Raw genomic sequence first — 70860 nt, 5'->3', positions numbered from 1 at the left:
AAAACCGATCAAGGGTCATCACCCTCTTCTTTACCATCTTCTCTGCTTGGTCAGCCTTGGTGCCCAAGGGAATAATCTACTCAGCTGCTTCTGGCTTGGCTACTGGGGCGGGAGCCTTGGGCTCTCTAATTGGCACGTGTCTTTTGCGATTCGGGGATACAATTTCAGTGGAGGCATCCCTTATCGGCGCAAGATCATCCGCTGTAGTATACTGGGGACCAAGATCTCGAGCTTCACATGGTAGTATACACCGGGTTGACGCTGAGTATCAAATGGGACGCTCAGAGCTGCATGTCCTCGTGTACAAAAATTTCTGATCTAGGTAAAAAATTAAGATCTCGCACATGTACAACTCGAAGATTTGGTTGGAACCATTTTGATTCTGCGGCAAATCAACAAAAAAGACCGATTAATTCAATATGTAAACAATTTAGAGACACAAATTTAAAGAAAATGAGGGTTCTCGGAACCGACTAACATCGCGCGGCGAGAACGGGCAAGGGAGCTCGTCGACAAACCAATTGTTGCTCACCCGGACAAATTCCCTCGCCGAGTTCCTGTACGAATCAAGAAGGCAAGATATTAGCCGTACCCGTGTATCTCTAGTTTTTAGGTAATAATCGGACCTAATTTTTCCGCACAGACTAAACATAAAGTTAATGTTGTGGTGGTTTAATTGCAGACCGAATATGTGGTTTAACCTACTCATACAACTCACCACTTGGTAAAAATTTGGGGGGAGTTGGTAGGGACACAGACCGTAAAACCTAAGGGTACCTATAATAAGAGGGTCGATTGAGAACCTAACCCCACCCTTAAGAATAGCCATCAGAGGGAAAAAGACGGTATTTACACCGGTACACCTATGGAGGTTGATATAGCCCTCGTGACAGTAGGCGATATCGACTTCTCCAAGAACATTATAGGCTGCCTTAAAGCTAGCCAAGGACGCCTCTGAAGATAGGAGGTGAGAATAATCCATTCCTAAACTAAGATTGAAAGAAAACTGAAAGAAGAAGAAGAAATGAAAGGAGAGGCAAAGAGAACTTACTTTGGGGGTTTAGGAAGGAATGGTGTTCTGGGCTGAAAGATGAGCGCACGATGACAGTATGCTTGGCAGAGAGGTAGTTCAGAGAATGAAGAATGTAAAAAGTGAAATGGGAAAATAGGAAAGGCTATATATAGAGGTTAAGGCATTTAATAAGGCAGGAGGCGGGAAAAACCCCTCACAACCCTTTCTGGTAACCTCCCCACACGTGCGGGCGCAGTTCATGAACTGTCAGACGGTTCGCGAATCGATATGTTATAATTACTAACGTGACAGCCTGGCACGACGTTGCTTTTAAGAAAACTTTGATAATCACCCTGTCTGCGCAAAAAATGAGGCACGGGGTTCTCAGGAGAACATCATCGCCACTTAGATCGCCCTTGATTTGTTCTCGATAATTCACCCGTTAGACTTCTCGGATAACGCTTGGCTCTTAGAATCCTTGATTCATTGCCGAGAGCCGAGCACGAATCAAAGGGGGCTATTGTACGGGGCGTTATACCCCCTCAAGCCCATTGTTCATAAAACCCATCTTAATGATGCCACGTGTGTAAGACCTTGGACTTGATGGACCTTGGGTCTTAGGACATTGTGCACGATTGTGTGTACTGTTGGGCCTACAAACTCGGCCCAGACAAGCCTTAACGCCCAGCAAAAGCCCAAAAACCGAGATGAAGCCATTATGACATGAACGACAAAGGTAAGATCCTGTTTGATTGGGGAATGCAATTTCTCGGGAAGGTGAGTCCCATGATGCTCTGTATCGCCTAGGGAGTATCGCTGCCGGACAGATCTTCTAATGTGGGAACCAGTTCCAATGCCACTCTTACCATCTCTCACTCCCAACTGAACACCCACTTAAGGATAATAACATTGGACCTCCTTTCCCACTCACCACGAAAGTAATCATAACTCTTTCATTAATCTTGAGCTATAAATAAGAGATGGGAATGAGGGAAAGAGGTTGGCAATTTTAGAGAGAATATTGGGAAAAGAGAGTGGTCATTCTGAAAGAGGGAGGAAATAATTCTATGAGGCCTAGATAGGAGTGAAGAGAATAAGGGTACAAGGGTTGTCTAGCACGAAATCACCCATAGTAGGAAACTCAAAGCCCACAATATAAATAGATTGTGAACCCAAATAGAAGTTAAGCCCAATAACCACATTTTGGGGACGCACAAGTATAGTCTTCATCTTCTCGATATTTAGAGGTTTCTCATAGCATTGATTCTAACCTACTGCAATAAGATCATCTTTGTTTGAATCACGATCAATGACTCCGACGATCATATTATTGACGCCCATAGCTTGCAACTCCTTTGTCGCCTATAATAAAACAATAATTAGGCAGGGGCACATTTTTATTTAATGGTGAGATTTGAGAAGATAATAATGGTGGTGACGGGTGATTATGATTGAGTCTCTGCCAAGTAACATTTAAACAACAGGATATCATTATGCCACTAATTAAGCAATAAGATCATAGCTTATGCTTGACTTATTGATGAAATCCTTATTTTGTCATTGAGTTACCTCATACCAAAAAAATTAGAATTCAATAATTATATAGCCACAACAATTTTCACAAAATATTTTATAATTATTGAAATGGCAAATTGTTAATTGTGAATAATAAAGTGGTATTAATAATAAGTCCTAATAAGAACCAATAAAACCTTTCAACACAATTTTTTTTATTAAAAATTATTATGTTTATTGTATTACTCATTAGAAATATATTCACTCAACCAAGGGTAAATTTTATGGCAAGATAGGGATTTCATTATTATTTTCTATTTAATTATAAAACTCTGTTACTTTTGTAAAATTTTGTGGTCATTTTCATTTCTTATGCCTCACGGAGGATGGTGTAATTTAACCAAAAACTAGTTTCAACTTTCAACTATAATTAGATAGTTTTGCGAGATTAATAATGTAAATATATATTAATCCAGTTCCATTATTAATTAAATACATCAATTTAAAGAATGGGGGGAAACGATGGAGATGAGATTTTTTTTATTTTTTATTTTTTATTAAAAGGAAGGGTGGAAAACAAGTAAAACTTTTTACTACGTGACTTTCTTCTTATTCTTGTTTCTTAGATTTTACTAATTAAAAGTTTTGAAATTTTTGAATAATAAGTACAATATGTGCTCTAACTAATCCTCGATCACCAAAAGTTTTATTATTATTATTCAGGGGAATTAAGTTTTTTTTTTCTTGTTTTTGTTTTCCAAAGAGTAGGAAAGAATGAATCTAGATAGTGCACCAACCCCCAGAAGGAAGTCATTGGCCTGAATTAAGAAATGATTATGTTAGAATTAATGCCAAAACTTTACACTGAAAATTGAATATGTCAAACCAATTGGACAGTGGAACCGGATGTTTGCTAGAAAACAGTTTAGCTTACCCCGTAACTTGTCGATCCAATATTTCTTTTTGTTTTAAGTATATAATGACAAGTGGTAGTGAATTTTAATTTACATCGTTTATTTAATTAGTAAGTGATGTGACAATTTTTTATTAAAACAAAATAAAATTTCAATTAAAAATGTATAGGAAGTGAGCTAAACCTGTTAGAAAAAATAGGATAAAACACAGGAAATCCGGCTTTAGTTAAAAGAATCTCAAGAAAGTGCATCGTATAATTTTGTGAATTTGTAACGATGGATGAACCTTTTTCTTTATCTTTTTTTTGCCTGGGTAGGCATAAGTGCAAGCATGACAAGAAAAAAGAAAATGCTAAGAACATAAAAAGTTTCATAATTTTTGCCATAACTCGTCACGTGGCGAATTATGAATAATAAAAGTCAAATAGTAGGTTTATACATTCACTACTCACAACTCCTCACATGACAAGTTATAACAAAAATAGTGGGACTCTAAACTTCCCCACACATTAGTCCAAAAAAAATAATACCTTTTAAGGCTGTCTTAATGGGATTTCTCAGGGTTTTTTTTTTTTTTTTGGTAAAAAGTCTACTGGTCTATGTCTCTATATTCGTACCATGAAATAGAAGTACCGTTTCCTCTCATCACAATAGCTCCTTTACCAAAATAAGCATGTACCTAATAAAAAGGTAAAATTTTAAAAAGTTATACATAATTTTTTAAATTTGCAAACCAGAAGCACAAACTATGGCATATATCAAATTCTATGTATTCACGTCTTCATCACTAAGTACAAAAACTAACTAAGAAAGACATGTATATTGTTTAGTCCCTACGCCACTATTTAACACCTATCTAGTGCAATACCTTGCGTGGAAAGGCATATAAGCACTGAAGATGCCAACAAGTGTAATTGATGAAAGACAAAATTTTGGGCGAAAATGGGCAAATGCCCATTTCGCACAAAAAAAAATGGCAAATGTCTCATTTCCCAAACTAATTAAGAAAATGCTCATCTTTTGAAACTTGATTTTCTTAAAATCAAGTTAAAAAAAAAAAAAAAAAAATTCTGGAGTCCTATAGCGACGTTTTAAGGAGCCTATAATGATATTTTAAGGACCTATAGCGGCATTTTGTAACTCGACTTCATGAAGCTCGAGTTACAAAACACTGCTATAGGTCCTTAAAAACGTCACTATAGACTCCTTAAAACGTTGCTATAGGATTTAACTCGATTTTGAGAAAATCGAGTTTCAAAAGATGGGCATTTTCCTAATTAGTTTAGGAAAGATGGCAATATGCTGATTTTTTTTGGTGTAAATGCATTTTTAGTCCCTATATTTTGACATTTTTTTTCATTTTAGCCCCTACATTTTATTTTTACCACTTTTACTCCCTAAACCAATTAACGCATGTCATTTTAGTCCTTTCCGTCAGTCAACCAACGGAAATAGCTGAGGTGGCAACCGGAGGAATTAAAATATTACAAAAAAATGCCACATCAGCATTTAATTTTTTTTTTTAAATAATTTGTCAATTTTAACTAAATAAAAAAAGAAAAAACAAAATTAAAAGCAATAAAATCAAATCTCTATGAACACAACAACACAGACCTAGAAAATCAAACCCAAGAACATAAATCAAATGCCAAGGAAATTAAAACACAAACTCAAATTTCTATACAACAAAGAAAACAAACCAAACCCACTTTGAAACCTGGCCAGCACTTATCATTAACCCACCACAAAATTTCATACCCATAAACACCCAGCTCTTTGTGCCAAACTGAAAACCCAGTCGCCATCATCAAACCCTCTAAACCCACAGACACCATCTTTGATCCTCGAGAAATCTCTTGGTCCCATTTTTTTGCTCCGACACTTTCCCTTTTTTCTGCTCCACCACTTGGGATCCTCTCACCTACTTGAATCCGGCAAACTCAAGCCATTTTTTTAAGAGTAAATGGCCAAAATCATCCCAGATTACAAATCATACACAGATTCATATGCACACACTAACAAAATCACCATATTAGAGCTATTTTGAGACAAACCCTAAATAAAAAATACCCACAAATCTGCAAACGACCATATCCTAACCCCCTTTCAAACCCAAATCAAAAATCACCAAATCCTTATACCACATAAGAAAACCCAATCTGCAAATTGACCAAGACCCAAACCAACAAAGAACCAAACCAAAAGAGAAAAAAAAAAATTAGAACAGAGAAAGATGGAGATCGACAGCCACCAGTGGTGGCGTCATTGATGGTGGTGGCGGAGCTTATGGGTCTTTATCAAACGTTTCCTTGACGTTTGAAACACAAACCGAACACAAACAAAGACCCAAACCTAGAAATAGAGACCCAAACCCAGAAATAGAGATCCAAACCCAAAAACAAAGACACAAACACGTTTGGCACTAGATCAGAGCTGTTGGCATGGTTCGATAGCAGTGGTGGTGATGTGAAGCTCGAGAATCCCTAGCCAAATGTCTCCTTGGCACTGATTTGAGAAGAAAGTGGAAGATGGTAGACGAAAAAATGGGTTTTGGCCATGAAAGAGTCTTCAACTGCATTGGGTATGGGTGACAGAGAGGGAGCCGCCGTGCCATGGGTGTGGGGGAGAGAACCAGAGGTCTAAGAGATTGAGGGTTGGGTTTGGGTTTGTGTTTTAATTTCCTCGGCATTTGATTTGTGTTCTTGGTTTGATTTTCTGGGTTTGTGTTGTTGTGTTCACATAGATTTGATTTTATTGTTTTTAATTTTGTTTTTTTTTTATTTAGTTAAAATTGGCAAATTATTTTTAAAAAAATTAAATGCTGATGTGGCATTTTTTTATAATATTTTAATTCATCCGGCTGCCACCTCAGTTATTTCTGTCGGTTGACTGATGGAAAGGACTAAAATGATACGCATTAATTGGTTTAGGGACTAAAAGTAGTAAAAATAAAATGTAGGGGCTAAAATGAAAAAACGTTAAAATGACACCTTTTTTTTTTTTTTTGCGAAAAGGTCAAAAGCCCATTTTGGCCCAAAATTTTGAGGGCAAATAGGCATTGCAAAGACAAAGAAACCATATTCTGAGCCAATTTGGTACTCTAGCCCATATACAAACATGTGCAACCAATAAAGAAAGAACAGCATTAGCCCATATTGTTACTCGACAGTCTTAATGCAATTATTAAAGAATAAGAAGGATACCATACCACATGACCCTTGAAACTATTAAGCTATACTAACAAAACAAATGGAAAATGAAAAACAAAAAAAATAAAAAGGAGGCAAGAAATAGTATCAAGACTGCTTTTTTTTATTTTTTTATGAATAATTATAAAGACTACTTTTTCTCCTAGTGTTTGACTGTTTTAATTGATGCTACACTGGTAAAGTCGTAAAGACTAATTGCCCGCCCAGTTGCCCTTAGCCTCCTCTATAAATTGAATTCCCCCGAGTTCTTGATAATATGAATTCATATGATATAAATTTTTGTCTAGCTTCTTCTTGTTCATGGCACTCTGATCAAATCTCTGATCGAAGTTAGCAGAATTCGATCTATATTTTCGAAGTGAACAATTTTTAGACAAAGAAATTGTTTCTTGGAGTAACATTGCACGTTGTTCTTTGTCTAAAAATTGTTCACTTCGAAAATATAGATCGAATTCTGGAACCCCAATTGGCCTTCTAATCCCTCTTGAGTAATCCAAATTGGGATTAAACATTTTTCTTACCTCTTCTATCATGCCCTTTTCAAGCATTTGATCAACTCGCCTTGACACAAATGAGTGAAGCAAAGGCATTGACACATCCACCCATAGAAAGCAACATTCATACTTTGATCTAAATATAAAATCATCATCATCTATTAAGGCCTCAATGTAAGAATTGGAGCCTCCAACAATGATTGGAAGGCGGCCTTGTCCTACAATTGACTCAAATCATATGTGATGCCTTGTCACAAAACTCTGTTACCGTGAAATCAGCATTAGGATTTAGTATCCCTAGCAAATGGTGAGGCACGCCACGTTGCTCTTCTTCAGTGACTTTGTTGGTGACTATGTCAAGTCCCTTGTACACTTGCATTTTATCAGAGTTGATGATCTCGGCCGGAAACCGACTAGCAAGATCAATGGAGAGTCTTGACTTGCCAGTTCCTGTTGCTTCCATTACAATCACTACCTTTTCTTTGTGTCTTTGGGGATTGAAGAGATCCATTTTCAGCCCACTAGATGGAAAGTCACGTAGTAAAAAGTTTTACTTGTTTTTCACCCTTCCTTTTAATAAATAAAAAAAAAAAAAAATCTCATCTCTGTCGTTTCTCCCCATTCTTTAAATTGATGTATTTAATTAATAATGGAACTGGATTAATATATATTTACATTATTAATCTCGCAAAGCTATCTAATTATAGCTGAAAGTTGATACTAGTTTTTGGTTAAATTACACCATCCTCCGTGAGGCATAAGAAATGAAAATAACCACAAAATTTTACAAAAATAACAATCCCCTTTTGAGTTTTATAATTAAATAGCAAATAATAATGAAATCCCTATCTTGCCATAAAATTTACCCTTGGTTGAGTGGATATATTTCTAATGAGTAATACTATAAACATAATAATTTTTAATAAAAAAAATTGTGTTGAAAAGTTTTATTGATTCTTATTAGGACTTATTAGTAATACCACTTTATTATTCACAATTAACAATTTGCCATTTCAACAATCATAAAATATTTTGTGAAAATTGTTGTGGCTATATAATTATTGAATTCTAATTTTTTTGGTATGAGGTAACTCAATGACAAAATAAGGATTTCATCAATAAGTCAAACATAAGCTATGATCTTATTGCTTAATTAGTGGCATATTATTTAACCCTAAATAAAAAAAAATTAGATATTATTAAAGTAATTTGTCTAGGTAGATCCATGAATGAAACAGGATATCATTATTTCCTCTGTATAGAATATATGTAAATAAAGTTTACAGTATAAGTAAAAAAGTAATTAACTTAAACTATTATTTTCCATTCCCTTCTGGATCTATATTTCTTTGGCCATGCAAACTTCAATTAGAAAGAATGCAGTACTTATCAAATAAACCTACTCATTACAACTAGAAGCCCTAATGGTGTGGGGTTTGTATGGCAATAAAGTTTAGTTAGGCCTAGTTATAGTCTTATCTTTAATTCCATCTAGGATTTTGTAATTTCATATTGTGGACAACAGAAGCACTGATGCGGTTGGGAGGGTGCCGCACTAGAGTCCGACACGGGGTGCGGCCACCTACGCTGCTGCCTGCGCATTAGTGTCGCGTTTGATTTCTTTTTTCTTCGGATTCGGGCCGACTTGGCTCCAATTCGCGCTGATTCGGCCAGAATCAGGTCGCATTGGTCGTATCGGCCGAATTGGATCGTTTCAGCCGGCAGCTGAAACTGACTGAAGCGGCCGAAAAATGCTGAAATCGACCTTGAATCATGCCAAAACAGCCAAAATCGGCTTTGAATGAGGCCCAAACATCCTAAATCTGTCATTCCTCAATTTTATTTTGAATATTTGTTGTTTTTTTGTGTTTTCTTTTTTGTTTTGTGTTTCTTGCCTTCTTCTTTCTTTGTTTTGTGAACCAAGGCCATAGTAATGTGTTTTTTTTAAAGAATATTTTAATAGTAAAAATATATAGAAAATATAAATAAAAATATTTTTAATAATTTTTTAATTGCTGCACCACGCCGCACCGGCACCCTATTTTTCAAAGATTGCCGAATCCCGCACCCAAATCCTAAAACGCACCCGTGCTTCTTAGCAGTTATACTGTTGTTGTAATGGTTCAAATTCACAATCTACACACACCAAAACCCTAAGCACTAAGCTACAAACCTTGGCAGTAAGTCATGGTTAATTCTTGTATTGTGGCTAAGTACTTAAGTAGCCATAAATATTAGACCCCTTTTATTAAAACAAGAGACTATTTCTTATGATGAATCAAATATTAGTAGTTGATCAATCAATTGAATACTTGCATGAACAAAGAAAGCTTGAAGTGGCATTGGTGTTATACCTGTCTAGTTGCTCCAATAGGTGTCTGTGTTCTAACTTCTAAGACTTCAAACACGAGGTGCACCACCAAATCTTGGAACTGAGCAAATTAGACCAAGTGGTCTCAAGTTTGCCTCATAAACAAGAAACTACTGAAGCAAAAAATTAAACAAACCAGAGATTGGACGCCAGAGATTATCATTGTTTGGCAATAGATTTCTAGTAACGTTGTTTAAATTTTATGGAAATACGTGTAAGTAAAAGTGTGTAAAAATACGTGTTATAGTGTTTTTTTTTAATTTATAAATACGTGTTATAGTGTTTAAACAACTATTTTCATTGTTTAAACACCATTACCAAACGGGGCTAGAGAAGAGTTTGTGTTCTGATTATGATAACATTCTCTTTCTATTTATACAAGCATGTACTCTGTATGAAAGATATTATTAATGTACTCATAAGGTGAAAAATGAATTCACATATCCAATTATCCAAATGATTTCCACAATTATTAAGCAAAGTGTATGTAATAAGTGTCTAGTCTATAGCTCTAGAATTAGAAATGCTTTTTGTTTTTAACTTTCTTTCCTGCCGTCCTTTAAACACTAATGAAGTTTGTCATTTTTTCCCACTATTTCCTGTCCATTCTTTCTACCATTCTCTTCTTTTCATTTTCTGTAACTAAGACAAACACATCTATTAATATACATATGCTCACTATGATGATAGAGTTCACATATCCAAATGACTATTTATTCCAAATTGAATCATGTTAGCAATATTGAATGATTGTATTATATTTCACGTGAAAGAATATACATGGGTGCCTTTATATAGAGGCATATGAGTTCAGTACAAGTAAGAGTATAATACAAGAATGTGTATTATACAAGTAATCTAGTTGGGCCTAAAGTCCACAACACTATACACGTTAACAGCCCTCCTCAAACTCAAGATGGATGTGAGACCAACTTGAGGTTGTCAATCAAAGTACGAAAGCATCCCTTGGATGTGACTAGGTGAAGATATTTGCAAGTTGATCTTTAGAGAAAACTGAGATCAGCTTGAGAGCACCATGGACAAGATAATAACGAATAAAATGACAATCGATCTCGATATGTTTAGTCTGTTCATGGAAGACATCATTGTGAGCAATATGAATGCAATAAAGAGGAATTGCAGAGGATGTAGACACACCTAAGTTTTTGAGAAGCCATCGTAGCCAAATGAGCTCAGATGTGGTATCAGCAAGGGCACGATATTTTGCTTCAGTACTAGAGCGGGGCACATGAGTTTGTTTTTTGATTCACCAAGAAATCAGAGAAGAGCCAAGAAGAAAGCAATAGCCCGTGGTGGACCTGCAATCAGTGGGATCTCCTGCCCAATCAGCATCAGAAATTGTACGGAGAATAAGAGGAGACTGAGCAGAGTAGAAAAGACCATGGAGGAGAGTTTCCTTTACGTATCGAAGAATGCGCAGAATAACAGCATAGTGAGTCAATCGTGGAGTAGACAGATACTGGCTCACCTGGTGAATAACATAGGAAATGTCTAGACGAGTGACAGTGAGATAAACTAGGCTGCCAACCAAGTGTCTGTAATGAGAGGGATTAGACATTGGCTTCCCTCCTGAGGGAGTCAGATGCACATTAAGCTCAACTGGAGTGTCAATAGTCTTGCTATCAGTGAATCTAGCTCGAGACAAGAGTTCAGAGGCATACTTGGCTTGAGTAATGTAAAGTCCATCTGTAGAATGAGTGATTTCAAGACCCAAGAAGTAGTTGAGATGTCCAAGATATTTCATCTCAAACTACTGACTCAGAAAATTCTTGGGTTCTTGAATGCCACTGAGATCATCACCAGTTATGATCATATCATCCACATACAGGAGAAGTAAAATAGTGCCTTTATCAGTGTGACGAAGAAATAAGGTAGAATCATAATGATTGACCATGTAACCCAAGCGAGAGATGGTAGAGCTGAATTTGACAAACCAAGCACATGGAGCTTGTTTAAGGCCATAAAGTGCACGTCGAATGTGACAAACCTTGTTTGATTCAACAGAGAGACCTGGAGGAGGTTGCATATAAACTTCTTCACTTAAATCCCCATTAAGGAATGCATTTTTGACATCCATATGAAAAATGTCCCATTTACTAGCAGCAGCAACAGCTAAGAGGGCACGAACATATGAGATATGAGCAAGCAGAGCAAATGTATCTTCATAATCAATCCCAATACTCCTGTGTAAAACCCTTTACAACAAGACAAGTTTTGTAGCACTCAATGGACTCATCAGAGCGAGTCTTAATCATGTAGATCCACTTACAACTAACCACAGATTTCCTAGGGGAGAGTGTCACCAAATCCCAAGTATGAATTTTAGATAATGCATCAAGTTCCTCTTTTATTGCAATCTGCCATAGAGGGTCAATGGAAGCCTCACGATAGGTGTGAGACTCGTGCAGTATAGTAAGGGCAGTGTAATAATGATAGTCAAGTAAATGTGCAGGAATAGATCTTACCTAAGTTGAGTGACGAGGTGGAATGTCTTGTGTAAGATCTTCAAGCGGAGCAGGAGCAGGGGACCCAAGCTCAGGGTTGGGGTTGGGTAGCTCGTCTTCAACCTGTTGATCTTCGACCTGTTCATCAAAGGGTGAACTAGGAAAGAGATCAATGATATCTAGTGGTTGGATAGAGAAGTCTATAGGAGAATTAGGAGTAGCTGTAGGAGGATCAATAGTAGCTATAGAAGGAATATATGCCTCATCTGGAAAAAGATCTAAGACAGGGGAGGAAGATAGGGAAGCACGGAAGTGAAAGAGCTCAACAAAAAGGCGATGTTCCCAAAAGACAACATTGCGGGAGATACGAAGACGATGAGAAACAAGATCATAACATCGATACGCCTTTTGAGTTTCACCATAGCCAAGAAAACAACAAAGCTTTGACCGAGGCTTAAGTTTGTTATGCTCATGTGGCTGAAGAAGAATAAAACAGGCAAAACCGAAGGAGCGAAGGTGATGATAATCTGGAGATGACCCAAAAAGGCGCTCATATGGAGTTTGATTTTGGATGACAGGACTGGGAATGCGATTAATAGCATGAACAGCATGAAGTGCAGCTTCGCCCCAAAAAGGAGCAGGAACTTTGGCAGAGAGAAGGAGAGTACAAACAGTGTCAAGAATATGACGAAGTTTTCGTTCAGCTCTACCATTTTGCTGAGAGGTACATGGACAAGTTAGTTGATGAACAGTGCCATAGGAATGCAAAATAGCTTGGAAAGCATATTGAGTGTATTCAAGAGCATTATCAGATCGAAAAATTTTGATGCATTTGGAAAACTGGGTTTCAACCATTTTTGCAAAATCACAATATACTTGCAATAATTTATAATGATGTTTCATGTTAAAAATCTAACTATAGCGAGAGTAATCATCAACAAAGACAACAAAAGATCGAGATCCACTAATACTAGAGAAAGAGGAAGGCCCCCAAACATTAGAATGAATAGGGTTAAAGATATCAGTGGATATTGATTCACTATATTGAAAGGCAAAGTTGGTTGTTTTCCTAACTAACATGAAACACACAATCAAAATTTTCTATAGACACTGAACCTAACAAACCTCTAGAAGCCAATTGTTGTACTCGAGAGTAAGTTGCGTGACCAAGTCGAGTATGCCATAATGCAAGAGATAGAATAGAAGAAACTGCAGTTGCTGCAGCAACAAGTGGAAGACGGAGGTTGTCCACGGGAAACATACACCTAACTTTGGGACCAGTTTAAAGCTCCTGTCCCGTCCTCGGATCCTGCACAATACACCTAGAATTATCAAAGATAATGCGATAACCCAACTTAGCTAATTGTCCCACTAAAAATAAATTGTAAAAAAGGTCAGGAACATTAAAGACCCCGGGAACCGAGAGGTTGGAGGTCGAAACGGAACCTATATTATGACCAAAAATTGTGGAACCATTTGCTGTGCGAATATTAAGAGGGTGTGGTGCAGGTTTAAAAATAAGGACGAGTGAGGTGTCATGTGTTGCAACAAGCAAAATCTATAAGCCAAGAAGAAGGAGACATACCAAATAAAGCTGAGAGAGAAGAGGAATAAGATGCATTACCAACCATACGAATGATATTAGCGATGATGTTTTTAAGGTCATCTGTGGACATGGCAAAAGTGTGTCCTGAAAACTTAAACTGTGCAAAGATGGGAGCTATTCGTTGGACACTCTCAATGTTAGCAACGGCAGCAGCAAAAATTGAAACAGCTGATTTGTTGCGATGATAGCAAGTCTCAATATTGTGGTCAAAATGTTTGCAAAAATTGCAAAAAATTTTGCTAGATTGTCAGGACGATTATTGCAACAAGAAGAAGACATGTCCTTATTCTTCATTTAGAAGAAAAATATGCAAAAATGAAATCTACATGAAAAACTGGGGAAGGAGCACCTGGACTGCAAAAGTCAACGGTCAACCTGGTCAAAGTCAACTCTAGAAGTCAATGGTCAATGATGTCGGTCAACGCTGTTAGATAGGTGAAAGGATGCTGATGTCAGCTAGGGCTAACATGGCAAAGTTGCTAGCGCGTGGCGTGCGTGAGGCGCGTGATGCAGCGTAGACGGCACATGAGGCGCGTGAAATCGGTGCAGGGTATACTAGCGGCGCGTGGGAGCGTGTGAGCTATCTGATGAAGCTGATTCTTTTCCGAAGATGTAGATCAGAGAAAGACAATTCCGATGGTGGCGGCGGCAACAAGATTGGAGCAACCCTAGTGGCGCGTGAGGTGCGTGGATGATTTTGTCAAAACTTTGACCAGTGCGTGGAGCCTCAGATGATGGTTAGGTTTCCACCAAGTAGTAGATCGACGGAGGACAATCTCAGTGGTACCTGCAAAAACTCAATCGGGGCAAGGATCAAGGTGGCAATGATATGGCAGTGGTCTCGAGATTTTGAATGGCGGTGGCTGCAGGTCCGGAACCAGAGACAATGGCTGAGATGCATCAGAGGTTTAGCGGCGAATGGCTGTAGTAGCAGTCGTAATGACAGAAGCAATTGTGAGTCTGGAATAACACTAATGAGAGACAAAGCTGTGAAGAAAAAGTCAGAGTAATGGCTTTGATACCATGTTAGAAATACTGAATGATTGTATTTTATTTTACGTGAAAGAATATATATGAGTACCTTTATATAAGAGGCATATGAGTGCAGTACAAGCAAAAGTGTAGTACAGGTAAGAGTGTAGTACAAAAATGTGTACTGCACCCAAGGCCACAACACTATACACGTTAACAGATCAAATTTGGAAATGTGCAACTCAAATTTTCATTAAGAATCCAATTTAATTCTATCATCACAATTTTTGAAGTGGGGTTGCTAAAACTTGGGGTTTTATTAGTGCGGGTTTCCTAAATTGTTGCTTTTCTTTTTTGGTGTTCATTGTGTCCACACACTCACATATGCATGCACACAACACCATCCCTGCCTTTTAATGTGTTGAATGCCTGAATGACTATAGAAACTTGCTTTGTGTCTGTAATGCTCAAAATCTTGAAATATTATGTCTGTGAATGTGGTCGTGACAAACATGACAACCAAATCATTGGACGAAATTGATTTTTCTTGGCTACTCAAGTATTTTTTACTATTAGCATCAACTATGGCCATGTAATTGTCTTTCTTATGGCCTTGCCCTTTATAGATTCTTCAATTTGAAACACATCAATTTCATCCTATGGAATAGATTGACATGAGTTACTTATACAATGCTCAATATAAAGGACCTGTTTCTTATTGTGATTTTGAATCAATTTTGTTTGTTTGAGATAAACCATCAATATATCTAATGAAACTTTTTTTATTTATTAAAAATGCTAATGGGAAATTTTTTTTAAAATTCAAGTGAGATTTATTATTATTATTTTAATGGATACGTTAGTGTCTAAGATGCCAGTTGGGCATTGTGTGTGTCACATAAGTAATTTTCTTTAGTGAGATAATAGAAGTGACTAAATCAAAAAAGGATTTTCAAAATTTTGAGACTAAAATACAAGCTCAAAAAATGTGGGACCAGAGTGAAAAATGACCCAAAATGTAGATACAAAAAAGTATTTTTGCAAAAAAAAAAAAAAAAAAAGAAGTATTATCCAAATCAAGTTAATATTAAATGAACCAAACTTTTTTTTTTTTTTGAGAAACCAGTAGGTCAATTTTATTAAAGATAAATCAGACCGGAAAACATCTTCCAAATCCAGTGGTAATTCTTCTAACCACACATCTTTATCAACAGTTAAAACTGGAGTGGGCTAAACAATTACCCCTACTTACATGACAGAAAGTACAACGTTGCAAACAAGCACTGGCTTTTTTAATATCCTCTATTACATGGCTCCATTGAGTCCTGGGCAAATAGAAGAGCTCTCCGAGCTGCCAAGGCTTCGACCAATTCTACTGAGTTGGGAAGAGGAATATTCTGGCTTAGTGCAGCAATAATTATTCCTTCAGCATCCCTCACTACCACCCCCAGCCCCGCTCTCGCCATACTCTTAAAGATAGCACCATCAAAGTTTATCTTATAAACTCCAGCTTCAGGGGGCACCCACTTCTGCTGTGTACGCCGATTAAGAGGCTGAGATGGACAGCCTTGCACATCCTAATACTCCTGCAATAGTTCTCGAGCCTGCTGGACTGTCACTCTTACATCCCACACCTGTTGCTTCTCCCTTAATTTGTTTCTTCTACTCCAAATACTCCAAGCAACCATGGAAAACAGAGCTGCAGTAGATGAGCTCGAATCGGACAGCACAGCTAACACCAAGTCACCAAAATTCCTAAACACTTTTTATTGTGGGGGACTAAATTTGGGATCCGAAAGCCAAATGCATTTGATTGAATCACACAGCCAAAGGAAGTGTATGGTATCCTCGGGATGCTCATTGCATAAACTACAAACATTATCAGAGAGTGCAAGTCATGTAAACAAATTGCACTTGGTAGGTAACGACTCATTGGAGGCTCTCCACATAAAGTGCTTTACTTTGTTTGGAACCTTCAATTTCCAGATACTATTCCAAAAAGGCTTGCAACCCTCCATGTTGGACGAGCTGGGCTGGGAAGTTCTGTTCTCAGCAGATAACAACTGGTAGGCACTCTTGACAGAGCAATTCCCATCCATGGTTCGAGGCCAAATAAGCAAATCTTTCATCGGATAGAAGTTGACTGGTATGCTTAATATGCTCTCTGCCTCCCATGGTAAGAAATTCTGAATAATAAGCTCTTTGCTCCATATTTTTGTGTGGGGAATGAAAAAATCCTTTACTGTGGTCAATGATGAATCAAGTTGGGGTGACACAATCTAACCTCCTCCTGAAGAGTCCAACCAGCGGTGTTTCCAAATATTGATAGAAGTTCCATCTCCTATTCTCCATCGTGCCCCCTTTAAGATGACCTCCCTTGCTTGTAAGATACTCCTCCATGCAAAGGAACTTCGAGGATTGATAGTGGCATCCAGAATGCTACCCGATGGAAAATATTTCGGCTTAAACACTTTATACAGCAGTGTATCCTTCTCATGGTAGAGTCTCCACAGCTGTTTTTCAAGTAGTGCATCATTAAATTGTCTAAGGTCACGAAAGCCCATGCCTCCTAGAGACTTTGTGAGCATAAGGTATTCCACTTCACCCATTGCATTTTCCTTGATTCTCTTGGCTTCCCCACCAAAATTTGTGGATCATTGCCTCAATAACCTTGATCAAACCCAAAGGAAGCCGAAAAACACTCATCGAATAGGTAGGAATGGATTGTATCACCGCTTTTATCATGACTTCCTTCCCTGCTTGAGAAAGTAGTTTTTCTTTCCAGCCTTGCATTTTTGTCCAAATCCGCTCTTTAATTTGATTGAAGCAAGCTTTTCTCTGTCTACCCACAAAAGATGGCAAGCCCAAATATTTTTCATAATGCTTTATGGCCAGAACCCCTAGCAAGACCTTGATTTCTTGTTGGACCTCCTTCGATGTATTTCGGCTGAAGAATAGGGTGGTTGTCCTTGTTCACCAACTGTCCAGAAGTAGCCTCATACCATTCAAGTAGTTGTTGGATTTTCTGACATTCTGCTTTATTAGACCTACAAAACAAAAGGCAATCGTCTGCAAAAAAGAGGTGAGTAATCTTTGGTCCTCGGCGACATAGAGATAAACCCCTAATCTTCCCATTATCTACTGCTTTGTTGAGAAGAGCATTTAGTCCTTCTGCACAAAACAAGAAGAGAAAGGGGGTCACCTTGCCTCAAGCCTCTAGATGGTCTAATAAACTCTTTTGGTTCACCATTCACCAATATGGAGTAAGTCATTGTGGAAACACACTGCATGACCATAGCCACCCATGAATCCTGAAACCCCATTTGCAACGTGATTTTCTCTAAAAAACTCTACTCCACTTTGTCATAGGCCTTGCTCATATCAAGTTTCAACGCCATAAAACCCTCATTTTCGAAGCTTTGGGTTTTCATATAATGCAAGGACTTAAAAGCAATCAAAATATTATCCATGATAAGTCTATCAGCAGTGAAAGCACTCTGAGCTTCTAAAACTATAGAATTTAGAAAGGGTTTAAGATGGTTTGCAATAACTTTACTAATAATTTTGTAAATCACATTGCATAAACTGATAGGCCTGAACTTCGAAATAGTTTCAGGATTATACACTTTGGGAACTAAGGTAATAAAAGTGTGATTTATGGATTTAAGAAGAGTACCAGAATTTAGGCAAGATAAAACAACTTCTGACACTTTCGGGCCAATATTTTGCTAAAAAGATTGATAAAAAAGAGGAGGCATTCCATCTGGTCCAGGAGCTTTCAAAGGAGCCATTTACTTAATAGCTATATCAATTTCTTCCACAATGTATGGCTTCCCCAACTCGGCATTCATGTCTACTGTAACTACTTTTTTTACTCCTTCAAGTACTTGGTCAAGCTCATGGGGATTTGATTGGGTAAATAGTTTGGTGAAGAACTCCGCAAATATACCTGATACAACACCTTCATCACTCTGCCAAGCTCCTTTAGAATCTTTTATTCCCTTAATGAAATTCCCCCTCTTTCTCTGAGTGGCCACTCCATGAAAATATCTAGTGTTTTTATCTCCCTTTGCCACCCACTGTGTTCGTGCTCTCTGCCGCCACATTCTACTCTCTTTGTCCAGCAAAACATTAAGCTCTCTTCTAAGTTGGCTAACAACCTCATAATTCCCACCCTTGGCTGCTTCCTCTTCTGCTTTCCAAAGCAAATCCTTCTTTACGGCAATTTGTTTCTTTACACTACCGAAATGATCTTTGCTCCATGACTTAAGCATCTTCTTGCACTTCTTGAGTTTCTTAGAAACCTTAAACATTGGTGTACCTTCATGCTGAGACTACCAAGCTCTTAGGACCGTATCACTACAACCCCTATTTGCCAACCACATTTCTTCGAAACGAAAAGGCTGCCAAAACCACCGTTTTGACTCACTGTTAGGATCAAACACCACCTTAATAGGGCGATGGTCTGACGAAAAACAATGAAGATGACGAACCGTCGTAGCCGGGAATTTCGCTAACCAGTCATAGTTGGCCACCCCCTGTCCAACCTTTCCCATATCAACTGTCCATGTCTTCTGCAATGCCATGTAAATTTTGGTCCAGTGAAACCAAGATCAACAAAACCGCAAAAATCCAGTACGTCACGGAAAGCTTGCATCTGATTGTGTGGTCGAATTCTACCTCCTCTCTTCTCTTCAGGTTTTAGTATTTCGTTAAAATCACCCACGCAACACCACGACAAGTGCGGTTTAGATCGTAACATACGTAACATACTCCAAGCTTCCTCCTTGAAATTAGTATTTGGTTCTCCATAAAATCCGGTATAACTCCAAGGTTCCGATGACTCACCATTCACCACTGCGTCAATGTGATACTTTGAGAAGCTGTCAACCCACACCGAAACGTCCGGTTTCCACAAAAGAGCCAATCCGCCACCCCTACCCTGACTAGGAATAGTAAATAGGCCCGCGTATTTAATCTTGCACCGTATCTTTTCCAATTGTTTTCTCTCAGACCAGGTCTCTGACAAGAAAACAATGATGGGATCTTGTGCTCTAATAATATTTTCAAGCTCATCCGGTTCCCAAGCCCACGGCAGTTTCAAGTAAGGCAACTCATTGCTTTCGGTGGGGCTGCCCTGCAGCCTCCACCATTTGCTTTTGGGTTGTATCAGTAGAACAGAGCTTCTTCCCTGGGTTCTCTGCTTCGTATACATCCACTTCTTCACGTAAAACTCTTTTCCTTTGCATGGGCATGGTCTGGACTTCAACTTGGGGCCGGTCTTGCACTAACCTTTTCCAACCACGAGGTCTATAATCATGTTCTGATGGGCTACTCAATGAAAGCATTTCCTCATCCTTACTTAAGAAACAGCCCATATCTCCCAAAGTTTTAGGTGGATAATGGGCCTCGGTTTGGTCCAGATTAGAAATAAGCCCACTTAAATTGGAGCCCACCTTTGTCTTGTCAAATTTTGAAATGGCTGCATCAATCTCGCATAACGTATCCTGGGAATTCAATACTCTACTGGGATCACTCCCTCCATCAATGCTAGCTCCAATAATTTCGGTCCCCAACTTCACGCTAGTTTCCTTTCTTACGTTCCTCGCTGTCCCTATCACTCTGCCGGTGAACCCCGTCGCTTTCAGAGACCTTTCCGATCCCACTCCGACCTCCCAAAACTCCGTCATCCTCCTCTGCCACTGCTTTACCGCCACTCCTTACTTCTTCTTCACCCCCCCCACCCGAAATGCTGAGCACTTTCTGGTATTGTAAAGCGGAGCACAAAGCCACGCACCAAATTTTCTGTCAGACTCAGTCAGAGTGCCATTACTCCTTATCCAGAGCTCGCAATCTTTATCACTGTGAGATAATCTTCCACACCAATAACACATGATCGATAACCGTTCATATTTAATCCTTATCCATCCGATTTCACCATCCTTGTGATGAAATTTTCGTCCGCAGCATAGTGGCTTTGAAGTATCGACCCGTACTCTGATCCTCATGAAAGTACTGCCATCCTGTACACCCCAATCCCGGATACCTGGCTTAACTTCACCTCAGACCTTAATTACCAATCTCAGCCGCAGCTTCCAGAGTCATATCGCAAATGGGGATGTCATGGATTTGGATCCAAAAATCCGTTCTGTCAAACACTAGGTCTTTCACCGCTCCGTTCTTCTCCAACCTTTGAAGAGACATTAAATATTTATCGTAGCTCCACGGCTCACCCAGCAACACCCTATCCGCATCTGTGTTATCAGAAAACACAAAGAGTACATGATTTCCCATATCTTTTACTTCAAAACCCTTTTTTATGGACCACAGTTGTTTGAAGGTTCGAGCAACAGCCTTCATATTAAGAACCTATCGTGTAAAAAACTTGGCCGCAATGACCTTTCCCCTAAGCGTATCCATTGCCTGACCACTATACTCACTCCCCTCCTCTTCAGACAAAGAAAGCTTTTTCCACATCACTGAAAGATCTTCCATGTTGTTTGGATGTCTCTGGACAGAGCAAGCATAGCACCAAAACCGCTCCCCAACGACGACCTCTCCCTACGTTTGTAACAAAACAAGCGTGGAGAAACTATAACAGCCTATACCCGAGGGTTAGGCACTACCTTCTACTGAGTAGCTAGGGTTTGGGAGCCCTCGCCTTACCCCAGAGAAACTTTTAAACAATAAATGAACCAAACTAAGTTGAGCTAGTGTTTAGCAACTGGTTACACTTTAAGTTATGATAGATTGATTATTAGATTTAATTATAGAACAAGATTTATCTTGAGACTCTCATTAAACGAATAATCACATGACTAACTAACTAACTAACTAATTGTTAATAACGGCTAATTCCTATTTTAACTAACTGCGCTAAGAGGGATATGACTAACACGTGCTTTGATACATAAAATAAGTAAACGACATGTAGTTATACTTAAATAATACCAAAACGACTAGTAGTTTAGATAAGAAATATAAAACCAAGGTCTTTGTGCAGTTGTGCTCAACCTTATGATTGCATGCAGCTTTGTTAATGAAACTTCCTTGACATAATTCAACCTATATATCTCAGCAGATATAAAAATTGACTATAATCGTTTATGCAAACAAAGCTCTCTCTCAACCCACAATACCTTCAATTTCTCTCTCCTGATTTTCAATCACATTCCCCATATTTCCATTGTGAAAACATGTCCTCAAGTGAACCCCAAGACTCAGGTGGCTGGAGCTTCCTCCAAGCTCTAACCAACACTACCAGCAACAATTCCCAGGCTAACGATGACAATTCCTACACTACCAACGAGAGTTTTTTGAGGCTAAGTGAAAATAGTCTTCAAATGTGCACCGAAATCCTAGGAGATGAGACAGGGAGTATTGTCTTTGACAGCGAAGAGATTTATACTGAAAACAATTCTCCAAAGAGGCAGAAAGATCCATCCAAGAAGAATAATCAATGTAAGAGTTTCCCACCACCGTTGAGCTCAAGTGGTGTGCTGCGTATTAGGCCTCATAGAGAAAGTGGTCGCCTTATTCTTCAAGGGCCTGTCCATGATGATAATGATGAAGAAGAAGAAGAAACAGGCAGTGTTGACCACGAAAATGAAGAAATTCGTAGTGACAACAATTCTCCAAAGAAGCAGCAAGATTCATCATCATCAAAGAATAATGATGAAGAAGAATGTAGGAGTACTGTTTTCCCACCACCTTTGAGCTCAACTGGTGTGCTGCATACTAGGCCTCATTATGGAGAAGGTGGCGGCCCTATTCTTCAACCTGTTCCTGCCCATGATGAACAAGAAACTGAGGAAGAGCTTGATGAGCAAGTTCTTGAAAAACAAGAACAAGAACAAGAACAATTACAAGAAGATGAACAAAAGTGAGAGCGGGTTTGTGAGGGAGCAATGTATGTATTTAACTTATGAATTTAAGCTTAGCTTTTTCTGTATGTAGTCTAGTCTAGTCTAGTCTAGTTTTGGGGGTTCATGTGAGAAGAGTTTCTTAGCTTGTTATCTTTTTGTACTCTAACTGAGCTTGATGTTTTTTAAAAGCCAAAAAAAGAAGTTGCTTTAGATCTTCCAAACAGTGTTGTTTTACAATTTTTGAAACAACGGTATAAGCTAAAACGTTGTCGTTTCTTTCATTACTAAGTTTATAAGTAATGCACGTTACATGCAGATATTTCATTTAACAGCTGAGATACTCATAATAAAAGTCAGTACCAATTCAACACGGACTGTTTCAGTTAAGGAATAGATAGAAAGAAGTTAAATAACATGGTATCTTTTATAACTTACAAATATTAAGATGCATTTTCAATGAAAATGATTAGAAAGATTGAAAATAAAATTAAAAAACATACAAAAAAACCAAAAAACTAAGCAGCCCAAATTATAGTTTAAGAAAATGTTGAATTTTGAATATTGGGGTCTCATTATGCAGTTTTATAATCTTGGGTCTCGTTAAAAATATAAATGCTATGTGCTTTACGTAAAATAGACCCGATCCAGCCATTTGGGTCCTACCCATTTTGTTAGGTCCAAGCCCAACCGTGAGCCCAAACCCGAAACATTCTTAAACGTAATCAAATACTAAACTTATTGTTATCATAATATATATACACACCCACACTAAACTTATTCAGCCTTAGGCCCACTTAATCTTGGACCCAGCTCCCTTACAAAACTCATGCCTAGTCCAAGGTTGCAGCTAACCACTCAAGCCTGCTAAGCTAGCCCTTAGTCCTAGCCCAAAATTGAGCCCAACCCGGTCCAGGTCTCACACAAACTAAGCCACTTTCCTCGGGTCCAACCCGTGTGACTTAGCCCAGGTTTACTTAGCCCTTTAAACGCAAGCCAAATTTTGACACAAGCTCAATCCCGGATTATGCCTCCAGCCCAAACTAAAATGAAAACCATGCACGGCTAAATCAATATAATGGTAATTTTGAATGAATTATCAATATTATAATTACTGGGGGCAGAGAGGTTAGTTCTATTTTGCAACCCAAGCATAGCACAAATTTTTTTTTTGGGTGTGAATTAATTTTTTTTAATTCAATAAAGAGCAAGATTATGGTTTTTCTAAAAACTTTTGGAAGTTTTTTAAAAGTGATTGGGCCGGTAACATTAGCCTAGTTTTAATACAAAGAGAAGCACTTTGAAATCTTTTTTCAATAATCCATAAAAGAACCGCATTGTGGCACATATTGTCAAGAAAAAAGACAATGAAAACGGCATGTATTCAACGTTTTTTGTTTTTATAACTTGCCTCTGAAAATCCCACAAATTAAAACAAGGAAGTCAATTTTGTATTGGAAGTTGTTTTGATATATTTCTGTAACAGTTAATACCGGTGTACCGTTTCGGAGTTACCACTATATATATTTCTTTTCTTTTTTTCTATAGTATTTTAAATCCTATGTCTTCGAGTATATTAGGCTCAAATCATCATCAATTTTATCCTTCTATAATAGCCCAGTCCATTGCATATTTAAAGAAAAATTTCAGACAAAACATGGCAATTATATCCATAACAAGAAATAATAAAACATCTTGAACCTATTCATGCATCATCAACCAAAATTAATAGAGAAAAACAAAAGAAGAAAAGGGGAAAAAATGCAATACCTCTTGCATGAACGTGCTCTTCTTAGTGAAAGAATATTTTAGTATTCAAAGAAATTTATGCAGCTCTTTGAAGCCTAAAATACTTCGCTTTCAAAAAAAGAAATTCCTAAGGCAAGAGCCTCCTGAACGTCTTTAATGTAAGGGGGAATTGAAAAGAAGAGAAGAGCCAAAAAGAGGGGGTCAAAAGCGTGAACAAATGTCCTGGATTTTGAGAGGCATCCTCTATTTATAAAGGCTAGAATGCTTTGAAAAATTAGCTGAATGATCAGAATACAAACTGGGACGCGCCCTTATCTCTAAAAAATCGAGAAAGATGAGGTTTATCTCAATCTAGGAGCCCTCGGGCCAGGCACCAAATTTGTGCCAAATGGCCCTCTTGGGTGTTGGACCCGCGTTTGAGTTTTGGTTCACTTTGGACTTCTTTTTTTAGGTTTTTTGAGCCGAGACTTACACTTAGATGCATTTTTAATTCAAATTCTAAAAATTAAACCCATTTTCTGGATATTTAGATTTTTACAGTAATGATTATTTTTGTAGATAAATACTTCAAAAAGTCTTGATTATTCACAATTTTTTTGTTATCTGATTATCCTCTTTATTCCCATGCAAGCAAGTCTATTTTTTACACTAACTATCAATCATTCACAAAATTATTTAATTAATTTTAATTGTTTAGCCAATCAGAATTGATTTAAATTAATCATGTGTGGTTGGTTCCACTTAAACAAAATGCATGCAGACCGTGCAAACTTGATCATGCGATATTTTTCAATTTGACGGTCCGATTTGGAAATTGAGCATACCGTCGCGATTGTTAGAACCTCAAGATCATTTTTATGATATGCAATAAATGAATTAACGTATGTAATGCAATCATGAATTTTGGGTATATGAATGGTCACTCTAGCCATCTTCCTTGATTAAAGTATGGGTACAAAATCGAGTGTCTACAGTACCATCTAGACCAGGCAATCATGCAAAAAATCTTGAGGTCCATGGATGTCCCTTTAGCAAGAACTTCCAAAGTTATGTTAGAAAAATTAGACCAATTTTCCAAGCTATCCACTAGGCAATCCATCCAGCGGCTCCATACTTTTCTGGCTAAGTCACAACTAACCAAGGAATGTGAAATAGTCTCAAGCTCTCTTCCACAGCACGATCATACTTCATCTACTGTAATTCCTTTTTTTTTTGTAAGTTTATCAATGTTAGCAAGCCATTCATACATGCTTTCCAAGTAAATATTTTAGTCTTTGCTGGGATGTTTAAATGCCACATCCTTTTCCAAAGTGGGGTTCTATAGTCTCTTGTAGAGCATTCCCCTTCTTCCTCTTTTTCTATTAATTTAGTGGCAATATAATGTGCACTCTTCATAGTAAACACCCATCTGTTATTACTAGCCTAAATAATTTTATCATCTGGGAGATTATAGCTTAGAGGGATATTGAGAATTATATTTGCTTCAAAGGGAAGAAATAACAATCTGACAATGTCGATATTCCATCTTCTAGATTCTTTATCAATGAAGGCTGATATCATTGGGAAATTGTCAAAGAGCCTGGGAGGAGAAATTACCTTGTATGTCGTGGGGGTATGCAGCCATTTGTCCTCCCAAATATGGATTAAATTTTCATTCCCCACTTTCCATCACGTTCCTCTTCTAATCGCCTAGAATCTGTTCATGATGCTCCTCCATGCATACAAGGGGCTGGAGCCGAGTTTAGCTTTGAAAACATCCACATGTAGATAGCATCTGGCTACTAGAGAGTTGGGATTCATTAAAAGTCTCCACCCTTGCTTGGTTAACATAGCGAGATTAAAAGTTTGGAGGTTTCAAAAGCCCATGCCACCTCTTAGTTTTGACTTACACATTTTCTTCCAACTCACCCACGTAAGTTTTGACTCCTGATTGCTCTGTCCCCACCAAAATTTTCTCAACATCCCTTCCATCTCCTCACATAGGCTTTTTAGGAGCTAGAAGTAGCTCATAGTATAGGTGGGGATTGCTTGGGCTACTGTTTTTATGAGAATTTTCCTGCCACCCATTGATAACATCTATTCCTTCCACCTCGACAATTTTTTCCCCACTCTCTCCTTAATCTTAACAAAGACTTCTAGTTTTTACTAGCCAATAATGGAAGGGAGGCCGAGATATTTGCTGTGCTGAGTGTCTTGCGTAAGCCCAAGTATGTTTAACACTTCATTCTTCTTTTTCTTTGGATGTATTATTACAGAAGAAACCAATGATTTGTCAAAATTTATTTTCTGGCCTGATGTAGCTTCATAAAGTTGGAGAATTTCGATTAGCTTTTGACATTGCTGGCTATTTGCATTGCAGAACAAGAGGCTGTCATTTGCAAAGAAAATGTGGGTGACAATTGGACAACCTTTATAGATAGTTATGCCACTCAAAGACTGATTCCTAGTAGCTTCATTAATAAGGGAAGAGAATTTATCTGCACACAACAAAAAGAGATGGGGGACAGGGGGCCAACTTGATGAAGGCCCCTAGTAGGGATTATATTGCCATTAGCAACACCATTTATTATAATAGAATATGACACTGTGGTAATGCAATGCATGACAAGACTAATCCACTTTTCATGGAAACTCTTCCTCTCCATAACTTGTTCAATAAAGCCCCCATTCAACTCTATCGTATGCTTTGCTCATATCTAATTTAACAGCCATGTATCTATCTTTGCCATCTCTCTTATGGTCAAGGTAGTGCATGAGCTCAAAGGAAACGTGAACACTGTCAGTAATAAGCCTTTCAGAGAGGAATGTGCTCCAATTTTCATAAATAATGTGAGGCAAGATCATTTTGAGGCGATTAGCCAACACTTTTGATATGAGCTTATGAACTCCTTGATTAAGTTCTAGTTCATATTTTCAGTGACTTTAGTGGAGATTGAGATGGTAACCTTAGAGATGTTGCTCAGGTTAGATGTGGCGTAAAGCTTTTCAAAATAGGAAATAGTAACTTTTGCAATGGCTCTAAAGGACTAGCACCAATTTCCATCCTCATCCCTGATTCTAGAGATGGTGTTTTTCTTTTTCCTTTCCGATGCCTTGGAATGGAAGTACTTTGTGTTACAATCTCCCAAACTCAACCACTGAACTCTGGATCATTGGTACCACATGATTTCCTCACTATCCAAGAGGTCATTGATCTCCTTTCTTATCTTGTTAATTTCACCACCCAAGCTTCCATCATGGCCTCTAAGAACCAACTCATTGAGAGTCTTTCTTTTGTTGTGAATTTGTTTTAAGGACTTGTTTGGTTGTGGTGAAAATAAAGAGGATGGAAAATAGGGAGAGGAAAATAGGGTGGAAAAATGTTGTTTTCTATTGTTTGGTTGAGGAAGGAAAACAGGAGAGACGGAAAATAGGGGAGAAAGTTTTCCCTCCTGGGCTAACTTTTTTTATCCTCTCAAATTGGGAGGAAAATGAGAAGAGAAAAGTGATGAGAAATCCATTTTACACAAATACCCTCTCACCTATCCCTCACATATTATGTAATAAGCGTATAATAGTCAATTTATATAAGTTACATTTTTCATCCTTCCCTTTTTCTCTCCAACCAAACAAAAGAGTTTTCCACCCTCCCACTTTTCCACCCCTCCAACCAAACACACAAGAGGGAAAACCAAATATTTTCTATCATTTCACTTTTCCATCCTCCTACAATTTTTCATCCTTACACTTTTCCACTCCTCTAACTAAACGGACGCTAAGACTTGCCTAAAAGTAGCCTTATTCCACATTGCAAGATTGGAAGCACATTGCTTGAGGCCCATAGCAATTCCATCAGGAGTATTCAGCTCTGTAAACTCCTCCCAAACCGCCTTGATAATATTTTTACACTCCTCTTTCTAAGTCCACATTGCTTCAAAATGGAACCTTCGTCTTCTAAGTTGCTATATAGGAATAGTGTCAGAGACCAATAAGGTACAGTGGTTTGATGTAGAGTCAACCAGATGGTGAACTCTTGTGTCTTTATAGTGATCATTCCATTCAGGTGTGGCAAGAGCACAATCCAGTCTTAGATACACTCTATCATCCCCCTCTTGCATATTACACTAGGTATAGTCAAGACTGCAGTACCCTAAGTCCTTGAAGCTGCATTGATGAATAGCATCCTGAAAGTCATCCATTTGCCTTTGCGATCTCCTAACTCCCCCCAAGTTTTCCTCTATAGATACAATTTTGTTGAAGTCTCCAAAGTACATCTAGGGAAGTGTGAACTTTCTATTTAGAGCCCAAAGTAGATCCCAAGATTCCTTTCTTCGGTGGGTTTCAAGATGGCAATAAAACCTGTTAATGCGCCATTTAAATCCCGATGAGGGATCAGTGACAATCACCCTAAACCTCCACCACAATGTCTTTTTTCCAAAGTAATGCTGACCCTCCACTTCTTGCCGAGCTTGGTATAATTAAGCTGTTAGTGAAACTTGCCTTTTCTTTCTCTTAAGAAGACGATTTTGGGATCCCATCGTTGTACAAATTCGCACAACACTCTAACTGTCTAAGGGTTCCCAAGCCCTCAGCAATTCCATTCAAAGGCGATCATGGCTCTCGGCGGTGTTGCAAAGCAGTCACCACCGTTTTATCATAGAGGAAAATATCACTAGAAGCTTGCCTTTCATAATCACGTTTTGAAGCTTTCCCTTCAGAGTTAGTAAGAGTTTCAATATTTTCAGTTCTCTTTTTGCCAACCACAGGATCCAGTACGTTTGTTTCTATGTTATGGGCCTTACCCACCTCTCTAGCAATTTTTCCCCACTTACTAGTACTAGTGACCTATTTTCCTTTGTCTACGCCTTGTTTTGGGCCCTCAGATGTCCTGCAAATTTTAACTTTTGTTTTGGGCTTTATTGGGCAGGTCACCTTTTGATCTTCCTTACTAGGCCCAAGTGGCTTACCTATAGCTAATTGGGCATCATCGTTCCTTTTGAACAATTCCTTGACTAAGTCAATTTTAGTTACCTTTTGCTTGTCACGTACTTCATGGTCTGGCATTGTATCTTGCCCCGAAATCTCCGATTTGTCCCATTTGCTTAGTTTATTCGGCACCATCTGATGTGACGTATTTATTTCCATTTCTGCTACCAAGGCATTTCCACTAGCTAGGTTGTAACCACTATTTAAACCTCTGTTCCTTTCGCCCTCTGATTGTACTAACTTCACTGAAATTTCTGTAGTCGTCTAAAATTTGAATCTTGAATCATCACTTCCTATGGACTCCTAGCTTTTATTACTTGCTGCTTTTGATTTCTCACCTCCAAATCTACTGATTCCTCTTGCCCTTAATTATCCTCCATATTGTCGTTCCGAAGATTGCTCTAAAGGAGTCATTGGATAGTGGCTATCATCATGCCCTAGCATGCCGCAGATGAAACAAAACGTGGAGAATCCTTGAAGGTGACCTAGTTTCTTCCCCCTTCTTCAATAGCCACATAACCTCCTCTTCTTAGAGGCTTATTAATGGGCAGATCCACTCTTACTCTTAAGAACTTTGCCCGGTCTGCTTGCAGTGACCGTTTATCTACTTTTATGACTTTTCCAATCTTCCTACCAATATCTTTCCTAACTTATTTAGACATATGCTCGAAAGGCAAGCCCTATACCTGAACCCAAAATGGAGAGTGTGAAAAGATAATTTTTGATACAAATAGGCCTTTTCTCCACCGACATAGAAGGAGAAGGTTGTTGTCAAAGTTCCATGACCCTTTTTTTTTTTACCCAGTCTGACTGATACATAAAGTTGAATTTAAACTGAAGGATGGCTTGCCCACCTCAATGATTCTTAGATCAGATCCCATCTTCCATGCCTGTCTTAGAGTGTTCTTAAGAGCCCTTTGGTTTTAATGGCAATCCATGAGAAGACGCCTAAAAAGATTGAGAGTGCATTCTTCAAAAAATATGATCTACTTGTATTTGTAATAAGAATATCTTCTTCTTTTGTGAGGCATAACTTCTGTAAACTATCTACTACTTCTTGTTCCATACCTGAGAGCTTTAGGACTATTACGTATCCAAAGGATTTGTAGACTATAGACATCGCATTTTGTACCCCTTACAACCCGAGCCTCTGTTCCCCAATGATGCTCGAACTCTAAGTCTTAAGGCCAGTTTAGAGCTCAATCAAATATTAAATTGATATGATGAGTGTTAAAATGGAAAATATAACCTTTTAAATAAGCAAAACTCTTTTTTTGAAAATAAATTGATCAAAGTAACCCTCGGCCTGTGTATGTGAGCCATTGCATGCGTATGCACATAGCTAGGGTTTCAGAAGCATAAGAAAGACAAGTTTTCTGCAATAATGGTTGAGATTTGGAACGAATCCCAAATCGTCTAGGAGCAGCTCCGAACCCCATTTTTTTTTCACTATATAAAGCCTTACATGGTACACTTTCAAAACACATAGAAATCCTATGGGAAAAAACCTAAAATACACTAGAAAAGTTATTCCAAAGGGTGTTTTTCACAAAACACCCTCAAATGTCTTTTTATTTTGTCGGGACCTTTTTTGGTCCTAATGCTTTGAGTTTAAGATTACTAATCACTCTTTCATTAAATTGTGATAGATTTGATCTTCTTTTTAATCTGTTTCTTTTGCTTAGTTTATGTTTATATGTGTTCGTTTAGGTTAGTTCTAGGGTTTCTTTAAGTCCTTAAGCATGATAGGTTGTTAGATTTTACATTTTTGGTTGTTGCTCTATTTTTGTGTTGATTAGGGTTTCTAGGTAAGGATCTGCGTACACATAATCTAGCCTATGTACACGAGTTGAACTCTTGCGTACGCAAACCTGTTCTAGCGTGCGTGATGTTGTTACTTAGAAAACCCTAATTTTTGTTTGTTTTGATTTTGCCTTCACATGTTTGTCTGCATAGCCTCTCTTTCACATGTTTTTAATTCTCATAAAATGTTTGCTCATCTTTTTAAAGTGCTTGTTTGTTATCACATGTCTAAATTAGGGTTTAGTTTAGGGTTTTTTCGTTTTAATGTCATTCATTCACATGTTCATGCATTGATGTCATTGGTGCTTTGCTGCTGAGAGGTAAGTAAAGGGTAAGTCATGCATTAGCAATGTTCATGCATTTATGTTAAGTTTTCTTAGATGTTTGATTAGGGTTTCTAAATGTTAACATCTTGTGCTTGATTTGTTTTGTTTGATGATATGTTTGCTGCCATATTTTGTTTTAGATAGGGTTTTTCATATGTTAGATGTATGATTAGGGTTTCTTTTGTTTGGCTTTCTTTTGTTTGGATAGATGGATAAGTATGTTTGTTTAAGGTTAAAGATGTCATGTTGTTTGTTAGATGCATGTTAATGTGTGTGTGAGTCTAAAATACAAGTTTTAGATAGTTTTTAATAGGGTTAAGATATAGGACACAATGATGGAAGGCCAACCTTAGGATTGGGCGATCTTGGGTGCCTAACACCTTCCCAAGAGCGTACCTAAACTCTAGTAGTAAGATCAAAGGTCCTTCCTCGAAAGGACGCTATATTCATGGTTCTTAAACCATATAACTAGGTGACAACTCCATTCTCGTTATGTCCACATAGGCCTAAAGAAGACCCGGACTCAGATTTGAGGGAGGGAGAGGACTCTTACCATGGGAACGAGAGAGAGAGGCCCCTACACCTACAGGGGAGAGCAAAAGGATGAGTGGACTTACTTTTTAGTGTACTGGAGCCAACTTGATTGTTTCATCACACTTTTTATGATTGAAAAATGTACCAGCTTGAATTATGATGAATTGAAGGTATTTTTTCACATACAATTTTTGAATAGTTTTATAGTTACAATTACATTATACATTTTCACATAGTTTTTATTGTAATCTATTGTTGTTGTTGGAGTTCATATGCGGCTCCACATTGAAGCCTGGGTGGTCAAAGTACCACTCTAACTTGGAAAAAAAAAGTGAAAAGAAATTTGTGACCACCTTAAAAATTTTTTTTGGCCCAACATAAGTAAATTTTACATAAAATTTGGCAACAAACTTGGTTGTAGATTAAGGCTATAACGCCACTTAATTTTTTTTATTAGATATGAATTTTAATAAAAATTCACCATTGGATATATTTTCTTATTGTATTCTTCATGTTTGCAAAAAGATCAAAAATCAGTAGCCAAGCCATCAATCAAATGTTTAAATTTCGAGTTTTTGTAGTATAAAATTATACATAAAAAAATAAATTTATGGATCGAACAGTAAATAACCTTCGATTGACATGAAATTTAACATGTGTTTTAAAAACATAAATTAAGATCATGCAATTCAATGGTTAGATTTTCAAAATATGTAGTTATAATAATTTGTTTAATGAAAGTTATAGCTTTAGGTTACAACTAAAGCATAAGAAAAAATAAAAGCATAAGAAAATTTGTATTGAACTAAAATTTTGAAAGAGATGTAGCTTATATAATGAGACTAGCATGCAACGATTTCAAAATTAGAAAACTTAGAACGAAATTGTAGGATTTTATTTATTTGTGTGTGTGTGTGTGTGTGTGTGTGTGTTTGTCAATATACTAAGTTATCTTTTAATTAAATTTTATATAATTTGAGTTTTATAATGACCAACCTGAAAAAAACTCTTGGAAGTGCCACTGTTGAAGTTGGAGTTGGAGAAGGAGAGTGAAAACTGAAGGTATCATTTTTGTGGGGTTTGCAATTCCTATGTTTGAATACTGTTTCATCAAATTTCAAACCAAAGTGGTAGAAAGAGTAAGGAAGAGAGTTGAGGAGAAGAAATATAAAGACAATGTGGACTTGGTTGTGACGGAGAGGGGAGAAGGAGATAGGAGTGCATGTGTATTGGTAACCGCACCATTTGTTGGTGTTTTATCTTCTATAGTGTTGGTACCACCAGCCTAGTAACGAACAAAATGAACAAAAATGATTAATCCTAAAGACAGAAAAAGAAGATTGCCCTAATTTCATTCACATTTTGCATGATTTTTGATCACTACAAGAGAACAAACAGAACTGAGGCTGCCTCGACTGCTTCAAGTTCTTGAGACGATTAGCACAACACAACTGAAACATGCATAAACAATCAACTATAGTTTTGTCTTAACTTTATCAAGTGAATGTGACTACAAACCATGATATGCCCATAGGCCAATGAATAAGAACCATGATATGCCCTTATAGTCATTTTCATTTTGATTGTTTTGGTCTTGGTCTTGGTCATGGCCCTCCTAGTGTTGAAGATGTGATTGTAAAGGAGGCTGGCCCTTTTGTGTAGTTTCTTTTTTTCGTCTATAAAGTCTTTTTATGCATCTAAAAGAAAATTTTGATATTACAACCTCGTAAGTAAAGTGAAATTAAAAAGCCTAAACCATAGGCTAAGGAACAAATGATAATCATAAAAAATATGATAAGAAGGCCAAGAAAAAATTCTCCCACCCTAGGACACCACGATCGAAGCCAACTCCACTTATTTTTAGCTGTGAATAATTTTCAACAATTTAGAGTTGTGAGACCATTGACCATGAGGAAACAACCAGCATGGTCATCACTGCCGCCAATTTATGATGCACGTGTGCTTGTTGGCACAAATGCTCACTCATTTGTTTTAAAATCTTTTGCATACACTTGTGCTTGGATCCAACCATGTAGCAGAAGAATCTTGTTAAGAATGCAGAAATATAAGTCGACATGAGCTAGAAACACAATTTTTCACAATTTGTTGTGGCAGTTTGTAATTGGAGTAACATCACTTGGGGCTATCATTGCCACTAATTTGACTATCATAAATCATGTGACTATCTGTAGAAGACTGATAAACCATTCGAAAAAAAAAAACCAGTTTTTGTTAACGAAATTATCTGGTGCAAATCCACAAAAGGGAAGATTGGGAAACAAAAACAAAAGTGCAAATTTTGCATGTATGACTATGCCAAGTGTCTATTTGGCTTGTTGTAGTCCTTCAACCAAATTGATAGGCATCATGAAAAGGCCCTTGCTCTCCAAAAGCTGAGCTGCTGCCGCTGGATTTTCCTCTAGCAATTTTCCCATCATCTCTTCGAGAGGTTCGTTCAGAATCTGCTTGCTAATGTAGTGGCCATACCCCTGAAAAGCATAAAATTCTATACATACTATGAGCAGAAACATGAAGGTTTAATTTGCATGAAGGGTTGCTTTGGCTTAGTAATGTCTCCATGACAATTTTGTGTAAACTTTTTATGATTAGGCATAGATGACTAATACCTCAAGGAAAATGAAAGATTCAGTACTTGATTCACCTCCCAATCTACTTCGACCTAGTTCCTGCATATAAAGTTCCCTTTGAAATGAACAATCAGTATCGTCTCGTATATACATGAACATGCACCTGTGCTGGTAGTTTTTAAGAGTGGAAAGGTAAAAAAGTACCTTCATTTGAAGCTGCAAATACTTGACATAGTCAATGATATCATCCAGTACAGATGCTTGACCACCCTAAAAACCAAAATTAATATCGTATGGATGGATTTTGATAACATTCCAAAGTAATTAATGGATGGCTATAATTTTTTTTTTTCTGGCTAGCCTTAAGCCTTCACAACAAAAGAAAAGACATGACACAAATTATGAGGCAGCCAACATGATATTATAACAGATTCGCCTCTTATGTTGTCCCACTTTATTTAGAGTTGATCCATGATTGAATGACTTTTTTTTTCCTCAAGAAAATAACAAGGGGGCAGTCCGTGGATTACCTGACATAGGCTTGACCATAGTAGCTTTAGTGTTAGGATTGAATGACACTAATGCCAGTAATGTTTAGCAAAATTATTATCATGAAGTTCATGAAACTTAAATCTTTAAACAATGCAGTCTTCTTAGATACTGTTCATTTCCACTTTTTGGCATCAACTAAGGAGGTTTACTGATCAATGTGATGCATTTTGCCCATATTTAATCTAGGAACTATTGCTGAATGCCTATTGTACAAAAAAATGCCACTATCTAAATTGAAACAACAACAATTAGAGGCTCTGCACTAGAATTTGTAAATGATACAACATTTTCATGCTCCAACACTACTCTCTATGGTCTACACCCAACAGATTCAGGTACCTTCTCTTCTTGAAAGCCTACTCATGATGACAATGAATAGTTAATTATGCATTGAATTACTCTCTCTCTCTCTCAAAAAAACTATGCATTGAATTAAATAATGTTTGATGGAGGCTCACGTATCCATTAATTCACTGTTTATGCTAGTCCTATTTTTGGCTTATGAAAATTTATTATAGATGAAAAGAATCAGAGTAAGAAGTTGCAAAGAGATAATTAAGTTAAAAAAGACATATTTCAAAATAAACTAGACACTGAGAATTCATACTAACAAGAATTCATACTAATCAGAGTAACAAGTGATTTAAACAAAACATCTTCGGGGAGCAAGCACCGAGTCTGCTTTCATACTCATATAGATTACCTCTGCAGAATGTGGAAGCAATTCTTGCAACGCACTGAGTCTCTCACTAATTCGTAGTCTGCGCTGCTGAATTAAGAAACACCGAATCAAAATAGCTAAAAAGATCCAAGCAGGATGTAATGATATCAAACCATTAAAAAACAATTAATCAAGATGAAAAGAATGTAATGACAACATCTTCACTTTTAACTGAGACAGCATGTGATGTATTTCTTTTGCCAATTTTGGTTTTGGAAAAGCCATTTCTTGTCAAGTGGTCAGTAAAGATTTTTAGCTTACACGATCAGTCATCATAGCTTTTGTTTTTGGTGCACTGTGACGTGGTTTGGACAGGAAACCAGGTGCAGTAACCATTACTCCAGGATCAGGTTGATGAACATTACTGTTCTCCCTCATCAGTTCTGGTGGCCATGAATTTTCATTCTTGACAGCATTCTGTAGGTGTTATGATTCTAAAATCTTTTAAAAAATGTGGAAACTTTATAATGAAATAATCAGTTAAGGCAACAACCTCAGCGGGAAATGAAACTAAATAAAGAAGTAAAGGTAAGGCTCACCTGAGCACGGATCTTATATTGTGTACTAGTGAATCTGTTCAGTGTTTCTCCATCATCATGTGGCCTAAGAAACCATGCCTGTTGAACCAAAGAACTTAATTTTAAAAATATGGAAGCATTAGGGAAGAAACACATTAAGAAATACTATGTATGCAATTGCAAGGGAACATTGATGCAAATATATGCAGCAAAACTCAATTGAAGGGGTAGACTTTCTTAACTATGGGACCATTACATCTCTCACCATCTATTATCTTTATAAGACCAGAACAAAAAGAACTTGCAGCATATACTGAAGTTGTAGATAGACGTAGCTTTACCTTAGAAACATCCATGTCATGGAAAGAACCAGAAGGTTCGGATGCAGGAGCCTCTCCAAATTTGTTGTATAATATGTCATTTTGGATTTCAGAGACCCCTTCAACAACAGCTTGTATTCCACCAACACTTGAAGGAATGCTCTCTAACAAACCTTCTGTAGTAGCCTTTGGGAGAAATCTTGAACTTTCTGCAAGATACTCTACATAATTGTGAGACAATTGTGGGGTCTGAATCCACTGAGGTAATGGCAGAGCATTAGTTGGATTTCCACATTTTCCATCTGCCGAAAAGAAGTGCTGGGTTGGATAATCTTCAGGTACAGGAGAGGCTTTATTGGCCTTGCCATCGACACTCATAGACATCGAATCCCAAGGGTTGTCATTGCCACTTCGTCCTTCCATATTATCAGGGCACAATCTTCTTGAACCTTTACTAGTCACAATCAAGGAAATGGCATGAAATACTATCTAAAAAGTTATCATAGGCTTTTGATAAATTACCCCTTGTTCCCAAAACCTAAAGCTATTAGGAAATGGTGAATTTAATCATTTAATATTCTTCCAATCAACTTAAACACTTTTTTTTTTGGGGGCAGGAGGGGGATGGTTAAGTAAGCTTAACAGTCAACCCCTCATAAAAATTGCAACACTATGAGCAAAATAAGAATAATAAGCTTCTGAACACCATAACTATCAACTAATAAGTAATAACAATCAACTAAGAGGAGAAACCGGGAACTACCATAAGCCACAAGATTCTTACCATGTTAATGCTTGCACAACTAAGATAAATTGAAGCTCTGGATAATGAAGATACAAGAGTACAAAGTTAAAAGGTGCAGAGAAATTAAAAAACCATATAAAAAGTAACTTAATCGTGTATGGAATATGCTGTCTAGTCTAGTGTTAAAGCCCATTGGCACTACAGGGCTCTTCTTTTCTTCAGGCTGATATTTAAAACCCGTCTTTGTGCTAAGCTAACCTACTAAAAATGTAAACTTTACCCAACATAAAGAACCCCAACAAATTTTATAGCAAATAAACACAAATAGAAGTAGCAGAACAAGCTGCAGAACAAGTGTTTGTAAGAAAAACCAAGAGTTTGGTCCATTACTTAACTGGATCAACAATCCACATTTCTTTAGTTACAAAACAAAACCCACATGCCTTTAACAAACAATTTAATGGTAAGCCAATATTACAACTAGTAAATGCAAACAACTCGTGCTTGTCAACAATGCAATCAGCACAGTTAAAGGAGAACCAGTTTGCCCAAAACACTAAATTTTAAAAAGGGGTCCTTTTGATTATTTAAACCAAAAAAAAAGAAAAAGAAAAAGGAACACCCTTTATTAATATTTGAGTACTTATTGCTAGAAACTAGTGTAAAATGGAAACAGAGAATCACCTGCTTGAAGAGGAGGTGGGTGAGCTCCGAGAGGGTTAGAGTTTGATGCAGAGAATGAAGGAAGCCAAAATGTGTGTGTGTGTGTGTGAGAGAGAGAGAGAGAGATGGTGCGTGCGTCCCTTGGCTCTCACGCATACTCTGTTGCTGTACTATTGGTACGTTCATGTGATGAGCTGGTGGAAGGAGAGAATGATCGAAGTAAAAAAAAACGACATGCCGTATTTGGGTTTTATGATGTGTTTAGGTTGCAGTTTTTGGACAACAACGGAGATGTTGTAAGTTGCAAAAAAATCTAAAACTTGGTCCCTTCTCACACATTAAACCCTTGATTAGTTACGTTCAATTTCTTCTATCTCACACATTGGTATCAAATAATAAATATTTAACTTACATTACTTTTCCAAGACATCTAAAAGGCCAAAACTAAGCCTTAGGCAGGTGCAAGCCTTTTAAATTAATTGTCAGAAATCTTATGGTTTTATAGGAGACCTATAAACTCATAACTTGAATGGAAATTTAAATGGAATTTCACATAAAGTAGTAGATGAGATAATTTGAGTTGAGTATTTAAAGTTTATCCTTGATTTGTTTTATTTTAATTTGAATATGAATCAAACTGTTCAAGTTCAAACTTATATTATATTTTTAATCTTGATTTAATATCTTTTTAAACAGGCTCCTTTTTTTTTTTTTTTATATGGGAAATACTACTAAACTTTATTAATCAGAAGAATTACCAGATACATCTTGGTTGAGAGCTTGTTCAAGGAAACAAGGAATCTCTTCAACCCAAACAGACAAATTTGCAATGCCTAAGCATGTCTTGCAATTAAATGGGCTGGTTTATTGCCATTACAACCAACATGGGAGAAATCTACACAACGAAAAGAGTGGGAAGCGGCTACAGAGCTATAGACCAGAGCAGCAATTGATGAAGGAGGAGGAGACAAGTCCTTTAAAGCATTGATCAGCGTCAAAGAATCACTCTCCAGCGTGAAGTCCTGAATAGACATATCCTTGGCAAATAGAAGACCCAACTCAGCTGCCTTTGCTTCGTCATCAATGGCACCTAGGGGAGCTTCAATCTTTTTACTACATGCACCAATCAAACGACCCTCATCGTCCTTGATCAAAATCACAACACCTAATATTTGTTGCTCCTTGTTCACCGCACCATCCATATTGATTTTGTATCGGGTCGGAGAGGGAGGCGTCCATTTCACAGTACCAGTTGACTGCTTCGGACTCACAGGGGCCTCCAAACAAGCTTGGTACTCATGAAACTTAGAAAATCCAAGCTCCATTTTATTCATGAAACATAGAAAATCCAATCTCATTTATATTTATATAATATCTAAAAGTTGAAGCATAACATTTATTTTTGCTACCCTCCTATTAAATCATATTAGTATAGCATTTCAGTCTACTTTGATGCACTTCAATTTATTTGATCCATTTTAGTTCACTTCAGTCTAATTCGGTCAATTTAGACCACTTTTGTATACTTGAGTCCATTAGGTCTATTTAATCCACTTTGGCCTATTTATGTGCATTTACTTTATAAAAAAAAAGATATGTGCATTTACTTAAAAATGAGAAAATACAAGTTTAAGGGTGTGTTTATTTGGAGGTGAAATAGGGTGAATGAAAAACTTTGGAGAGAAAATGGGAAGGAAAACATTTTTGGAGTGTATTTGGTTAGATAAGGAGAAAGGAAAATAAATGGTAGGGCTTATATATTTTCTCCCTAGGGCTGGGCGTAATAGTTGTTGTTGTTGTTGTTTTTTTTAAACTAGACGTGATTTTTTTTGACATGATTTAAAAAAAAAAAAAATTGGGTGATTGCTCTTTTTTTGAGTGGTTATTTGTCACTTTTTTGTTTTAATTGGACATTATTCTTTAACAAGGTAAATGAGTAAATTTATTTAAACTCATTTATTTCATTATTCTACTTTTTCACTTCTACTCAAACAAAAAGGAGAGAGATTAAATTTTTTTTTCTATCCTCCCAAATAGAGAGTGCCTGTTCTAAATATATATATTAAAAAATATACATCTCATACGTATGTTTATATAATTCCATAAGCCATAAGGTATGCCTAGCCCACTTGTATACGTTTTTTTCTGATACACACAAAAAAAAATAGATAAACCACAGAAAAAAAGAAAAAGAAAAGAAAAGGGACACGTGTCAATCAACCGCGTTGCGTGGACGTATGGCATTCACCAACCTAAAGACAAAATGAACAAGTAAAACATTAAACCTTAAATTAGCATCAGAGAAAAGCATATTATACATAGATTCCTCTATGTTCCTCGACTTCTAAACAACCTTGGTACTCTTGACCTTACTTGTTGTTTCATTTCAAGTTTCAACCTTGTTCAAATATTCCTTATCCCTCAAATACCCACAAACACACAGCTCCTAGATCTGCTTCTAAACCAATCAAACCATGGCGACCCCACAAGTTCTTCAGCAGCAAGATGACCTTTTGCACTTTGATCCTCGTAAAGGTACTTCTTTTTTCTCTCTTGTTTTTCGTTAATGCAATTGAAATGTAGCTGACTGTACAGACAATTATGTTTAAAGTTGTGGAATTTGGCCTTTACTTGTGATGTGAATGATGAAACACTGTGCGAAGAGTATTGGGTTTTGTTGTATTTGCTCGATATGCTTAGTTTTGGTATAAAAAAAAAAAAAAAAAAAATTTAAGTACCCAGATAATTTTTTTTTTAATAATTAATTTGACCCCCCTTTAGGAAAAAGGTTTAGTAATTGATTGGTTTTTGTACCAGCAGAGAGTGCTGCCAAGTCTCAAGGGATGTCACTTGAGAAGAAGATCGAGTTTCTTGAGAGCTTGACTGGACCGGTAATTTTCTATAGTGGATCTTTTTTTCTTTTTCAGATTTTAATTGGAAATGAATTGGATCGTGCTAGAACTTTTTCTAGTTCATTTTCTGTAATTATTGCCTGATACCATTGCGATTTGTGATTTGTAGACTCTTTTTCAACTTGGAATCTCAAATTTAGATGAAATTAGTATAGCTCTCTGGTTTATTAATTTGTTATTTGTGGGTGGAACAATTGTTGTTTCATTTTCATTAATATATGCACATCCCAATGGAGGCATTTGGTGTTTTCCACAAGATTATGTCACAGTTATTTTATGTTACAGATTGACTCATATATTTTTACTTTTCAAGAATTTCTAACTAGAACCAAGTGATCAAAATGGCAACTTGGGTAATTTTGGAGGTTAAGAAGTTCCAATAATCCTTTACATGGAAACTTTTTTTGTTAGGATTTGTGCTGCTCATCATAGCTTCTACAAATGTCCCACCTGCCTTTTTCTTTAAATCCTTGTCATGATTGTTTTTATTCTTCGAGAGTATCATGCTGTTGACCGTTATTGGAAACTCATACTTTGATCCCATTGAAAGTTTGCATGTCATGTTAATGCTAATTCTTTTTACTTTGCAGGTTAGCAACCGACGGTCTCGCAGATGGTTAAATGATCGTCTTCTTATGGAACTTGTTCCTCGCTTAAATGCAGAAGAAATTAGAGGCTTGTTTGCGCCACCACCTTTTGGTAATTATATATATGAATAAAATCAACAATATTATTTTCTTTTATTATTATGGGCAATAACTACTATTCTGTGCATTCATGAAAGATATATATGCTTAAGACTCAACATGTTCTGAACTTGATTCTGTTACTTGTTTTTATGTAACATCTTCTGAAAAATGTGAGAGGCAGGCTACAGATAAGGGAAGTAATAGCTGGAAACTACTTTATCACTGCTTAGTAATTGAAATATTGACTCTTGTACCTTTATTACTAAACCCCTTGGGCTTTGGTACTTTTAAGTGGGTTTGAACTCACAAACTCCCACTTTACAGATGTGTCTTTATGGCCATTACTGTTTTATCATGTTTCATATTAATATTGATATGAAATTCATTTTACAGGTGATGACGTACCGCTGTCACCATTTTGCATGACTAATGTTGGAGAGTGGGACAAATTTAGGAATATAGACATGGATAAAGAGGTTTTTTGCTTCTCTAAAGCACATTTCAATGTTATTGAATTTGATGTTGAGAAAGATGTTTGTTCTTGAGTGTATAAAATGCTTTTATTATACTTCATATGGTATGTAACATGTGTTATCGGTTGTGCAATTCTTACATGCAATGTAGCAACATGCTCTAACTCTTGCTTTTATTTCTTTTTGGTAGGCGAATATTATTGATGCCTCAGAAAGATCATCCACAAAAAGGAAAGGTCGTGTTGATGCTGATAAGATGGCTGTATTAAATGCATGGCATAGAGTTAATTGTAAAACAAGAGAGGCTCTTCGGCGTAGCTTTCTTTCAGAACTTGTTCAGGGCTATGAGGTATATCTGATTAATAAGACGCAAATTTCCTTTTTATAAAGGTATGCTGACTTATGAGTATCTTTGCCTCTTGTGTTTTAAAGAAAAGATTAATGTAATTGGTGTCTACTCTTGACAATAATCTGCAAATAATAATTAAAAAAAAAAAACTATCAATTGATTAAAGATTATTTTGCTTGGTTTTTTTGGAAAAAAGAATTCAGCACAGCCTGCCCAATCTTGCTGGTCTCTTGATAAAGTTTCTGCTACAGTTCAGTTTTCTGTCCATAATTCCCACAAATTTCATCTTTTTTCTATGAATGGCCCACTTTCTTGTTTTCCTTCTTTGTCAGAGCTATTTTATTCTTAGCATACTTTCATCTCAATTAATTGTGGATTGGACTTTTGGCACCTGCATCCATTGCAATTTAACTAATATCGTTTGTTATCAATAACTTATTTATTTTCTTTTCTTTTTTTAGGAATGCATTCGAGCATTCATCATGGACAGTGGAGATAGGGATGCTCTAGAGCTACAAGTTCAAGATCCTTTTCATAGATTATTGTTACATGGTGTCTGTGAGGTATGTTCTCCAAATTTGCTATATCATTCTGGATTTGGAAGGATTTAATTCATGTTGAGGTTTGGAGCTATACTAGCTTCTGACCAAGTATGGCAACCATATCCTAAATGGGTATCTATAGGGTGCTGCTTAGTTCCTTATCTAGACATTGAGGAATAATTTGTTTTGGAAGACAACTATTAGCTGCCGCTATATTTAAAACTTGGAAAAAGAAGAAAATCATCCATCAATTTAAGGTTCACCATGACCAAGAATTTGCTTGGTTCAGTTAATGCATTGTTAAAAGATTTGTTGAAAGTATGACATCAAAGTGTTCTTGTTAGTATGTCTTTTTTTTGAGGTTGTTCTTGGTATAATATACATGAATGCTGTCCTTGAAACAGTTCTACAACTTGGTCTCAGTGACGGTGACTAAGTCCAAGGATGCGGAATCACCAAAGACGACGAGGATAACGAAGAAGAAAAAGGGTGTTGCTGAGCTCCCAAACATCACTCTGATACATTTTCTGAGGATGTCCAAGGAAGGAATTTGGTGATTCCATCCGGTGGGGGCACAGATTCATGTCAATATAATAAAAGCATACTTTATTATAAAAGTACGCATATGTATCATATTCATCCCCAATTATCTGTAAAAGTAGTTGAATGACATGTAGCTTTGGAACAGCTGGTTTGTGAATGCTTCAATCCCATTAATCAGCAAAAGAAGTTGATTGTGGCTTGGGCCTGGGCTCAATAAAGGAAATTGTACAATTTTTTTTTATGTAATTTGTTTTTAGAAAATATTGTTTATGATGGGTAGTGTAGTTTGAACTTTCAATTTATTGGTTACTTGTAATTATTTTCTGTACAATGACCAATATGTCAAATGTTGGTTGCTTCATAAAATAACATGGTCACCTATCAAAAAAATAAAATAACATGGTCAACAAATGCTGTATTAATTTAATTTGGGGTGTTGGGTTTTTGACCGCAGAAAATGGAAGGGATAAGCAACACAACTTGTAATAAATGTTGTTCTTTGCCCCAATTTCTGACCAATATGCAGTTAAATATAGTTTTGCATTTCCACAGAGAGAGAGAGAGAGAGAGGAATGGATCCCTCAATATTATAACAGAACCATTTGGCTAAGTCATTTGCTAGAACATTTGTACAACATATCCTCTGCAGTGACTCTCCCGTGCACAACATTTATATACACCAATAGCACTCTCCAATTTCCATTCACTTGTGGTCTTCAATCAGCACAAGAAGTTGCCAAGGAACCTTCTTTCCCAAAAAGTGGTCCTCAACTCCTCTAGAACTTATTGAAACAAGTCTGCAAAAACCAAGCTCTATAGCCTTGATTAATGTTTTTCGAACAGCCAGGCATCTGGCTGCCATTCGGTTGCAAATGGCATACCTGCAACCTGCAGAAACTTTTCCCGACAAAACATGATTTTGCGGCATGGGGAAAAACCAACCCATTTGCACCATCTCTGCCGGCGTCCCTCCAAAACTAGACACTTGCGCTGGTACTCTCCAGCAGTTACTTTGATCCACCACCTGTACATCATAGGCATCTGCATACCTGCAAAACAAAAGCTTTACTGGGCACTGAGCACTTCATAAAAGCAGACTGTTTTACACTCTTAAACATAACTTCATTGCGGTGATACTCTGGTGACTGGTCACAATGCAGTTCATTTGAAGAATAGTGTTAACATATGACACCAGAGAGAGATGCGTTGAATTCACCAGGTGCTAGCACTAGACTGTAGACATTTATAAAATAGAAATCTATGATCACATACGCATTATTTTTTCAAGGAGCAATGGTGTAGAATCATTTGACAGCACCACTTTAACTAAAAGCACTTGAACTAGTCTAGATAAGGCCCAAAAGGTAAAGCAGGAGTCTCCTTGTTACATAACCAGATCCACCCAAGCCCATGTTGTGACCCAATAACACATACGGCATGAGATCCACCAAAGGTCATGTAAGCTCCTACAATACCTGATACCATTAAAAACACTATATCCGATGTATGTTTACTTCCTCTCTCATGTGGCCCCACACGTGTGGGGTAAGAGGTCTTCACCAACCACCTGATACCAGGTCTTCACCAACCACCTGGTGTGCGTTGACCAATGCTATATATACATCTACGAAAATGTTTTGACAACAAACTACATTTTGGCCGCTTCTAAAACTCTCTCACGGCAACATGGCAAAGCTACCTGTGAAGTACTATGTGGTACCTCTCTCTATCTCTCTCTGTTATGTATGTGATATATATATATATATATATATATATATATATATATATATATATATGGGATTCTGAGTTGGGTGTGTTGGGTACAGGTGGACGCGTTCACTGACTCAGCTTTCAAGGGAAACCCAGCAGCGGTGTGTTTATTAGAGGAAGAGAGAGATGAGAAATGGTTGCAAGCTGTGGCAGCTGAGTTCAACATCTCCGAGACTTGTTACTTGACTCGGCTATCTGGGTCCGACTCTCTTGACTCGTCCAATCCTAGGTTCCGTCTCAGATGGTTCACTCCTGTTGCTGAGGTCTCACTAGTCACTTCTTAATTTCACTTCCACTCTTAAAAAAACCAGAATTTTAAAAATGTTTCAAAGTGCTACCTTTTGAATTTTAATATTTGCCTTTGTGGGTGTTCTTAGTTCATTTAATTTTAGATCATTAGAATAATAGTTAAAAATTTTAAATTGGGTGCTTTCTATTAGCTTTTAGATCATGTAGTAGTTGATCATGTTTTACAATTGGAAAATGGTAATGCTATTGACGTGGGGATGAATGAGATTGTTGCCACTTCAAAGATATGATAAATAAATATATCCATTACTTTTTTGTGATTACTGACGCATCAGTCTGTAAAATTTATGTAAAAAATTAATTGTATATTTATTATTACTCTTTGGTCTTTAGAATTTCAAGTGGTGGGCCTTACATATTAAGGTGGAGTATGAGCCACATATGAGAGAAAGTGTTAGAAGAATATTGGATTGGACAATTCTATGTGTTTGGCCTCACTTCTTAGAGGTTGTCTAGATCACACAAGTGAGGTAGAATGCTAGAATAAGGATTAAATGATGATAAATGGCTTATTATACTTTTTTTTGTCCTTTAAATTTTGTGACAAGGAGTATGATTTTACTAGAATGTGATCTAACTTTTAAGTGCATTATCAAAGTTAGATTCAATTCCCATAAAAAGGAGAAGAAGTTAGATTCAATTATAGGATTAGATAGACCTTGTTGTATTTATGATTGTTTGTTTACTTATAAAAATGAACATCATTGATCATATTATAATCTAATTGCATGCGTGTGTTTTACTTCAGTTTATAGTGATATGACACGATTAGTGCTGTACTTTGGGTTCTAATTGGTGTGTGTCTTAATCTTTTAGCTAATTCAGGCGTTTATGATATACTAAGTGGTACTGTGGTAGTGAATTCTTGATCAGAGGTAGTTAATAATAATACATTGGATTTCCTTTTTGGCAGGTTGAGCTTTGTGGCCATGCTACATTGGCAGCTGCACATGCATTGTTTTCATCTGGTCTGGTGAATTCCAACATTATTGAGTTTGTCACACTCTCCGGAATTTTAACTGCTAAAAAGATCCAGGAAACCAAGGCATCTAATATTTCGGATACACAGAATGGTGAACTGCAAGATTGCTTTCTGATTGAATTGGATTTTCCAACTATTCCAACAATTGATTTCAATTCTGAAGAAGTTTCATCAATCTCCAATGCCTTGAATGGTGCTTCTGTGATTGATATAAAGAAAACTACTACTTCAGATGCCCTCTTTGTAATGTTCTAATACAGTTTATATTTATTTTCTTTTTCTTCAATACCTTAGTTAGTATCTTAATTATCTTTAGTGAAATATTCATTGCGAAAATTTCAAAAGCTTAATGTTTGCTTAAAATGAATGACATGAACGATATGGTGTCTCATTCATGACTTTCTTGCTCAAATCTTTGGACACAGATGTCTGGTTGGTTGTAATATTTGTACCATTCCTTGTGTTTTTAGATGATTCCTTATGGAGCAATGCCATATTTTCTACTGATTTATGACTACTTCATAAGTACTCAGGAGTCAAGCTTATCAATTTTGCAGGTTGTCCTCCCGTCAGGAGAATGTGTGGTTGAAATACAGCCAGAGTTTGATGCTATACGTAAATGTCCTGGACTGGGGATAATTGCAACAGGGGCTGCTCCCTCAGGGTCTGGGTTTGATTTTTACAGTAGGGTCTTTTGGCCAAAACGTGGGATCAATGAGGTAAAATTTGTCAGTCTTTGGTCTCAACCAATTGCAATGTTTGTGAAGTGCATGACGCTATAGCTAAATATCTATTGCATCTCTTTACAGTGTTAATAACATTTATAACTTTGTTAGCAAGATCTCTTGAGATAATTCAAAAAGTTCAGTAATGTTTAATGTAATAATCATTGCCTGCAGAATGGAATTATGATGCTAATGCTATTTCCATAAACAAGCAAGAGATGTTTTTAAACCTCATTCTCTATACTAACAGCATTTAAAGAGTAAATGCTTCATACATTGGATAGCTTACTAGTTCTTATATCTGTTGTTCCTCTCCTTTCAGCTTTCTAGCTCTATGTTCCTTTCGTCATCTGGAAAAGAAGATAAATAGTAGTGATGAATTGATAATTTAATGACATGTCCCTTAGTTGGAATTCAAAACATCTGCATAATAAATTTATATAACTTGCCTTTCAGGATCCTGTTTGTGGGAGTGCACATTGTGCACTAGCACCATACTGGAGCAAAAAGCTGGGGAAGTGTGATCTTGTTGCGTATCAGGTATTTTCACCACGTGTATTGCAAACTCATAATTGTATTTTTGTCTTTGTCATATTAATTTACAATGTCTACTCTGTTCAGGCATCACCTAGAAGTGGAGTACTAAACATTCATCTAGACGAACAAAACCAGAGAGTGCTAATGCGAGGAAAATCTGTTACTATCATGGAAGGGTCTCTTTTAGTTTAGAAATTTGAAGTTAGAACTCCATTTTGCATGTATTTTACAATTGAAATAAATGACTATTACTGGGTGGAAGAATCCCCTGGAGCTAGAGTTTTCAAATTCTATAGCTGCAAGGTGATATTTTTTTCCCTTTAAGAGAAACGTTCAATAACTGTTCCACATAACAATGTTTGCCAAGGCAAGTTTTCAAATACAGCTTCATTTTTCTCTATAATGTCTTCCTAAAATTTTCTAACTCTTACTTTGAAAAGGGTGTAACTTTGCACTCCATTGTTTGAGATATGGGTGACAAATGATTGCATTTGCCTTTTAAAAACTTACGTTTTCATTGATTTTCCATTAAGAATCTAGAACAAACTAGGAACCTGGCAAAATATTCAAACATCATATGCATCAACCTTACAAAATGATCTTAATTTTGACTAATACTTAACAGATACATACAAGTATTGCAATTATTTTATTTTATCTTATTGGGTAAGTACAATTATTTAGAGATCAGCTATAACATGTTATTAAGCCTTTTGCCTTATCATAATATTTTTTATGATAAATTTTATCCACCATTTCTCTGTCTCCCTCAGTCTTTTGAATGCTCTTCTAGATTATTAATATTATTAGATGGTTTAAATATCACGTGAATGGACATAATGGACTTAAGTAGAATAAAATGGACTTAATATATATATATATATATATATATATATATATATATATATATATTATAAATAAATTTAGATTTAAAATAAGTGCTATTAATCCAGAATTGTCTTTTTTTAATTATGTAAGCACACAAAAATGGGCTAAATGGACTGAAATAGATCAAATTAGACCAAAGTGGACAGAGCAGACCGAAGTGGTCCAAATGGATTGAAGTGTAGACCTATTTGGACTAATTGGCCCGAAGTTGACATAATAGGGCCAAATAGGACCAGAGTGGACATAATATACCGAACAAGAATGAAGTTTTCAAATAAAATAAAAGGTAAATTAGGAGATTTATTAACATATCTCTATTGGCCTAGGAATATATATTGCTTATATATTTTTCATATTTAAAAAATGACAAAAATGCAAAACTGACCTTCTAATCTTCAGTTTTTTTCATTTCAATCCTCTAACTTTCAATTGTTGTCAATTTAGTACTCCGTTAAACCTCAGTTATGTCTTGCTGTTAACTGAGCCAAAATGATATCGTTTTGATTTTTTTTTTAAAATAAATTTCGGAATTAAAAGAAAATTAAAAAAAAACTGATATTAAAAAAAAAGAAAAAAAAAACATTTAGGAGTAAACGCTCAAACTAGGCGAGAGCACTGCAAACTCACCAAAACTCTCACCGAGCTCCCTATCTCTCACCCTAAACCCAAGCTTTCACTCTAATCTCTGAAACTCTCTCAAGTTGAGCCTCCATCAGACCTTCATGGCTTGAGCTTGTCATCACAAATTAGCACCACCACCACAGGCGGCGGATTGCTCCTCATCAAGAACCCTCACTGAGCTCTCCCTCTTCGAAGCTCTCTCAAAGTTCTCATCTCCCTCTCCGATCTAAACCCAAGTGGAGCTTCCTTGCAGAGAGGTTCTTTTCTCAGTCTGTGCTCAAAAGCCTCAGAGACTCAATCAAAGCTTTAAAGTCCTATGAGAAGCTAATGCCTATGGCGGAAACCCTAGGGATCATTCAGCGTTGCATCGATTCAATCTCTTCCAGAGCTTCCTTCGCCGATCCAACGTTGTTCGGTTGGCCGGTGAGCAACGCGATTGACGGAGGAGGTCGGAGTTTGTATTCGAAGCAGCAGATCTTGTGGAATGGGATCGATGGCGGTGGCAGTGGTGTTGGTGGTGGTGGAAGAAGAAGAATGATGTATCTAGGGCTAACAATGTGGAGTTGTGGTTTGAGGATTTGGCTTCTGAGTAGGGGTTCGCCATTTCCAACATGCTTTTTTTTAGTTTTCTTTTAACTATGAAAACTATTAAAAAAAAAAAATCAAAATGGTGTAGTTTTGATCACTTAACTGAAAAAGATAACTGAGTTCTAACGGAAGACTACATTGATAAAAATTGTAACTTATGTGGTGTTTGGTACGGGAGAATTCACATTACTCTTGGCATCTAGATTCCTAGAAATGCATTCTTAGGAATGTAACTATTCCTATATTTGGTTTCATTGGAAATGTAAGATGATAACGTTTGGTTTATTCTCAGGAATCTTAAATGAATTATTTATTTTTCTCATTCTATCCTTAGATTTGAATGTGAACTACCAAGTTCTTTAAAAAAAAAATCATCCTCTAAATAAATAATAAAAAACCAAATATAAACTATTAATTATGACAAATTCATTAAAATTATAGTCTAACATTTCAAAATGACAAGTACAATAAAAAAATAACTATTTAAATTCTCAAATGCTTTTATTTTTAATAATAATTTTTAAAAGCGTTTAATCCATAACAAAACAACCTGACATTTTTTTTTCCACACATGAAACCTAAATAAAACTTTGTTAAAGAATATATTAACAGAGTTGTCTATCTTGTCTATATTATTTTGGCGGGAAAAGATAAAGACAAGAGAAAATATATTGATGATTTGTTTTATATTTTATCTTAATTGCTTAAATAATAAGGAAAAAAGCTTAAAATTGTCAATTTATAAAAAATACAATTTCTTCTAAGCTTGGAATCTGGATTTCCACTTGTTTTAAAGGGAATTCACATTCCTACTGAGAAGAGGTTTAAGGGGGGAATTCAGATTTCCTAGCATGATTTGCAACCAAACATGAGAATCTTTAAACAGTTCTAAGAATCCTAAAACATTACCCCCATACCAAACGCAACATTAGAGGACTGAAATAACAAAGCTGAAAGTTAGATAATCAGTTTTGTATTTTTGACTTAAAAAAAAAAAAAAAAAAAAACCTACTCCCTTGTACTTAGAGATATACCTGATTTCTTCAGTATTACACTTTACCCCTTGGTCATTGGAGTCACGTAAATATGTGCCTTTCCGTCATTACTCATGTATGTTGCACTTGTGATACGATTTGGGAATATAAACCAACCAGCTCACAGCCACAGGTCGTAGATTCAATCTAGTTAATGGGGTTTCTGAGATTTGTTATACGGACATGAAGTAGAAAAGTTTACATATCTATACACACACACACGGACACACACACACAAACACAAACCACCGAGTTGGCAAGTTCGTTTTTTATTTGTTATTTTTTACAAATCCAATTCTTTCCTCAATTTGCTTTCTGATGTCCGTTGACCATTTTATATTAACAGAAACAACTTCATTTTCAGTGCATCAGAAATTCTCTGAGTCTCACAGGAACATGGCAATGAAACCTGTCAAGTACTATGTGGTACTGTGCGTGTGTTTTATAATCTTATATGTGTGTATTGTGTATTTGTGAATGAAAGTCTGAGTTGGCATTAGCAGGTGGACGCGTTCACTGACTCAGCTTTCAAGGGGAACCCAGCAGTGGTGTGTTTCTTAGAGGAAGATCAGAGAACCCAGGAGTGGCTACAAGTGGTGGCAACCGAGTTCAACATCCCCACCACGTGTTACTTGACTCACCTCACTCAGTCCAATTCGCCCAATCCTCGGTTCCGTCTTAGATGGTTCACTCCTGTTGCTGAGGTATGCACTTTCATTTCCATACATGACTGAGAAAGCAATAATATATAGAAAAGGAGATATATTTATTTGGCACAAATGGAGATATATTCTAATTTATCTGAAAGAAAAATGAATTAGTTTAAGCATACTTAGCTGTTCTTGATAAAAATTTGGCGTCCCAAGTAATATAATTTTAAATTATGAATCCTATGAATTTTGAAGTTCTTTATATTGTGATACGATTATTAATGTTAGTGATATCAAGTCCCCAAATTGTACTATTCTTGTCAAGTTCATTGTATTAGGAATCTTAATTCTAACCATGGTACTATAACCCTAAGGTTAGTCCAATGTTAACCTGTAAATAGTCCAATGCTTATTCGGTTCATTTGTAACACGCAAAGCTAAATGGTAAAACGGTAGATGTTTAGAGGGTTTTTTTTGCTATGAACTTACACCTCCAAGCTGAACCACTTGAATTCTTTATAATCTTTCTTAATTTTTTTCTTATTCCAACATTGTATTTAGAGCTATGTCTTGCCATTTCTAACAATGAGTTTGAGTTAAGATTGTTTATCACTTAAATTTCATACAAGTATTAATGACTTTTAAATGTACTTAAGATTACTTATTTTCTTTCAAAATTGAACATCTTGCCATTATTTATTTACTTGTAAGTCTTTTAGCATTGAATTATTGATCAAATGAGTAATTGATACCTGGCCTTTTGCAGGTTAAGATATGTGGTCATGCCACATTGGCTGCTGCACATACACTCTTCACTTCTAGTGTGTTGAATTGTGATGTCATTGAGTTTATCACAAAATCTGGAACATTAACTGCTAGAAAGGTTGCAGATGTACAAACAATTGATGGTTCGAATATTCAGAATCATGAGTCACAAGAGAGTTTTCTTATTGAATTGGATTTTCCTACCATCCCAATGATTGATTTCAACTCTGCTGAGTTTTCACCCATTTCCAAAGTCCTGAATGGTGCCTCTGTGATTGATATAAAGAGAACAGCAACTGAAGATGATCTCATTGTAACGTGTCCTAACATTTTCTCTTTGATTTAATTTTTCTTTTATACTTAACTTTCAAAGTTCATAACTATAGTAGTTTTATATGCATTGAAAAATCTTCGTTAAAATATTCTTAAAATGAATGATATGAACTAACTTGTGCATGATTTGTTGACCTACTGGAATCATGGCTCGTTCTTATTTGCAGCCATAATTGTTGGGTTAGATGTATAATAGGTTGTAGTATGTCTATTAAATGTTGTGTGTCTAAGTGAATCTTAATGGAAAAAAATATCATCTTTTTGTCTGGTTTTAGAATATTTTTAAGCACCTTAAAGTAATGCCTATCATGTTTCTCCTAAGATTTTGTAGTAGGAAAAGCATTGGAATGGGAAAACTGTAAGAGCAGAGATATGTAAATTAGCCTTGACAGCTGCTGTCTATCACATTTGGCAACAAAATGCTATCCTTCATCCTTCATGGTGGGGTTTAGAGACAGAATAAAGAATTATTCAATCCATTAAGAGAGAAGTAAAAGCAAGAATTGAGGCTAGAGGGGGGTATATGAATTCCATTCTGAATAGAGCTTTATGTAGTAAATGGGGAATTTCTCTGTGTTCTAGTGTCCCCATGGTCTAAGTGATAGTTAAAGTGAATGGCTGAATGTCTGTAATGTGTTGTCTAGTTGGTTTTTCTCCTTATATGTTTGGAGTTGATGTTTGAGCATTTGTATTTTGTAAGCTTATTCTGCTCCTGTGGTAGCAGCCCTTCAGCTGCAAGTTTCAGTTGTATTGAAAATTTCTATTTATTTCAATAATATATCTAATTCATCAAACCCTGACTAGTCTATTGAGGATTCATAACCGATCCCATAACTTTGGAACTAACACTAGGTTGTTTCATTCATTGAAAAGCTTATCATGTTTTGCAGGTAATACTCTCATCTGGAGAAACTGTCGTAGATCTTCAGCCACAGTTTGATTTGATATGTAAATGTTCTGGAAGGGGGCTAATTATTTCAGGGCCTGCTCCCCTAGATTCTGGATTTGACTATTACTATCGATTCTTTTGCCCAAAATTTCGGGTCAATGAGGTAACATATGTTTGGTATTTGGTCTCAAACAATGTAATGTTATTCAAGAACTTGATATATTATCAATCTCTGGTTGGTCTCTTTATTGCATTAATAACATGTTTCTGATTATGTTAGAATGAACATTGAACATCTCTGGATACATGATTCAACAAGTCATGAGGGACTTTTAAGGTTGAAACAGTTTAATGCACTTATCAGAGCCTGTTTAATGAATTGATTAATATTATTCGATTGCAAAAAACAAACAAATGAGAGATGTTATCAGGCCTAAGTAATTCCCTTTACTTAATACGGCTTTTGTGTTGAAGAGAATGTTATCAGACCTAAGTAATACCCTTTACTCAAACAAATTTCGCCATGTTAAAGGATGCTTCTTCATGTATTGAATAGCTGAGTAATTCTTGTATCTAATTTTTTTATAATGACTTTGTACCTTGGATGATACTAGAATGCAGAAATAAAATGAGAAAAAAGAACCTCCCCTTCTTGTTATTGTCTAGAATTGAAATGAAACTAGTGCAATTTCCTCTTACCTGTTTCACTTCTTTTCAGGATCATGTTTGTGGGAGTGCAAATTGTGCCTTAGCATTGTACTGGAGCAAAAGGCTAGGGAAGTGTGATCTTGTTGCATATGCGGTATTCTTGCCTATCTTTAGTGCATGCAAACTCATCGTTGTAGTTGTTGTCTTCATCATATTAATTGACATTATTGATTCTGTTCAGGCTTCAGCTAGAAGTGGAGTAGTAAACATTCATCTCGATGAACAAAACCAAAGAGTACTACTGCAAGGAAAAGCTGTTACTATCATGGAAGGGTCTTTATCAGTTTAGACATTTGGAGTTAAAAACTCCATTTTGCAATGAAATAATTCCCCTATGACTGGAATTGAAATTTTCAATCCATAGTTGATTTAAGGTAGAAGCAGTTTATTTTCATCGTTAAAAAAAAAAAAAAAAAAAAAAAAAGAAGAAAAAGCAAAAATAGTTATAAGGCAATCTTTGGCCTTGAGTATATTTGGGACGATAGGTAAAAACAGTTGAACAAAATTTTTTTTGGCAGAGTTATTAGAGGGACTAAAATCACAATTGATCCAAACTTAGATTGTATAATTTTTGTTTTAGTCTTAATTTTTTTTTTTAATTTTTTTTATATTTTTATGTATCACCTTGAGATAAAGGGGAAAAAAAATTAATGATCCAAAGAAGTCTAGGATTAAAAAAAAAAAATATATATATATATATATATATAAGCGAATAATATAAAGGAAGGCTTTTAAAGATCATAGCTTCGAATTTGTTTGTTTATTTAATGTAATTTTTCATCATATAAATCAGTTAAGAAGAAATATCTTCTTATACTTCTAAGTATAATTCTAAACTAAGTTCAGGTCTAAAGCCGAAGAACCTAAAGTAACAAAGGAAAACAATTCATGTTGTAATTGAGAATAAAGCTCTCCTTGGTTAGATTTGAGGTTAAGTTCATATTTATGATTGATACAAGTTCTAAGTTAGGCAATGCATTGTTCACTTTCTTGTTTATCTTCTTCTTCCAGAATCATCCCCCTTTACTGGGAGGTCTCCCCCCCCCCCCCCTTATATATCCTCCTTCCTTGCATCTTAACTCTCCATTTGTATGTCTTAAGGCTTTTTCCTCAAGATACTTACTTATCAGAGTTCTGCCAAAGGTGGTAAAAGGGGCTGTTAGCTATGAAACTACTGTTTAGGTGTCATTTCTTCATTAATGCAACTGATAAGGTTGTTGTAGAGTATTCAATGCAGAGGGGAAATGTATACCTTTACAGGAAGCTCCCTTCCACCGTCTTGGCCCTTTCCCCAGGTCTTTTCCCTTCCAATCGGGCTCTCATAAAACGACTATCTCGCATCTCCATCCCTTCTCGGGTCGATGAAGTCCTTGGGCCGGATACACTTTTACGAGTGGGATCAGGTGTTATACTTCGCATTCAATCCTTTTTGGTCTTCGGACACCCTACTAAGCCCCCTAAAACCTTGCTATTCAAAATCACTCTAATTGGAAGGTTTTAGTAACAACAGGTAGGATGGTACGTTCCAGATGCATTCCCACGTGGAGATGTCACTTCATTTGACTTCTACACGTCCCTAACGCTTCAGTATCCACGATCCTGCAGTTATTGCATCAGGCGGCTGCTTGTCCCCCCATGCCCTACGGTGCGATAATAATCCTACGATCCTTATTTCTTGTAATTTATGAGTGGGAAATTTACTGCTCATTTTTTACTCCTATATAAGGAGGGGATAGGAACAAATTTTTCCCATTTACTTGTTCTCTACCATTTTTCGTTGAAGCAGCAGTCCAAGGAAAACCCTTTCTAGTGGCCGTAGGTGCATTTGGTTCTTCATCTCGAGCCATAAAGAAAGTTATTTATTTTTATCTTTTCTTTCCTCGTTTAATTTTGTCCCTGTAGGAACGCATGGATAGATTTGCTAGACTAGTTGACACTCCCGAAGGTATGGCTGCCTTTGGGCTGAATATAGGATTTCTGACAATGTTGAACTCCAACTTTGTGAATTAGGAAAGTGGTTGGTCATGAATAAATCACCCGGGGCAGTAGTTATTCCTATAATTGCCTTCATAGAAGGCGGGATGGAAATTCCCATAGGCAGAGTCACTAGAGATTTCCTTATTAATTTTAGATTATCCACAAACCAATGCTCTCCCAATCTTTTTAGGGTCCTCGGTAGTGTGGACATGATAAATCGGAAAATGGGAACCCACTTTACGTGGCACGACGTAAACTGGGTGTATAATAGCCAAAAAGGAAAAGAAACTGGCTACTATTTTAAGTGTAGAGTTCTTTCCGTTAGGTTGGTTTCCAGTATACCTGAGTTGAATAAGGGTATGAATGAAGATTTCCTCATTGTTTCGAGGTGAATGGCACGATGGTTTGCACTACCTCACCCAAGATGGGGAACTAAGTGGGGTTTCCAAGGCCTTTAGATTGACTTAGGACATTCCTTCTCTTAAATTTTCCTATTTTTGCTTATATCAGGTCAATTTATAGCCGACAATCTCTTTGTTTCTCTGCAGACGAATTCCACATTGCTCCAACCAAAAGCTTGGTGAACTTTGCTGACCTCAATCGGATCCTCAGGTCAGGGATCTTTCTCCACAGAGATGGTCAACTTTGGGTAGTCCACGTGATCCTTGGTTTCAAGCCCATATCCAACCGCTTCTAGAGTCCAAAACACGTGATCAAAGAAAATAATCTGAGGCTTGCTCTAATTGACGTAGCTGTCCCCGGATTCCTAACAAAGCCTCCTCCATCTGGCACCCAAGACGCCTAGTTGCTCGCTTAACTTGCAGCCAAGCTACTCCACTCCCAAGAACAACCCATTCCTTTTGATGAAGAGCAGGAAGCAACAGTACCCGAACCTAGGATTTGGACAAAGACTTTGAAGTTTTCTACCAAGAGGATCTTGAGGACTCCCTAGCACTAACTCGCCTCCATCTTGTTGTTGCCCAAGTTAGCACTAGCCAAGAAGCATTAAACGTAACAGAGGCCATGGTGCTTGAGGAAAAGACTCTCGATCTATTGGCACTACTCACCGCCCATGTTGGGGGTGATTCCCCTGTGGTGCCTATAGTACCTCGTCCTTTAACTCCTGCCCTGGCTCAAATTGCCACATCAGAGGCCACTAAAAAGAAAAGGAAGAAGGGAAAGGCTACCGAGGGTGCTGAAGAAGGAGAAATTTCCCAACCTGCGCAACAACCACCCACCAAGGAGCCTAGAACTACAAGGGCTCATCAAAAGAAAGGCACTGCTTTTGGAACCAACAAAGGTACTGAAGGGGAGCAGCGTTCAAAATCGACTATTTGGAACCCTGCCTTTGTACTCAGCACGAGAGACCTTGTGACCACTGAAGCTTCCTTAAGGGATTCATAGAAGTGAAGATCGAGGTTGGTCTCTGAATGCCTGGAGAAGGTTCTTCTACTTCCTGAGGACATGCTGGATCTTCAGGGGTTGAGGAAGCGCGAGGTTGACCATATTTTATTTTTTTGTTAAGTTGACCATATTTTTTTACATTCCAAAATGAAATAGAAAAAGCATTAATATATGCATAGATATATCTGATGAATAACATGTTATTAACTTATAATTGGTGTTAATGATAGTCATATAAATATGATATTATACTAATAATAAATTGTGAAAAAAATTTATAGAAAATTACATCTAAGGCCCCAAGTTTATGCACAAATTCAAAAAATGTCTTAGGTTCTTAATTTTGTCAAATGAGTTTTCAAATCTATAAAAAAAATTTCAATTTGAAACTTTTTTTGTTATTTGTTTTTGTTATTTTGGATAGTAACAGAACAGAGAAAAGCAAAAAATCAAATATTAAACTTTGAGTTTCACCTCAGACTTTTCATAAATCAATTTGGCTAGATAGAAAGGGTAGAGAGAAAAAGATCCATTTGAAAAAAAAAAAATTTCACTAAATTAATTGTCAAAGAATATGATTATGTGACATGAAAAGTGTAGGTGCTCAAAAAGTTAAAGATCCAAGCTCACTAAGAATAGTAGTGCCTTGTCCTTTAGATCAAGCCCAAATAATAAAATTTCTATAGAGAGTGAGAAAGCAAACTTCAAACACAATTCTAAGTCAAAAATTAGTTTATGGCCATGATTCCCTGGCTGATTAACAAATGTAACTAGAATGAAAATTATGAATGCAGTTCTCCTTGGGCTGATCCGAGGATAAGTTCTTTATAAATGTTAAAATGTCTAGTTCAACTTTGCACCAAATTATACACTGATCACTTTCCTATTTTTCTCCCTTTATTTTTGTCAGCCCCCCCCTTCTGGGAGGTTTCTTCCCCTTTTATATCTCTCCTCCATCCATCATAGCCCTCCACTTGTACGCCTTAAAACATTCCCAAGATAGTAGTCTCATCACATCTCTGCAGATGGTGGTTGAAGGGGCTGCTAGCTGTGAAATCACTGTTCTGGTGTTATTTTCACATTAATGCAGCTGATATGGTTGGTGTGAAACATTCAATACGGAGGTAGGAGGTACATTCCTCAGGAAACTTCTTGCCACGGCCCTTGCTCCTTTCACAGTCCCTCCTTCTCTTCCTGGGTCTTCGTAAGACACTAAATACTCCGTTTCTGTTTCCATCCTCGGGCAGGTGGTTTCTTTGGATCCTACGCATCTCCTCGGGCTAGCTTATACAAGCTTTTTCCTTGGTCTAATCCTTTCTGCTTCTTAGACCCCCCACAAAAAGTTTTATCAATAATTTCTAATTTTTCAATGCAATAGAATTACTTCTATTAATGAATTACAAATATGAACATGAGTTTCAAATGGACACAGTTTCATACTTCTAGGATTTTAATTGACAAAATTAAAAGCTTGAGACCTAATCCAAATTAGGGAATAAATTCTTGGACATCTTTACAAAATTTCCCAATAAATTATGTTAGTAGAATAATAATATATATTTTTTGGTTGAGACAAAAAGGATGATTACATTTGACGTTACCATGTGTTTCAATTTGCAGCTGTCAATTGAGACCAAACCAGCTGAGTGTGTTGACCAATCTCTGTTCTGGACTTCTGAAAAGACAAGAAAGACAGAACCAACAACTCAACTTCATTTTCACTTTATTATAAAATAAAATAAAATAAAATAAAAAAAACTTCATTTTCACTACCTCTGAAATTCTCTCACATCACAGGAACATGGCAAAGAAACCTGTGAAGTACTATGTGGTACATCTCAGTTCTCTCTATCTGGTGTAATATGTATGTATGTATGTCTTATATATTTATGAATAGGATTCTGAGTTTGTAGTGGGACTTGGCAGGTGAACGCGTTTACTGACTCAGCTTTCAAGGGGAACCCAGCAGCAGTGTGTTTGTTAGAGGAAGAGAGAGATGAGCAATGGCTGCAAGCTGTGGCAACTGAGTTCAACATCTCCATGACTTGTTACTTGACTCGCCTCACTGACACAGGGTCCGACTCTCTTAAGTCACCCAATCCTAGGTTCCATATCAGATGGTTCACTCCTGTAGCTGAGGTGTCACTTCTTAATTTCACTTCCACTCTTAAAAAAAAGTATTTGTCTCAAAGTTCTACCCTTCGAATTTTAATATTTGCCTTAGTGGGGTGTTCTTAGTTCATCTAAATTATCTTAATTTTAGATCTTTAGAATAATACTTCCTTTTAAAAAAAAGTAGTAATTTATCTTGTTTTATAATTTTCTTATGGTGAAACTGAAACATTAAGATGGAGTCGAAGTTAATTGTGAGCGGAAGTGTTAAAATTATAATAACAATTATAAAAGTGTATTGGACAATTCTACATATTTTGCCTCACTTATTACTTATTTAGAGAATGTCTACATCAAACGAGGTAGAATGCTAGAATAAGGGCTAAATAATGATAAATGGTTTATTATACTTTTTTTTTCTTTAAAAATTGTGAGAGAGTATGATTTTACTTGAATGTGATTTAAGTGCATTATGACAGTTAGATTCAATTATTATAGGATTAGATATACCTTGTTGTATTTATGGTTGAATACTTATAAAATTGAGCATCACACCATGATCTAATTACATGTAAGTGTTTTGCTATATGATTTATTGTGATATAATACGATTATTGCAGTAGTTTGGATTCTAATTGGTGTGTGTCTTGATATTTTAGGTAAGTAAGTGTTAGCAAATTCTTGATTAGAAGTGATTATTAATAATTATATTGGATGCCTTGTTGGCAGGTTGAGCTTTGTGGCCATGCTACATTGGCAGCTGCACATACATTGTTTTCATCTGGTTTGGTGAATTCCAACATTATTGAGTTTGTCACACTATCCGGAATTCTAACTGCTAAAAGGTTCCTTGAAATCAAGACATCTGATAGTTCAGATGTTCAGAATGGTGAAGCGCAAGAGTGCTTTCTTATTGAATTGAATTTTCCTACTGTTCCAGCAATTGATGTCAATTCTGCAGAAGTTTCTTCAATTTCCAGTGCCTTGAATGGTGCTTCTGTGATTGATATAAAGAAAATTACTTCTTCAGATGCCCTGTTTGTAATGCTCTATTCCAATTTATAATTGTTTTCTTTTTCTTCTATACATTTTTTAGTATCTTAATTATCTTTAGTCAATTATCTTTTGGGAGGCTTTGTTGTTGTTGTAAATATGCATTGCAAAACTTTCAAAAGATTAATCTTTGCTTAAAATGAATGACATGCATGAACAAGTTGGTGTCTCATCGGTAAGTGAGAATCATGACTTTCTTGCTCAAATCATTGGACTTAGATGCATGGTTGGTTGGAATATTTGTTCTAATCCTCCTGTTTTAAAATGATTCTTAATAGGGCAACATCATATTTTTTACTGATTCATGACTACTTTGTAAGTACTTAAGAGTCAAGTTTATCAATTTTGCAGGTTGTACTCCCATCAGGAGAAAGTGTAATTGAAATACAGCCAGAGTTTGATGCTATACGTAAATGTCCTGGACTGGGGATAATTGTTTCAGGGGCTGCTCCCTCAGGGTCTGGGTTTGATTTTTACAGTCGGATCTTTTGGCCAAAACTTGGGATCAATGAGGTAAAATTTGTCAGTCTTTAGTCTAAACCAATTGCAATGTTTGTGAAGTGCATGACGTTATAGCTAAATATCTATTGCATCTCTTTACTGTGCTAATAGTGCATTTATAATTTTGTTAGCATGATCTCTTAATTCAAAAGGTTGTGGAAGGGACTTGTAAGTTCAATAATTTTTAATGTAATAATCGTTGCCTGCAGAATGGAATTATGATGCTAATGCTATTGCCATAAACAAGCAAGATATGTTATTTAACTTCGTTATCTTTACAGCCAGCATTTAAAGAATATATGCTTCATACATTGGATAGCTTATTAGTTCTTATACGGGTTATATTTATTGTTTGATAATTCAATAACATTTCACTTATTTGGAACCCAAAACCTACTTGACATTTTCTAGTAAGGTCCCAAGTTTTGATCATTAGCACTTTGATGATACTAGGTATGCAGTACCAAATAGGTGAGTTTGTGATATCAATAAAGGTATATTACTTGTGTTTCAGGATCCTGTTTGTGGGAGTGCACATTGTACACTAGCACCATACTGGAGCCAAAAACTGGGGAAGTGTGATCTTGTTGCATATCAGGTATTTTTCACCATGTCTATCGCAAACTCATAATTATATTTTTGTGTTTGTCATATTAATTTACAACGTTTCCAGGCATCAGCTAGAAGCGGAGTACTAAACATTCATCTAGATGAACAAAACCAGAGAGTACTACTGCGAGGAAAAGCTGTTACCATCATGGAAGGGTCTCTTTTAGTTTAGACATTCGAAGTTAAAACTCATATTGCATATATTTTTCAATTGAAATAATGACTATTACTAGGTGGAAGAAACCCTTGGAGCTAGGGTAGGAATTTCAAATTCTATAGCTGATTCAAGGTCTTGTTATAATCCTACTCTGTGAAATTGTATTTGCAAGGGTGTGTATAGGTTGTAAGGTGATATTTTTTATCCATTAAGAGAAACTTTCAATAACTATTCCACATAACAATGTTTGTCAAGGCAAGTTTTCTCTTTCAATACAGCTTCATGTTTCTCTATAATGCCTTCTTAAAATTTTCAAATTCTTACTTTGAAAAGGGTGAAACTTTGCACTCCATTGTTTGAGATCTCGGAAACAAAAAAAAAAAACTACCTAAAGGGATCCATGATGAAAAAAGATATATAGTTGAATATGTCAAACTTTTAATGATTGTGGTTTTGCATATGTTTGGTTATTTGAGGTTTTTTTTTTTTTTTTGCTGAATAAATATTTTATTGCTCAAAAAACTCAACCCGAAAAAGGGTAGAAACAAAAAGATCGGGCCTGAACCCATCTCTAACAAGGGCCTGAGATACATGAGAAGGCAGATTGGAGATGATAACCGGCCCAAACCAGTTTACAAGAACTGCCCATTGAGCAAGCAAATGTGCAGATACATTACCCTTTCTATGAACAAAAGAAAATTCAACATTTGAAAAGCAATTTGCAAAGTACAAAATATCTTCAAAAATAAATCTGATACTCCAATGCAAGGCTACCTCTGACTTTTTCAACGCCTCAATGACATTCCAGACATCTCCCTCCAAGATTATATTCTAAAATTCTTCATTCATAGCACATCTCATGGTACACCAAGTTGCTCTCACTTCCCTCATCAGGGAAATTCCACTGTCATAATTTCCTTTTTCACATTTGAAGGATTATGATGATAAGAATTTTGTTTTTGTTTTTGTTTTTTTTTAAGCTACTAAGAATATAGAGAATCAATTTTTACTCTTGAAAGGTTTCATATATTTTACACAACCTCATTTTGTAAGTCTTTTGTATTAAAATTGGTAATAACTTTAATATTTTCCTATAAAAATATAGGTTTTCAAAATTATTATCTTTAATTTAAAGTTAAATTAAAAGGGTATTGACTTGCTTCCTTTTAACTTTGCTGGTTTCTGTGTTCTTTTTTGTCATAGAGAGCCACTACTTGAGGATTTAATGCCTTATAGGATTCCTAAATTATGTCACAAGTGCAATACATGTATAATTCGATGAATAATAATGGGAAGACTAACTCTTTCACTTTACTATAATGCACAAGGGGATTCAGTGTAAGGTTTGTGCATTCAACCCATCAACTAGACACCATGGGTTGATTTTTCCGGATTGATAGGTTGGCTTTAAATTTTTTTGAACTTAGGTTCAGTCAGATTCGAGTTGATAAAGTTTTAACCTAAATAACTTGACTCAACCCACACTAATAATAGTTTAAAAAATTTGTAATTCAAATTTATTATTTTGGATTTTAAAGCTTAGTTTATATTTGTTAGTTTGGTTTATTTTTATATTTTTGAGACTTATTTTATTTATGAAATTTGAATATATACTAAGTTTAATTGTATTACTTGTCATCTTTTATTGAATAACTAGCCAATGTCCCATGTAATGTGCGGTGCATTTTGAAATATTTTGCAATAAGTTATCTTATGGTTTATATATATATATATATATATATATATATATATATATATATATATATATATATATATATATATATATATATATATATAAAAGTTGGGTTTAAGTTATACCTGGTGTAATTCTAAACAATGTTACACCACCCAATAACTTATTATAGAATTCATATTTTAAGAATCTCACCGTTGAATTATATGTTCTATATGTTCTTAACATGCATGTCAATTTTCATACCAATTGGATTTAATTAACCATTCGATCCATAAATTCATTTTTTATGTATTATTTTAAATTACAAAAATTTGAATTTAAATAATTAATTGATGACATAGCCATTGATCTTTGATCATCTTTAAATTTTGCAAGTATGAAGAATATATGAAGATAATGTAATCTAAAAGTGGATTTGTCAAAATTCGCGTCTAATTAAAAAATATTAAGTGATGTAATATTACTTAAAGTTACACCAGGTGTAACTTGAATCTAATCCTATATATATATATATATATATATATAAATAATGTTTAAGAAAACTTCAACTATTTTACAAGTCATTAAAAAGAGGAAACACAAATTATTAAAGTTAAAATAAAAGTAATAAAATATGAACCTGTTGCTTGAGTAGTTGGACAAATAAATAATTATTTTCCTCTAACTTAAGTGTAGAGTTATTATTATGTTTTATATTATTGATTCCGTGTTTTTAAATTTTTACTTTTGTCTCCTCCATAAAATAAAATAAAAATGCTTTCGTCTTTTGCTGGACCTTGTTTCAAAATCAATTATTTCCAATGCAACTTAATTTGGATAAGAACATCATACTTCAAGTTCAACCACTACCTAGACACTCAAAACTTACAAATCAAGTACATGAAAAAGTTTTGATTAGCCGACATATATATATATATATATATATATATATATTACAGGTATGAATAATTGAAGCAAATAAACCTAATAAGTTATATAAAAATTTTGAAGATTTGGATAAGTCACAGTACTACAAAATTAATAATATATAATTTTTTTAAGAATGTAACTATAATCAACTCTGAGTTTAATTTTTAAAATGAAACTATTAAGCAATCTGCTAATATTGAATAATTATGTCCATAAGGCTTTGATCACCTTTTCAAACTAGGGTATCTTGATCCATCTTTGTCGAGAAATCCTACATAGAGTTCAAAATGTTAAAATTATGTTTAGTAATAGTTTTTGTTTTTTATTTTAAAAACTTGTTTTTGGGAATATAAAGAAAAAACAATTTTCTTGAATTTTTAAAAGCAAAAACATGTTTGGTTTGCTGAAATTAAAAAATAATTTTTTGAAAAAAAATAAAAAATACTAAAATATGTTGTTGTTAGGATTTGAATTTTAGTGCTAACTCATTAAATAATGAGAGTTTCATTAAATCAAATGCGTGTTTTCTTTTACTTATAAAAACTAGAAATTGAAAACAGCATTTTGCATGTTTTTAGTTTCCTTTATAAATTGAGTTTTGAGAACACTTTTTGTTTTTTGTCCATTTTGAGTTTCCAAATAAGTTTTTTAGTTTAAAAAATAGATAATTATTTTTAAAAATAAAAAATAAGGGGAAAAAATAATAACCAAACATACCCTAAGTATTTTGTTAGACTTGTATAATTATATAATTAAATTTATCATATTTTAATAATTTAAACTTTTGAGATAATTAATAATTTAACAGTAAACTTGACTTAATAACAATGCGTGCATACATTCAGTGATACTTGGCCCTATTTGGTTCAACCGATCACTCTAATTAAGTTTCTATCACTCAATTCTTATCTCTCAAAATTCAAAACTCATATCTCATATCTTAGTTCTATTTTCACCTTAATTTAGTCTACAATTTGTTTGGATAAAATTTTTTCATCACAAAAACTATACTCTAACTCCAACATGTGGAGATTACAAGCCATAGGGTGACTCTACTTGGAGAAGATAAAACCCACACCCAAACCCAGCACTATCACCACCACCAACAACAAACCCAGAATCGACCACCATAAACACCACCAACAGCCACACAAAATTCAACCATCAAACACACTCATAACCAAAAAGCTAAACCCACCAACATACAAATGTACATAAAACCCAAAACCAAACCCAAACCCACAAACATAGCAAACCCAACTCAAATCTAAGCCTTCATCGATGGAATTCGAAGCTGGAGTCGCTGGAGTCGCCGAAGTTCGTTGTGAGGAGTGGTCATGATTTGGATCGGTGGAGTCATTCAGATCGGGATTTGTTCTTCGTCATCGTCGGGATTCAGATTCGAGTTTGAGGTTTGAGTGGTTCAGTGGTGGCTTATGATAGCGGTTTGTGGAGGAGTAGTGGAGGCTCTATGTAGAAGAAAAAAAAATGAAGAATGAAGAGATGAGGAGAATAGAAAGAAAGAAAACTAAAAAGAAAGAAAAGAGAGTCTGAGAAAGAGAGATCCGTTGGGTGCAAGCAGGCATGACATGACAAGATAAAGCTATTGGTCCCATAAGTTGAAAGAAATTACCATATTACCATGATAACTCATTTCTCATAACTCAGAAACACCTAAAATGTGTTTTCATTTTCAGTAACTCATTACTCATTTTGAAGAGTTATAAGTGATGAAAACTGAAACTTAAAACAAATCCAAACAAGCACACCGGCCATGGGACCCACCATATTTGAGTGATGGGTGATGAAGATTGAGTAATGGGTGAGTGAAAACATGAAATCCAAACACCCCCTTAGTTTCCATAGATATATGCTTATACTTTCAGTCATACTTGGACTTAATCACGTATACTCTCAGTGAGAGAGAGAGAGAGAGAGAGAGAAAGAGAGAGAGAGAGAGAGAAAGAGAGAGAGAGAGATGCTTATTCTGTGTTGCAACACTAAAAAGTTTCTATATCATAACTGATGATGTTGAAATCTTCAGTTGAGTAGGTTTGTCCAAATGGGTTAGCACGGACTTCGTCTTTGTACCTGCAAAGACGACAATAGAATCCTTCTCCCTAAGTGGTCATTGGTGTGGTGCCGGCCACAGAGTCTCCAATGGTAAAGTTAGTAATGAGAAATGACAAAGTAGTTTTGTAAGAGCTAGATTGAACAGAGTATTCTTTTGAGTATGTGTGTATGTACCTTCTTTGGCTCTTAGGTGTGCCTTATATACATTCCCATTCTTTCTAGTCATTGTATGCTATTCATGGTGTTGTAATTGCTTCTTTTGTAACGCCTCTAGACTCATTCAATGTGGGCTTTGATGGGTCTCCAATGATCTTCTTGGCTGATTGGTAATCGTCTAAGGCATTGAATGCTCCTCTTTATGGCACTCCTACCATCATCCATGCTGAGGAGGGATGGATGATGGTATTTAATGGGTTCGTCTAGATTGAGATTTTATTGGTCCTATCAACTGCCCCTCAATCCTATGGTCGTTGTTACGTGTAATGGCGATCATAGGAAGATGGAAGGTTTTTTGTTCAGACGTGACTCTTGGGGTTTTGTGTTAGTCGCATTCAATGCGTAGTGGCGGCACCGTACGCATCGTAGCCACGTGGCACATTCTAGAATTCAATGCTTCACTCATGTCCTTTAGGTTTCTCGCTGATTTTCAGTTTTTTGTACCCAACTTTTATAAAACTTGTCTTCTTTTTCCCTTTCCTCCTTACTTTCTCTTCTTTGCACCATTGTTTTTCTTCTTGAGATTCCTGTTGCGTTTCTTCTTTCTGGGATTTGTCCTTTTCGAGGTACGGTTTCTTTCCTCAAGCTTTACTCTTTGTAGCGAAAAACATTACTGGTATTTTTCTTTTTTTGTATTGAGGTTTCGAGTTTTGTTTTTCTTTTTTGCTGTTTTTCCTTTTGGGTTCCATGGTAGATAGCTCTGAGGTTAGGAGACTCTATCCTTCCCTTTTGTTTTTCTTTGTGTGCTTAGGGGCTTCTCTAAGCTCTTTTGGCTCTTCAATTGAGAGTTTTGTGTTTGGAGGTAGTGGCTTAGGTCTAGCGTTGGCTGATCTGCTCCCTTTGCTTTGTGAGTCTGTGGATTAGTTTGAGGGAGTAGTGGGTGAACGGAGAATTAATTATGTCGAAAGTGAGGTCCAGTGAGCTAGAAACTGGGTTGTCATCTAGCGATGACCCTGTTAAGGTGGAGGTGGATACTGCGGCTTTTAGCCCAAGAGAGGTTAGGGCTTTTCATGCCCTTGGGGAGGCATGTGGTCTGGATGCTGAGACACTCTCCAGATTTAGGGATAGGTTTCAATTCCCTAAGAGGGTTAGGGTTCGTCTTCCTCATAAAGAGGAACATGCTTGTCATTTTTCTCCTAAGGAGGTGTGTTTCTATGAGGCTGCCTTCCTGAGCGATCTTAGGTTTCTCGTCCATCCCTTCATCATGGAGCTTCTGAATCACTTCAACATTGCTCCTGGGCAACTTATGCCAAACTCGTGGAGGATTATGATCAGTTGTATGGAAATATGGATGGTTGTCACTGAAGGGGACATGATTAAGGTGGACGAGTTCACATATTTGTATCGTCTAAAGGAGTCAAAAGAGAATGGGTACTACGAACTTGTGCCCTGGGTCAAGAAGGCTAGGATTATCACGTATTTACCATCGTCCTTCCGATATCGAAAATCGAGGTTCTTTTTTATGTCTAGGGACGAGTGGGAGACTCCTTCTAATGAGTTCTGGGGTGACATTCCTAGGTTGATTCGTCGTTGGAGAACCCCGATTCTAGTTGCGTCAAACTTCTGCAAGTCTTTGTCCTTTCTTCCTTTTTTTTTTTTTGGCTAATCTTTCTGTTTATTGTGATGTTAAGAAGTGTCTAAAGCTCAAGAACGGGTATAAGAGGCGCGTCAAAGCAGCTGGTTGACCCTAGAACCTTAGCTTGTCACTGCCTCGGTCCGGAGCCTTCCCCCTTTGTTCTGCGTGCCATTGAAATCGAAGAGAAGAAGAGTAAGTGTTTACTTGGTTCGTTATTGCTTGGGTTATATATATATATATTTTTATTTTTTACTAGTGTTTCTCTTTCGCAAAGATAACGACGAAGTTTAACTAGGGGATGTACGCCAAAATAAGGGCCAAGAAGAATGAGCCCCTCTCCTAGCTCGAGAAGAGGGTGGTGCGCATAATGGAGAAGGAATCCCGTCACACCAGTTGCCTCTGTTCCTAGGGCTACAAGGACTTTGTCTCCTGCCACCTCGATGGAAGAGATCACTCCTCACCTGAAGAAGCAGCGGGTGGCGGATAAGGGTAAAGAGAAGGTTGGTTCATGCTCGTCCAGCGTTTGGGATGATGCCAGCTTGGCACTGACAAGGGCGCAGGATGCCTTCACAGCTGAGGAACTTAAGGCCTTTACTGACGTACCTTCCAACGAGATCGTGAGTCATCATATTCACAAGAGTGGATCTGAAAGCTAGATGCTCTGTGTGATCTCTTTTTCAGGTGTTGGGGGAAACCATCCACATTACCTCAGAGAACCTGAGTCAGGAGGCGAAGGCTACGTCAAAGGGGTCTAGGGTGGAGGCTTTGTATGTGGAGAACTCGAAGCTAAGGAAGGATCTCATTGCTACCATGGATAAGGCCAACACTGCCAAGGAGAAGGCTAAGGTCTTGGCTAACTATCTGAGGGTTGAGAGGCAGCTAACCTTAGAGAAGGACGAACAACTCCAAGCTGCGAAGGAGAAGGTCAAGACCATTGTTGCTAAGGCCGTTGAAGCTTTTCAACAAACTGACGAGTACAACACTGTGCTCTTTAGTTGGTATTACAAGGGCTGTGAGCTTTTTTGGCGATACCTCGTCAAGCATCCTACTAGCGTGGACTTGGGGGGTTTGGACTTGAAAGAGGTTGACAAGGAAATGGAGGTGGACGAAGCTTCTCAGTCCTTTGTTGTTGCTCCTAAAGGGGACACTCTAGAGCCCGCTTCTGCAGGTGGTGACGAGGCCACTGCATGAACTCGTCTAGTGCACATATATATGTTTCCCTTTTTCTTTTTTCTTTTTTTGGTGCTCAGTATGTTTTTGGGCTTCTAATTTCAAGACAATGCTTTTTTTTTTTCTTTGCCCCGTGTTTTTTGGGGCTTTTAATTCCTGTTTATGGACAAGATATATTTATGCTATTGCTTATTTCCATACCTTTGATGGCTCTTTTCTTGATATGTTTTGATGCATGTGAATGATGCTTTTGCCAGAGTTTTTTTTTTTTTTTCCGTCATTTCTTAGATGATTTACATCCTTCTGTGAAGTTCTCTTTCGGCTTCGTCAGTGATTTACTTCCATCTAGCGGAATCTTATCACTTAGCATTTTTTTAGGTGACTTACATCCGATTAAGGAATTTTGTCACTTTGGCCTCATCAGTGATTTACACTCGTCTAGCGGAATTTTATCACTTAGCCTTTTTTACATGACTTACATCCAACTAAGGAATCTTGTCACTTTGGCCTTATTAGTGATTTACATCTGTCTAGCAGAATCTCATCACTTAGGCATTTTTTTGGATGACTTACATCCAACTAAGGAATCTTGTCACTTTGGTCTTGTCATTGATTTACATCCTTCTAGTGGAATCTCATCACTTAGCATTTTTTGGGTGACTTACATCCAACTAAGGAATCTTGTCACTTTGGCCTTGTTAGTGATTTATATCTGTCTAACGGAATCTTATCATTTAACCCCAATTAAGGAATCTTGTCACTTTGGCCTCGTCAGTGATTTACATCCGTCTCGCAGAATCTTATCACTTATCTTTTTTTGTTTTTTTTTAGGTTTGCGCATAATGAGATGGAATATTGGTTGAATAGTATTTTTATTACTGTGTTTCAAACGTAGATACAATTACCTCTTATATTTATTGATGATACTTCTTCAGATGCTCGATATTCCATGGCTGGGGTAGTTTCTTCTCGTCCATTGTCTCTAGGTGGTAGCTGTCTTGTCTTGGATAGTGGATGATCTTGTAAGGCCCTTCCCAAGTTGGCCCAAGCTTCCCTTGAGTTAGATCCTTAATGGCTAGTGTGACTTTGCCTAGGACGGGGTCTCTTATGTCAAGTCTTCTAAGCTTCACCCTCTTGTTGTAGTATTTAGTCATCTTCTGCTGGTATTTCACCATCTTCTGGGATGCTTGGTCTTT

The 70860-nt window shown here is 36.4% G+C and overlaps 6 protein-coding genes and 1 pseudogene across 15 annotated transcripts; 4 read left to right on the top strand and 3 right to left on the bottom strand.

Annotated features, from left to right (window-relative positions):
• Positions 1–6841: 6841 nt before the first annotated feature.
• On the bottom strand, positions 6842–7655 carry LOC142612198 (adenylate isopentenyltransferase 3, chloroplastic-like; annotated as a pseudogene).
• A 26232-nt stretch (positions 7656–33887) lies between these two features.
• Positions 33888–37398, bottom strand: LOC142613074 (uncharacterized). The gene is made up of 8 exons (XM_075785259.1): positions 37281–37398; positions 36518–36950; positions 36198–36275; positions 35920–36075; positions 35641–35706; positions 34590–34655; positions 34425–34484; positions 33888–34286 (listed from the first exon to the last, which is right to left on the bottom strand). The coding sequence occupies exons 2-8, from the start codon at positions 36917–36919 to the stop codon at positions 34122–34124; spliced, it is 993 nt and encodes a 330-aa protein (XP_075641374.1). The 5' UTR covers positions 36920–36950; positions 37281–37398; the 3' UTR covers positions 33888–34121.
• A 1339-nt stretch (positions 37399–38737) lies between these two features.
• LOC142612197 (uncharacterized) lies at positions 38738–39229 on the bottom strand. Its single transcript, XM_075784313.1, has one exon. It carries the CDS (start codon positions 39227–39229, stop codon positions 38738–38740), a length of 492 nt encoding a protein of 163 aa, XP_075640428.1.
• Positions 39230–40192: 963 nt separating this feature from the next.
• Positions 40193–43673, top strand: LOC142611603 (uncharacterized). The gene is made up of 7 exons (XM_075783688.1): positions 40193–40439; positions 40725–40795; positions 41407–41515; positions 41899–41981; positions 42169–42327; positions 42789–42890; positions 43274–43673. The coding sequence occupies exons 1-7, from the start codon at positions 40379–40381 to the stop codon at positions 43424–43426; spliced, it is 738 nt and encodes a 245-aa protein (XP_075639803.1). The 5' UTR covers positions 40193–40378; the 3' UTR covers positions 43427–43673.
• Positions 43674–44977: 1304 nt separating this feature from the next.
• LOC142611601 (uncharacterized) lies at positions 44978–48138 on the top strand. 2 transcript variants are annotated; one of them, XM_075783685.1, is made up of 6 exons: positions 44979–45128; positions 45239–45445; positions 46405–46716; positions 47031–47192; positions 47655–47738; positions 47820–48138. In XM_075783685.1, the coding sequence occupies exons 1-6, from the start codon at positions 45099–45101 to the stop codon at positions 47925–47927; spliced, it is 903 nt and encodes a 300-aa protein (XP_075639800.1). In that variant the 5' UTR covers positions 44979–45098; the 3' UTR covers positions 47928–48138. The 2 variants fall into 2 exon arrangements, with proteins under 2 accessions (XP_075639799.1, XP_075639800.1); XM_075783684.1 differs by having other exon boundaries at positions 44978–45128; positions 47655–48138.
• A 2789-nt stretch (positions 48139–50927) lies between these two features.
• On the top strand, positions 50928–54774 carry LOC142611599 (uncharacterized). 9 transcript variants are annotated; one of them, XM_075783681.1, is made up of 7 exons: positions 51047–51126; positions 51231–51292; positions 51367–51570; positions 52283–52594; positions 53505–53666; positions 54222–54305; positions 54393–54774. In XM_075783681.1, coding segments are annotated over exons 1-7 (933 nt in total). In that variant the 5' UTR covers positions 51047–51125; the 3' UTR covers positions 54501–54774. The 9 variants fall into 9 exon arrangements, with proteins under 9 accessions (XP_075639794.1, XP_075639792.1, XP_075639793.1 ...); XM_075783683.1 differs by having other exon boundaries at positions 51085–51122; XM_075783679.1 differs by lacking the exon at positions 51047–51126 and adding an exon at positions 50928–50999 and having other exon boundaries at positions 51370–51570; positions 54222–54566.
• Positions 54775–59287: 4513 nt separating this feature from the next.
• On the top strand, positions 59288–62265 carry LOC142611602 (uncharacterized). Its single transcript, XM_075783686.1, has 6 exons — positions 59288–59423; positions 59519–59731; positions 60434–60745; positions 61109–61270; positions 61773–61856; positions 61932–62265. The coding sequence occupies exons 1-6, from the start codon at positions 59394–59396 to the stop codon at positions 62037–62039; spliced, it is 909 nt and encodes a 302-aa protein (XP_075639801.1). The 5' UTR covers positions 59288–59393; the 3' UTR covers positions 62040–62265.
• The last annotated feature ends 8595 nt before the right edge of the window (positions 62266–70860 follow it).

The sequence above is a fragment of the Castanea sativa genome, chromosome 10 (genome assembly GCF_040712315.1).
Source record: "Castanea sativa cultivar Marrone di Chiusa Pesio chromosome 10, ASM4071231v1".
Classification (NCBI taxonomy): domain Eukaryota; kingdom Viridiplantae; phylum Streptophyta; class Magnoliopsida; order Fagales; family Fagaceae; genus Castanea; species Castanea sativa.
The sequence above is the reverse complement of the archived record's forward strand: the minus strand, read 5'-3'. Positions and strand labels throughout refer to the sequence as shown.

Excerpts from the sequence above, each read along its gene's own strand:
- LOC142611603 (XM_075783688.1), top strand. The coding sequence starts at position 40,379 with ATGGCGACCCCACAAGTTCTTCAGCAGCAAGATGACCTTTTGCACTTT. Across the intron at positions 40,796-41,406 it reads TTGAGAGCTTGACTGGACCG|GTTAGCAACCGACGGTCTCG; the intron begins GTAATTTTCTAT and ends TTTACTTTGCAG. Across the intron at positions 41,982-42,168 it reads ATATAGACATGGATAAAGAG|GCGAATATTATTGATGCCTC; the intron begins GTTTTTTGCTTC and ends TCTTTTTGGTAG.
- LOC142611599 (XM_075783675.1), top strand. The coding sequence starts at position 51,185 with ATGTCCGTTGACCATTTTATATTAACAGAAACAACTTCATTTTCAGTG. Across the intron at positions 51,293-51,369 it reads AACCTGTCAAGTACTATGTG|GTGGACGCGTTCACTGACTC; the intron begins GTACTGTGCGTG and ends TGGCATTAGCAG. Across the intron at positions 53,667-54,221 it reads CAAAATTTCGGGTCAATGAG|GATCATGTTTGTGGGAGTGC; the intron begins GTAACATATGTT and ends ACTTCTTTTCAG.
- LOC142612197 (XM_075784313.1), bottom strand. The coding sequence starts at position 39,229 with ATGGAGCTTGGATTTTCTAAGTTTCATGAGTACCAAGCTTGTTTGGAG.
- LOC142613074 (XM_075785259.1), bottom strand. The coding sequence starts at position 36,919 with ATGGAAGGACGAAGTGGCAATGACAACCCTTGGGATTCGATGTCTATG. Across the intron at positions 34,485-34,589 it reads ATTTGCAGCTTCAAATGAAG|GAACTAGGTCGAAGTAGATT; the intron begins GTACTTTTTTAC and ends CTTTATATGCAG. Across the intron at positions 34,287-34,424 it reads AATCTTTCATTTTCCTTGAG|GGGTATGGCCACTACATTAG; the intron begins GTATTAGTCATC and ends TATGCTTTTCAG.
- LOC142611601 (XM_075783684.1), top strand. The coding sequence starts at position 45,099 with ATGGCAAAGCTACCTGTGAAGTACTATGTG. Across the intron at positions 45,129-45,238 it reads TACCTGTGAAGTACTATGTG|GTGGACGCGTTCACTGACTC; the intron begins GTACCTCTCTCT and ends TGTTGGGTACAG. Across the intron at positions 47,193-47,654 it reads CAAAACGTGGGATCAATGAG|GATCCTGTTTGTGGGAGTGC; the intron begins GTAAAATTTGTC and ends CTTGCCTTTCAG.
- LOC142611602 (XM_075783686.1), top strand. The coding sequence starts at position 59,394 with ATGGCAAAGAAACCTGTGAAGTACTATGTG. Across the intron at positions 59,732-60,433 it reads GGTTCACTCCTGTAGCTGAG|GTTGAGCTTTGTGGCCATGC; the intron begins GTGTCACTTCTT and ends CCTTGTTGGCAG. Across the intron at positions 60,746-61,108 it reads CTTCTTCAGATGCCCTGTTT|GTTGTACTCCCATCAGGAGA; the intron begins GTAATGCTCTAT and ends TCAATTTTGCAG.